The following is a 53,457-nucleotide window of genomic DNA, read 5'->3' as shown; positions in this document are numbered from 1 at the left end:
AGTTGAACACGAAAAACCAGTATAAACTAGTGCTGGGACTATTCGGATTAAAACATCCGGATATCCGCCAAATATCCAAAATCCGGATCAACCTGATATCCGGATATTATCCGACAGGATATCCGGATTTTCTATCCGAACATAGTTTAAAGAGAATTATGTAAATAATTACTTACGAGGGGATTTTTTTATTGCGACCAGAATCGTTGATCTATTGTGAGATATGCCCGGGTGTCTGCTGTATCCCGCACTTCTATTTTTAGCAATACCTCAATTGAAGAGTGGCATGCTTATTATTATTTTTGATCAGTGCTTGTGTGTAATGTACTTACCCTCATTTTACACGCTTACTGTTCTTCTATACCGAGCCTCCTTCCTCCTGCCAAACATCGCCAATTAGAATTCCCTCGAGAAGTTTCGTCGTGCGTCCTTCTGGCCAGTTTTATTGATAAGAGGGACTTATTTTTTGTTAAGAGGAAGCCACGCAAAGGTATTATAGAATTCAGCGTAAAGGAAGGGTAAGTGGTGGGGAGTCTGAGAATAAACTCATACTTAAAGCCCTTTTTGACATCGAATGACCTGATTCTACTAAGATTCGAACCCACGATCATCCGCTTGACAAAGCGGTCTCTGTAACCTTGCGGCTACGCAGCTCCCCTACTTACGAGGGGATGGGGGATTGTGAAAAAAGGCATTTTTCATGTTAAGCATTGTTTAGAGTTCCAAGCGAAGTGAAAATCTCATACAAAATGTTCATTTTTTACGCTCGTGAAAAATGCTACCTGCAAAAATTTCACTTCACTTGGAACTGTAAACAAATTCGATCCAGCGAAATCTAAGATTGTGGATCTCATCTTTTTCACTTGGGGTTACTTTTTTCACGCATGCAAACGCTAGTGAAAAAACAGCAACTAGGGAAAACTTGAATTTTCAGCGCGTTTATATTATGTCAGCTCCGGCCTTTCACTTCGCTCGAAGTGTAAACACGTGAATTTTGCTTCGCTTAAACTGTAAACTGCAAGCTGGTGAAATACCTGCGTGTTCCACAAACGGGATAATAAATATCCGGATACCCGAATATCCGATTATTCGATGATCCGTATCCGGATATCCGAGTGTCTGGAAAGTATTCGTTTACCCATCCGTGATCCGAGCTTCGGATAACCGGATCTCGAGTATATCCAGTTAAAAGTACCAGCACTAGTAAAAACATGCCGCGTAAGAAACGACTGTTCTGAAAAATCCGCGTAAAAGAACGTATAAATTACATAATCCACGGAAAAAAACAGCATAAATTCCGAAATCTGCGTAAAAAAGACGCGTAAAACCTTAGTGTATTTAGTTTTTATCGTTTGCATATGTAATAATTTGACTGCAGCTTGAAGTGGACCTACAAAGTCAATGAATAAAATTAACACATTAGCACATAAATTAAAAAAAATCACAGGAGGGTTGTGTGCAAAGCCACGACCGCAAGGTTGAAGTAGAATACTTTTACACAGCTCTACTTACGATTGTACATTAACCTACGGCCGGGCGAATCGGTTCGCGCCGCTTTTCGCGTTTAGCCTGGCAGAGGCCTGGTGTTTTCACATTGAAAATTAGACACGGCTTTACTGGAGTAAGTGTTGGCAAATGCCTCAAATGCCTGATACCGCCGCTATCGTACGAAAGTCAGCCTGGCAGAGGCCTAAGACGTGGTGACCAACCACAGGGCAAGTGATTTGTTTAATTTGAAGGCAGCCACAGGCGCAACCCGCTGCTATCCTCTGTTACTGCTGAGTGCTGATATCTGCTGTCAACGTTGTGGACGGTCCATCCAGCTCACCATCCGACTGATGAATGTAGCTAGTTTGCCCAGAAAAACTCTTTTATAGTCGAAGGGTGCTACGAAATAGGCCACGCCTTTCTGTTCAGTTGTAATGTTCTTATGACGAATTATTCCACAATTCGCATTTGATTTTTGTATCCGGCGAATAAACACCGATGGTGCTCTCACACACGCAACGATTTATCCCTAACCGTATTGCGGCTTGTAACATCAGCGATTAGGTTTGCTCGCTGTTGCGTGTTGCATCATGTTGCAACTTGGCAGCTGGGAGACGACGAAATTCTGTTCATGCTGATTGATTGAATCGACTTCATATTCGCTCTGCATAGTCGAACTAACTGCTTTTGTGAATGCGTTCTAACAGGGCAGTTTGTTATTCAAAATCGGTTATGCTGATCACAGCCTTTGCGCTGCCCCAACAGTGGGGGGTTAACTCAGGTAAAAATTAGACAACTACAACAGAATTTGATTGCATCCCGCACAGAATGTCTGCTTGTGTTGATGCCAGAAAATTATTAACCTTCAATTATTTTTTTATTTGCCTTGAAAAAAGTATTTTGCGGTTCAAAATCGGTTGCTAGTTACAACCTTTGAGCTGCCCTAACATTGGGGGAATTAAGATACACGGACAACATGCACTGTGGAAGCTATTTCACATTCAGTGAATTAGACGGGTGCGACAAATTTAAATTGCTAGGATGCAACACAGAATGCTTGCTTGCGTTGACAAAAATTATTAACTTCCAATGACTTGTTTATTTGGCTTGAAAAAGGCATTTTGATGTTCAAAATTGGATATCCTGATGGCAATCTTCATGCTGCCCCAACACGGGGGGAATAATGGCTGTCTGGCGACACACGCTGAGAAAAACCGCGCTGCTCCTGAGACGTGGTGACCAACCACAGGGCTAGTGCTGCTGCTAAGGAAGGACGACTGCTGTTGTCGCTGTCTAGAACTATTATGAGCGGCTCCGGCTGAAACAGGCTCTTATATAGGCCAAATAACATGTTTTAAATTGCAAGGTATATGATCCTGTCGACCGTGCTTGGGAAGCAAGCATATAACGACCAATCAGAGGTCGAATTTTTCGTTTTGACGAGGCTTGACTATTTTCAATAGTACAATAGTGTGAATAATACAATTACAATTATTTTATTTTGGGAAGAATCTCAGAAGATTTTCCAATCTATTGCTGCAAGAACGAAGGAAATCCATCGAATACTAACCGATTTATTAGCATTTGAAATTGGACATATTTTTCACTTTTTTCGATTTTAGATTTTCATTTCACATCCCTATGTAGCCGAACTTCCTGAGAGAAGTATTCTACTTCAAAAAAATACTCCGGATAATCGTGCCATTTTCTCCGGATAATCGAGTCCGACCCGTATTTCATTTTATTGGTTACGTAGGAAAAGGCTTCCGGTTGCCATCGAGGTGCCCATTAATTTCCGAATTTGTCCGTGTTGCTAGTTTTCATGAGTTTCGCAGGTTTATAATCAGAATGTTTCATGATTGGCATAGAATGTTGCGGTTTTTTACTACTTTCGCGGCAGGTCGCGGGTTTTTGTAATTTTCGCGGCCGATGCTGGATTTCGCGGAATTCGCGGCTTCCGCGAAATCACGATTTACCACTGTCTAGGCTGACCAGACGTACCGTTTTAAACGGGACAGTTCCGTTTTTTCGACGGTTTTAACCGTCCATTTTGTACCGTTTTCGGATACTCCTTGAGAAAGCTTAAATAGAGCTTTGCATTGAAATTTCCCCAAATGGAAAATAAGTTTTCAAGCAGCCACGATTTTCCAATATAACTGAGTACGTTTTGTGCTTTCCTGACAGTACCACTTGAAGGACATCCCCTATCGTGAATTGATGAAAAAGTCGATTCAAAGTTGATTTGTTAGTAAAAATCTCGATCATCATGTGACGAATTTCAGGAACTCATTGCAAAAAATCACACTCTTTAGTATAGGGCAAGTTCATCAAAGCAATGAATAATTGTTTGTATGCTTTTTTTAGTTTTAAAATAGTTTATTTGTCACGGCACGATACAAATTATGTTTAACTGAGCCAAGTACATATGTTTGTATGCTTTGGTTGGTAAACATTTTCAAAAATCTATTTTATCATGTGTCCCGTTTCTTGAACCCAATTGTCCCGTTTTTATTCCGAGAAAATCTGGTCAGCCTACCACTGTCCCTACTGATGAGGTTACATAATCCAATTCGGTTGTTGAGCTATATATCAGATTTTTATATCATCTGAAAGAGCTGCGTTTCCTAAGTAAAACGTTATCTGTGCCGTGATTTTCAAAAAAAATTTCATCGTTGTCCTTCAATTTTTAAATCACGAATTAAAACTGTTCGAATTCTGCTTGAAATCGCCACAATGACAGTTCATCCATGTACCAATTGTCATGGTAGCGATTTAGAGCGATTTTTATTCTTCATTCAAAAATCGGAGGGCAATGATATAAAATTGCAAAAAAAAACCTTTGGCTTATTCAGCTCGATTCACATGTGCAAATAACACTGCTATTAATTCTTTTCGAAAGTATTTAGCAGGAAATAAAATTTTTATACGCGGATTCCGAAATGTAAGCGGTTTTTTGAGCGGATTTCAAAATTTACGCGGTATTTTTACGTGCTACGTATTCCCCGCATGAAAAAAAAAAACTTTAGTATACTATTAATAGCGCTAATCTTACTTCATATGATGATAAAATTCAATGCTTGATTGCTAGTGAATTCAACCAATCAAAAAGCGATGCTACTTTTACAGCTTATAAGTCAGTAATAAAGTTCTCTAGCTACAATATCGTATCTTAGTTAAAAAAGTACTCGTTTGCTCGAGCAGATCCCGTTACAATTTCACCTCTCAGTATAACATCACAATGAACCGCTATGTAATTAGTTTCCGTACCCTACCTGCCGCTATAACGCGTTACACCGTTTTTCTATGAACATAAGAGAATGACTTCAAGTGAATTGCACCTCATCTCCCTGTTTGAAAACATCACGCTGATCACGATTCAGTAAAACTGTCAAAAGTTGAAATTGCTGCTGCTTGCGTTCGCGATGTAAGGTAAGTGTAATTTATAATTTTGAAAGAAATGTGGTTTAATCGAATATTATGATTATTGATTTCAGTTATTTTACTTTGCCATTGAGAGAGCAAACGGTATTATTTGTTACAGTATTCATTATAATACAACATGCTTCATCAGTACTCATCTGTGTATCTACCTACAAAATTGTCTGAAAATAATTCCAATTTTGTAAAATTATGTTGATCTGTAAGTGTAAATAGTCGGTAAGACTTTGAAAATTGAGGTTTTGTAACCAGGTATACGATTTTTTGAAGTTTCTGATTAAATCATAGATACACTAAATTGGTACACATTCTTGAAAAATTGTCAACTATCGAACAGTTTGTATCATTTTCGGTTTGAAATCTTTGATTGAAATCTTTTCAACCATATTATGTAAAAATAATACTTTGTATAAAAATAATTGATGAATACGTATCCTGCACAAGTTGCCCCGACATGAGTTTTTTTTCCGTACTCTTCGGTCGGCATACAACCAAACCGAACCAAGCACCATTTATTACAAAAAAACTAATTCACTAACAACAGTTGATGTAGAAACAAACAATAAGACAGCTTTCGTTAAAAAAACGAAATCATTTAAACAGTTCAATACTTTTTGATTGGAAATTCTCTGCAGCAGTTTGCAGTAAAACGAACATTTTGTGGGTGGTTAAACTTTGCCAATGATATTTTTGCCGCTTGATTGCACTCCGACCAACAATAATTAAAACAGTTGCGAAAACTGTTGAACATCCAGAAATTGTAAGTAAATCAATGATAGTAACATTGATTACGCTTATAGCACTGCTTTTTGCAGGAAAACTTTGCAGCTGTGTGTGCATTGCTTACGTTTTCTACGTTTACCAGGTAAACTTTTTGAAAAACCTAAAAGAGTAGCCTAATATTGTGCTATTTTGTAATATTCCTTTGAGATTATAAAAAAAAAACTTTTGAAAAAAACGCAAGTTATTTTTATTGTGCTCTTTGGATTTTGTTGTAAAATCTGTGCAATCAAGATGTTTGCCAATCGACTATTAATATTGAGGATCGCTTAACATGTTTAACTTCAAGACTAAATACCTAACATCAATATAATAATCACTAAAAGAAAAATGTTAACATAAGCCTCAATCATCGACCTCTCTATCCGAATTTATTGAAACATGTGAGCAAAAAAATGTGAATGAAATACTGATCCGTTCGCAGTGGTATATACAACTTTTTCCACTCCTAATGCAATATGTCATGGCTGAAAAACATTTTCAAGATTGAGTTTTCAAGGAATCTGCATGGTCTCGACTGAGTGCTGAGATTTTTCTGAAATTATCCTAAAGGTATCAATTCAGTGAAAAAAAAAAGAAACGACAAATGTCGAAGAAATAACTTTCTTTAAAACCGTTCATCGGTTCATCCATACGGCAACATTATACGGTGTAAATAAAAAGTTTATTCACTATGTGTGCTGTCGCTTCGGATACTCGGACCATTCATTGACAGTAAATACCTTGCAGAGTTGAACGGTAGTCACTTTCACCTGTGATATCTTTTACGTCTCAAAAGTCCAACAACCTGGTCAGATTTTTTGAAAAACTCGTATTCTCGTTACAAGCAATAGTTTGTTAAACCTGCGGTTCTCGTGTTTAGTTTTAGTTGATGTTGTCCGCCTGATTTTAGTGCAATCGCCTTGGTAAGCTGACAGTTCATTGTTTTGGTAACAAGTAGAAAGTGAAGTACATCGTCAGCTATTTACAAAACTTTTTTGTAGAAACTATCAGTTAAACGTACTAGTTGAAGTATCTTACCACCCTTAATTTCATTTGCAGAATAAAACATGCAGTATATCAAGGGAATGCCATTAGAAAGATCGAAAATGTGTGTGGTCTTGAAGAGGCTGCGGTGTACGATTTCAAGGAAGATCAAATCCGAACATAAAGTTGCGTAGTTTTAGGTAAGTTCTGACAACTATTTTTCTAACAATAATCATCATAAAATAAGATGGAACTAGATAATTACTTCAATTGAACTTTCATTGTATTTCACTTACTGAGAGGACGTAATATTTAAAGTAATATCGTATTACTATTTTTATTGTCCATGAAACAACAGTTAACTTGCTGTTGATAAAATCGCTCTCTGTACAGCTTTTACCGAAACCCAACAACTCTCTATTCTTCTGATTTTGGTGTTTTGATATTGACCTCATTTTGACGACAACTAGACCAAGGTAGGCTGTCAATTGAGGTTGAAGAGTGTGTTCGGTGTTCATTACGGGATAAGATCATTTAGGTAATATCAAAAAATGCTAAAAAACATAGCAACTGCTAAAAAAATGAATTTTACTTCGTTAATTTACCTTTATGATTTTTTAATCTTGATGTTAAATTATCTGTCATTGTGGGCCAGTTTTTTCTTCGCTGCTGTTTACTTGTGCATTTACGCGTGTGTCGCGGCATTTTGCAAGATTCATGCGTCTGATCAGCTGCTGGTTCATTCATACCATTCATACGATGAATTTACTGCGGCACCAATTCGATTCAGGTTTCCTGAAATTCCACCAATAACTTCAAAAACACAGCTAATGCCAAATCTGGACCGCTTCTAAAATTACTAAAATTTTTGTTGAATGTGCTTCATTAAAAGTCGTTTAATTTAATTATACTTGAAAATTGAAAAATATTGAAAGGAAACGCAGCATTTTATTCGAGATTTTCCGTAAAATACTGCCAACGTTGAAAAGTCTATTTTACATATGAAATACGTTAAAATTATCCTGAATAACAAACCTTGTTTATTAGATACGAGTGCATAGAATAGTGAAGGTTAAACTTTGCTCATTAAGTTGTGTTCATACGATAAACGTGATAAGTCTCTTATTTTTCCCTTAGTTAATTATGTCTTATGAACAAGGAAAACTTAGCACTAATATCCAATTGTGATACATTTTCCTTTTAGGTGATGCTACAAAGATCAACCGCATGCTATAAACAAACAAGAAGAATTTCTTTTTGATAAAATATGTTCATTTTATTCCTACAATAGTTGAAGTAGTTGTCTTTGGCATAGAAAAAATGACGTGTCTTTGAAAAACATGCATTCATTTTTGTTTTCGATTTGAGTATGATTTATTCTCAGGTTCAACGCCGATGACTTTCTAGTGGCAAAATAGTAAGTCACTTATGAATAAAGGCCTAAATACAATGGATCTGGATACGTTGCGGCTGCGTTTGCGGCAATTTGACAGTTAGACCATACATTTTCTGTCAAATTAACGTCAACGCAACGCAAACGTATCCATTGTGTTTGGGCCTTAACGGTTACGGGAACGTTATCAGTCTTCGCCAGTAAACTACTCATCGCAGATATAAATAATGTATGAATTCAGAGAACAGAAAATACCCAAACCCAGAAAATGTTGGATCGTTTTTTGCGGGGATGCTAACACCGACTATTTTACCTAATCACAAACCAATCGCAATAGAAATATGCTTTCGGCTCTGTTTTATTACAATCCTTACAGAGAAGTTTAGTATTCAGAATTTAGTATTCATTCCTGATTTATATATACTTATTCGTAAATATCAAGGCAAAAATATTTTTTATAATGCTGTTCAACCTGTACTGAAAAAGTCAACAGTTATTGAAAAGAACACAAAACCTATAAGGCAATCCACGGGTGACGTGTTTTCGCTTGTACGTTTGTTATTGTCGCTGTTTTTCAAGCTGTAAAATCAAAACACGGCCAAAACCGAAATCTTTTTATGTCGGCAATAATATCAAAAGTGATTTTATATTGTTGTATTTAGGATTGGCACTCGCGATACTAGAACTACCGATTGGATAACATTTGTTTTTCACGCTTCTGAATCCGGATTGCATCCAAGTTGAGACCGATCGAACATACATAAAGCTGTCATAAGTTGAAAACAGACTGAAATCAGCCGATCGCAACTGTCTCGCGGATTGCCTTATTAGGCCGATACGAATTTCATTTTCATTTTATGGCACCAAAAATGTTGAAAATTGGAAGGAGAAGAAAAAAAGTTTCGTTAATATTATTGACTTTTCGACAGCGTATATGCCTAATTTAGCATCAAACAAGTCCAGTGACAGTGAAAGTGTCATCAAAAGGCAAGCCAAATGGTTAATAATGATAATAACAAGACCTGGCTTTATGGACCGATAGGTCTTAGCTATAAACAAGAAAAAAAAAACCTAAATTAATCCACCTAGAGGTCAGACCCAGCCTTTCTCATTCAAACTTTTATTTGTAAAAATAGATTTACATGAACGCTTCAATCCAATAAATGTATATTCACTCTTAAAAAATATTGATGTTGTAATCTATACATATGAAAATGCAATCCGGTCTGTCTGTCTGTCTGATCCATATAGGCTCGAAAATTACCGAACCGATCGGCGTGAAAATTTGTATGTAGGGGTTTTGGTGCCTATAAGGGTTCCTATGATAGTTTGAGACCCCTCCCTTTTCTGGAAGGGAGGGGTCCCATACAAATGAAACATAAATTTCTACACAACTCGAGAACAAACCAAGCAAATGAAACCGAATTTGGCTTGTAGATGTTTTAAGGGATAAAAAATATGTCCATAATGTTTTGACACCCCTCCTTCTTTCGGAAGGGAGGGATGCCATACAAATGAAACACAAATTTCTGCACATCTCGAGAGCTAACCAACTAAATGGGACCAAATTTGGCAGGTGAATGTTTTAGTGGTAACAAATATGTTCCATAATCGACCTCAGGCAACATTTTGGATTGTAAGATGGCAACTTCCGGTTTCTGGAAATCAGCCTGAAATGGACGATTCCCATTAAATATGAGTATCTCCGGAACCAGAAAGATGCACAGAAGCTAAAAATTGATCACAGACACAATCTTGAATTTTAAGATGGTGACTTCCGGTGTCTGGCAAACAGCCGGAAATGACCAAATACCATTCAATATGAATGTTTTCGGAACCAGAATTACGCCCAGATGACAGAAATTGATTTCACAGGCAATTTTAAAGTTCAAAATGACGACATTCGGTTTCTGAAAAACAGCCCAAAGTGACCAAATACCACCCAATATGAGTATCTCCGGAGCCAGAATGTTGCAAGAACACCACTATGAATTGTAGGATGGCAACTTCTGGTTTCTGGGAAACAGCCAGAACTGGCCGATTTTCGTCTGACATGAGCAAGCATGGAAAAGTTCACTCACTAGCAATATTTAATGCAAATGTGTTCTTCGATTTATCAGTTATCGTTCAACTATTTCCACTCGCGTACAAGTTTGCCATAGAAACGCTGCTGATTGTTTTTCGCTTCTAAGAGTTCCGAATACCATAGAATGAGACTGAATGATTCAAACACGATAGTATTTATTGTATCCAAGTTCACTTGCATTCAACATTATCGCGAGAAGCTTTGAGATATTATCGCCAGTGATACAAAATTATGAATCCAAATGAACGTTAGATTGCGTTCAATTGTTTGCTTGCCGGAGCAAAGAGGTATCATTAATGCTTACGGAAATGGTAGCATGGTGCATTAGCATCTGATACTTGAAATCACCAAGAATCATCGTGGTATATCACGGTGAAAGCACGACGTGGAGTAGCCGAATTACGCCTACAAGCAACCAACATGTGAAAGAATCAATGCGATCGCTTGAGTGCAATCGTTTACGATTCTTTCGTGAAACACTCGCTATATGTTGCTCGCTCCGCCTAAGGCAGGCAATACTGACACAAAATCATCAAAGAAAGCTACCATATATTTCTTTGCTCTAAGTTGTCTCTTGCAAGCTTGAGAATGTGTAACTTTTGATAGCGATGGTTTGCTAGGATTGAAAGTTTATAAATAGCACGTTCAGAAATGATACCCGAATGATTGTTATGCGATACGAGTTTTTCCATCCTTGGACATGAGTATCTCCGGATCTAGAATGATACACAGCAGCTGAAATCGACCACACACCCCATTTTGGATTCTATGTTGGTGACTTCCGGTTCCTGGGTAACAGCCGAAAATGATCGAATAACACCCAATATGGGTGTTTCTTCAACCAGAATGAAGCTCAGAGGCTAGAAATTATCTTAAATACCATTTTGAAATCCAAGATGGCGACTTCCGGTTTGCGAAAAACAGCCTAAAATAACCAAATACCATCCAATATGGGTATTTCCGGAATTGTTATGACGTACTGAAGCCACACATCGACCTCAGACAACATTTTTAATTGTAAGATGGCGACTTCCGGTGTCTGGAAAACAGCCGAAAATGACCAAATACCACCCAATATGAGCGTTTCTTTGACCAGATTGACGCACGGCCAGAAATTGTTCCAAAATGCCATTTTAAAATCCAAGATGGCGACTTCCGGTTTGTGAAAAACAGCCTAAAATAACCAAATACCATCCAATATGAGTATCTCTGGAACTAGAATGATGCAATGAGCTAACAATTGGCCTCAGGCACCATTTTGAATTGCTAAATGGCAACTTCTAGGAAACAGTCGAAAATGACCGAATAATACTCAATATGAATATATACCTCCCAATATGGGTATTTCTGGTGTCAGATTGATGCCAGAAAATCTGCTGAAAATGACCGAATACCACCCAATATGAATATATTCAGAATTAAGGCGATGTACAGAAGCCAAAAGTCGAGGATATTGTCATTTCGATAAACTCAATCATTTCAAAGGATTTGTTATTTGACTTTGATCATATCCTATGGCCGATTCGTCGTGCATTTGCAGACTTTTAACACATCGCAAGGAATCAATAAATTTGGAACATTCAAATAGTACGATACCACATTTAAATTATGTTGAGGCCACATATATCGATCAAAGCAGGTATAGTTTTAAATAGTCTTTGAATTTCTTTTCTTTCCATGACTTTTGAGCCACATATCAAATTGTTATGAAATTTGTTATTTGTAAGTTCGAGAGATGGCTCGTTCGTATGACACTAGTTATGTTCAAATAAGTCATGTAGTCTTTGAGATAATAGACTTTAGTTGTTTTATTAACAATTTAATACATAACGGTTGCTTAAGTTCGATTATAATCAAATAAAATGGGAACGTATAGGGCAGCCAAACTTTGAAACCACGTGTTCAATCATAATTCATCAGTTAACCCTTAGCCTGCTCATCTGATAATAGTATTGATAATATTGATCAAATCGGTTGTGTAGTATCTGAGATAATGAAGTTTCGTGATTTTCACATTTCGACGCATTACAGACAATATTACAGTCCGATTATAGTTAAATTCAATAGGGTGTTATGAGGCAGCTAGACCTCTCATTTGACACTAATTTAGTGAAAATCGGTTCAGCCATCTCTGAGAAAAGTGAGTGAGTCCAAGTAGTCTTCGGAATATGTTCCTTTTCATAGCTGGATTTCACATTTTTAAACATAACAGGCAAAGTAATAGTCCGATTGCAAAACAAATCAATAGGGTCTTATGGGGCAACTAGACCTTCCATTTGACACTGATTTTATAAAAATCGGTTCAGCCATCTCTGAGAAACATGAGTGAGATTAAACAGTCTTCAGAACACGTTTCTTTTTATAACTTTTGAACCACAAGTTCAATCTTCATAAAATTCAAAATTTAAGGGTTCTTAAGGTAGCCCGTTCATTTGAACCTTATTTTGTTCAAATCGGTTGTGTAGTTTTTGAGATAATGATGTTTCATGATTTTTACATTTTGATACATAACCTCTAAACTAAAAATCCGATTACAATAAAATTCAATAGGGTCTTATGGGACAACAAGACCTTTCATTTGCAATTAATTTCATGAAAATCGGTCCAGCCATCTCTGAGAAAAGTGAGTGAGAATAAAAATCTGCACATACACACACACACACACACACACACACACACACACACACACACACACACACATACAGAAAATGCTCAGCTCGTCGAGCTGAGTCGAGTGATATATGCCATTCGGCCCTTTGGAGCACTTTTATACTCTCGGTTTTGCAAGTGATTGCTATACCTTTCTAGGAGAAAGGCAAAAATAATGATAATTATGTGATATTTTTCAACACACTTTTGCATGCAAGTTACAAACATCGTAACTTGCACACAATTTTTTATGAAGCTATTCTTTTATTTTCTTCTCAGTAATATTTATTTTTTGCCCTTCCTTTAGCTATTTTTAATAACCGTGGACATAAAAACTATTCAAAATTTGTATCAGCCTTATTAATGGGATCTGAAATTTTCAATTCTGTTAGAAAACATGCTAAAAGCAAAGTCATAACATTTTGTTCGTCTGTCGCAATATCGTACTTTCCACGCAATGATTTCTAAGTTATGTGACATCTTAAATTCGTGTTTGTTATAACGTAGCACAATGATTTCGGTTTCAACCGTACAAGGCATGATTTCTTAGATTTGTTTTTATTTATGAATCTTAAGATTTGAATTAAAACAAGCATATCATTCAATACTATGTTACCATAACATGGGTGTGAGTTCAATATTGATATTCAATCAAATGAACACTCCATGGTTGATTACATGCAAATTTAGTACTGGTTTCTGCCAGGAAAGTCATAGTAAAGGGCATAAAAAATACCAACGTCAATTTATTCGAATACATCAGCATTATCGATAATTTATCATATAGGGAAAATATGCTAATTTTTCATATAGGAAAAATACGACATACGGGAAATGTGATCGCTGCGCTTCAAACTTTTATAAGATTTTGTATGGCGACGAATTCGGCGCGTTTTGTTTTAAAAGAAACAGATAATATCCTAATTATAATATTCAATATTTGGTTTAACAGCAATATAATGTTAATTATATAACTTTTTTTTCAGGATTTTCAACAGTCAAATGAAATATTTACGACCGTCACAGACTCACTGGCCCATCGTCGCATGTGACGTTTGGTCATTCAACACACCGCGAGCGGCCTGCACTGGCGCCATTTTTGCAGCGCTGCTTCCGTTTGCTAGCGTTACGCCAGCATCACACACGTCAGCCATGCAGCGGCGCTTGTCGTGGGTACGCTCTCGCTGCGATGAACCGAACGGACGCGCTGGTGCCATCCCGCTCACGCATCTGACTGGCAAAACTGCCAGAACGAGAGCAAAACAGCGAACGAGACCGGAGAGGATGGCTGATGAAATACTCTGAAACGCTCGACCGAAATCGAAATTTGCAGTGAGCAGGAGCGGAGACGATCATGTTCACTCATGTGAGATCAGCCCATCGGAAAGGAGGTAAAAGCGCAGCGCATTTTTTCGTTCCTTCCGAAATCTGGAAATTTTCCTTGCTGTTGGCTTTCGGTGTACGATTTTAAACGATATTTTGCGTGGTTAGTGCTGGCAAGTGTTAAAAGCTGAACATTTCGAGGTGTGGAATAGTGTAATGAAGCGTTTTCAACGCTCCGTTTAAGTTGAAATTTCCCAAATGTGAAATGCGCTTCCTGCTTGGATCGTTTTTTTTTTCTTGGCACTAGTGGAATAGTGAGGAGACCAGCAGTAGAAAAGTGAGTTCCCGAATTATGATGCGTTTCGTAACGGTGAGAAGTGATAGCACAAGCGTATGTAGTAGTGCTGCGGGGTGGCAATCGCTCTGTACGAAGCAGCAGCGGGCGAGCGGGAAGAATTTGTAATTCATCGCAACATCGGAGCTATCGCTGCACTGTCTGCAGTCGGTTACGAATTGCGCGAGGCCGAGAAATCGGACGACTCCCATTTTTTATCTAAATTTTCAGAAAGGCAATTTTCGAGAGGTGTGAAATTACGTAGCTGTTATTTGGAATGGCGGTGTGCTTTTGAAAGTATAGTGAGTGCTTTGTTCAATAGATTCAATAAGAAGTGAAGCGAGTGAAGGTAAAAATCGAAATTTTCAACAGCGCAAGCGACGGAGAAAAATGAACAAGACGTATAGCAAGCATTAGCAGACACCACGGTAGAGGAAAATAGTACAGAATTAATATCGTGGTGTTGATGAGCTGTGCATCATTGTATGGATTTGCCAGTATCGAGTTATGTAGTGGTAAGCGCTTTTCGATTTACTGTTTTCTGGGTGTTATTTGAACGTGTACGTGTGCCGGAATGATTATTTTTTTCAGAACTAAAGACACTTTAAAGCTTTACGAAAAGTTCCATATTGTAATTTACAAAGTTTCATCACTTATTTGCATGTTTAATCTGTGACTAGCCTTCAAAATTGAAAACTTCAGAAAGAATTTTTTTGTTCAACAAAAGTGCACGAGGGGTGTACAACAGATACATTATTGTAATTTTATATATGGTTAATCATTAATTAAAAGAATTTATTGAATAAAAACATCATGTTTTTAGATGAGTGGTGTTCGTGGGACAAACATTAATGGACGAATCCATAGTAGTCGAATTTTACCGGTCGAATTATATAAACAATCTTGGTAGACCAAAAGTCAATTTAGCGAAATGAAGCTAAAACTGGCGAAATTGTTTTTAAATAAGCAACAAACGGATAAAAATAGAAAATTAACGAAGCTATTTAAACCGAAAAAGTTAAAGTAGTTGTGTATGCAACACTCTCTAGTCGATATCCAGATTATGGACATTGTTCTGATTCCTGTTTCAATAATTTAGGCTTTGTTTTCTACTGTGACTCGTCGAAATTCTAAAATCACAACTTTTCTTGTTTTGTTGAACGCGTAGCTAATTTTCCCATCAATTTCTGCAAGAATGAAGGAAATCAGTTGGAAACTGACTGAGTTATAAGCTTTTGCAATTGGACAACCTCCGTGACGCTCTCGATGTTTTCGATATTTCAATTAGCTCCCTTCTCCCAGAAAGTTGCCGAAAGACGTAATTCTACGTCAATCAAATAAGAACTTTAGTTTGTAAAACTCTCAGAAAATGATTTCTCTAGATAACATTATTAATTCCATGAATTTAATAAGTGTTGAAGTTTTTTTTATTCTGTGTGGCCTCGTCACTGCGACCAGAGACATTTGATCTATTATTGCCAGATGTTTTCCGTACTCCGCACTTCATATTATTGGCAGTATCACTATTGAGATCAGTGATACGCCTATCATTTATATGCGTGCTTGGGTCTGAGTTTTACTCTTCCGTTTTAATCCCAATTACAATTCCTCGTAGAGAACTATCATACGTTACTTAGACCAGTTTTATTATAATAAAGACTTGTTTTTGTTAGGAGGAGAGTCAGCAAGAGTACTGTAGAATTCAGCTTGAAAGAAGGGTATGTGTTGAGGAGCCTGAGAATAAACTTTAAAGTTCTTTGACAACCAAATGGCCTTACTAAGATTCGAACCCACGACCACCGGCTTGTCAAAGTGGACTCTGTAACCGTGCGGCAACGGTTCTCCCCCTGTTGTTGGAGTTTGAACGATGTCACACCGATTAAACAAACCGTTTTGGCTCTGGATATATTTGTAATCATCAATACCTTCCTAATATAGCATTTTTAAATAGCTTCTCAAAAATGAGCAGTGTTCCAAAAAATTAACCAATAGCACAAAATGGCATCTTTTGCCAATAAAAACATTTAGGCAAGGTTTCAGCCAAATAAAAAATGGTCGATTAAAATAGTTATTTTTTTGTGGAATTGCATATTATTTAATTTTGAAAGTTATTCTGTCGTTCAAGCAATAAGTTTGTGTACAGAAATAATACTGTGCTCATAGTTTCAGTATAAATGCAAATTTAAGTGTCGCAGCTTGGACCTTTCCGTGAAAACTTTTTTTTTTTTTTCAAGTAAACCACACAAATCGGATCCACATGGTGGAGACTGTTTTTTTTGCATTTTACGGAGATACACCACACACACACACACACACTTGTGCGGGGCCCCAGCAGCCTTATATTGTCTGTTGGTCTAAATCGGTCTGAAATTTTAACAATTTTGTGCTCTTTTAAAATAAACCACGTATACCTGTGCACAGCACCAAAAGCATTCTTACTGTCTCTTGATCTTAAGCAGTATCAAATATATATAAATAAGCTGCCCTAACGTGCCCTTCTCTACTGACCAAAATCTCCTTTCTGTGATCTTTGTGGAGATGCAAAAGTTTGCCCGGTATCCATACAGTTAGGGTCACACTAACGTCGCTTCACTCTTCACGCCTGATTGCAAGCACGTAGCCGGTAATTAGTTTCACTGCAGTTGATGCTATGCGTTGCATAGCGAAAGACACATGGGGTATGGGTATGGGTCACTTTTGGCATTCAAAATCATTTAAACTATAAAATCTTCAAACTACATAACGCAAGTTATTTTATTTTCTATAAAAGCTTGAAAATAAGTTACTTTATTCAGTCTTGTCGCATAATCATGTAAAAGTAACAAAAATAGCCAAAATATGGACTGACCCACAATTGTGTACTCTAAGATGTAACATTACTACAATTATGGGTCACTTCACTAACTGCACCGAGCAGAATTATAGTTTTTCGTGACATTTTCAACTTAAAATCATTTTGATCGTATGAAGGAGGTTTACGAAACATACTACTGCTAATGAAAATTGTTCAGTTTCGTGAGAATAGACGTATTTGCGTGAAAGTGACCCATAATTGTAGCTGACCCATAACTGTGGTGGCACTGTATAAGGTAACCGAAAATAGTTTACTAAACGTACAAAAAGAAATAAAACATTAAAATCTGCCAAAAAAATTAAATTTTGACGTAGAATTACGCCTTACGGAAGCATGTATGGGGGTACAAATTGAAAAACCTAAAACACCGAGAGAGTCACGGAAATTGTCCACTTCCATATGCTCAAAACTCGTTCAGTTTCCAACGGATTTCCTTCATTATTACAGCAATCGAAAATTAACCATGCGTCCTTCAAAACTTAAAAAATTGTGATGTTGTATACTCGCTACTGTACTATTAAAAGATGCAGAGTCTTGTTGAGCGCATTTTTCGACCAATCAGAGCTGAAACAAGGCCTTCTTCCTTAGCACAGCCGGTGCTAAAGTATACAAACGATTCGACTTTATAACCGATTCGTTGTGGATTTGCTCACTCTCCACAAGACTCGCAGTCCACAAAGACACGCCTACCGGTAGTTTAACTCGCAGTAGTCACGTATAAAAGCCAGTATGCAAAAATGTTGTCAGCCCAGGCTGAGCAAACGACTCATTCAATCGCAGCGCTCCATAACAAACGGACCAACCGGCGGACATCAGCACTGCACAGCATTGCTGAACATGTCCGCATATGTTAGTAATTTTATCATGAACTGCCGCGTCGTGTTTGCTTCCAGCCATTCGTTATTTGTTGTTTGCTTGCTAGCAGTGTGGGCGGAGCGAAGAATGTCAAGAGAATTACAATCGTCCCGTTTTATCGGTAAATGTCAATTCAAAATCAACGATTTTCTTCAAAGGTACCAATCGATTGATAAAAAGGAAAAAAAAGAATTATTACTTAAATTTACCGCTTCCAAAACACATTGACATAAGGTAGGCTGTCGTAATTCTACGTTAACCCTGCGGTTGTGTCTTATCAACAAGCTCTTCAATTATTTTTTACAGTGTATATTTTCTTTAGAAAGACAAAATTATTATCTAACACTTTGCCGAAACCGTCACACCAATCTAACAAACCGGTTTGTCTCTAAACGTATCATCAGTACATTTTCTACCTAGCATTTTTACATTACTTCTCAAAAACCGAGTCGTAATTCGAAAACAATTAACAAAAAGCATACCACACTCTATGCAAAGTTTCAACTAAACCAATGAATGGCCGATTGAAATTGTTGCCATTTTTTGACGTAGAACTACGTCTCAGGAAGTTCGGCTTCATACTCGGCTACGTAGGGATGTAAAATGAAAATGTAACATTAGAAAAAGTGAAAAATAGGGTAGGGAACGGCTTAAGCAGTAGCGCCTATTTTAATCAGTCGAAGAAAACAGGCCTCAAACTCCTGCATTTTGATCAATATCGACAATTTCAATGATGGAAACGAAAACTTTGATTGTCTAGCTGTCGTACGAATATAAGAAATACCGTTAATCACAAAGAAATCTGTGAACAATTGCAATTGAAACAAATCGACCTATATTGCAGCCATCCAGGAGCGACTTCGGGTGCTGAAAAAAAACGCCTGCAAAACAGATGGAAACTGCTTAAAATAGGTTCGGGGTGATTGGAATAGTGTCCCTCGATTGGTAACTTTGATTGATAATTGTTAAAGCTTGCTAACTTAGTTTCACAATCTGAAAACAAGTTCTGACAGAGAAAACGATAGAGAACAGATTGATATACTACTGTTTGAGTTTCACCCAACACATTTCGAGTATTTCATCTGAATACACAGGCGGTTCCTAAAGCTGCTTAAAATATGTTCCCTACCCTATGTCCAGTTTCAAATGCTAATAAATCGGTTAGTTTTTGATAGATTCCCTTCGTTCTTGCAGTAATCGATTGGAAAATCTCCTATGAATTCTCCCAAATGCAGAAAGTTTTAATTTTATTATTCGAACTATTGTACTATTGCCAAGCCTTTTCAAAACGCAATATTCGACCTCTGATTGGTCGTTATATGATAGCTTTCCTAGGCACGGTCGACAAGACTATAAACCTAGTAATTCGGAATGTACTATTTGGCCTAAATAAGAGCCTGTTTCAGCCGAAACTGCTCATATCCAATTGAGAAATCAACTGTACCAAAGAACAATTCAATGGCCTTCAAACCATGCAATTCAACAAAACTTCAAAAGGCAAAAACACTATGTTACACGAATTATCAAACAGAACAGAAAATATTAAAAAGGTGTGGAATAAATTGAACGAAATCGTTTTCCATAGAAACACTGGAGTCCGTCAAAACGCTATTTCCGAAGTTATTATTGATGAAACCACTCTCAAAAATGAAACAGACATATGCAATCCTTTCAATAGTTACTTCATAAATATACCATTTAAGTTGTCCACAGACTTGTTACGAATGTTTAATAATGAACCAAAGAGTCGTACGCTCCATACTGTTGTTCAAAATTCCGTCGTTATTCTACCAGCTACAAGTACTGAAATATGTAATTATGTGCATAGCCTAAAAAACTCGAAAGCTGTTGGAATAGACGGCATTTCATCTAAATTCATCAAAAACAACATAGCTGAACTAAGCTCAAGACTAACTGATCTGTTCAACCAAGCTATAGAAGAAGGTGTTTTTCCTGAATGTTTAAAAGCAGCAAAAGTGGTACCAATTCACAAAAAAGGACAAAAAAGTAACATTAGTAATTATAGACCTATATCAATACTCCCAACACTGTCCAAACCATTTGAAAAGTTAATTGAACAAAGGTTAAGAAGTTTTTTGAATCGTAACAAAATTATTCACAGTAACCAGTACGGATTTCAACCAAACTCAAACACAACTAGTGCTATTGTGAACATCGTTAATAAAATTCAACAGAACATCGACCAGCGCAAAATTTGTTCGACAATTTTCATTGATGTTTCAAAAGCTTTCGATTGCGTACATCACAGTATATTGTTGTCTAAATAAGAAAGCTACGGAATAAAAAATAATGCTTTTGAGCTGTTTAAAACTTACTTAACCGGCAGAAAACAACGTGTCATCATTGGCAACCACACCAGCTCAGATTTGACCGTGAAATTCGGAGTACCTCAAGGTTCGGTATTAGGCCCACTGCTTTTCAATGTTTTTGTCAATAACATCTTTAAGCTTCCATTGAAAGGGAAGCTACAGCTATATGCCGATGATGCTGCACTAGTATACGAATCAAATAATATTGAACAGTTATTTCGAGACATGCAGCACGATTTGAACTTAATTCATAGGTTGTTCTACAACAATCAACTAACAATCAATGCTTCTAAATCAAAATATATTATATTCTCTAGCACTAATCGTTTTCGTGATGCAAGTATTGCTTTATGGTTAGGGAAAGAAAAATTAGAAAGAGTAACCTCAATAACGTACTTGGGGCTTATATTACAAGAAACTTAAAGTAGAACCTGCATGTTAATAAAACTCACCGAAAAATTGTTCAATTTCTAGGAGTTCTTCGACAATCTAGTCATATGCTTCCAATGAAAGAGAAAAAGAGTCTGTTCTATGCCCATGTACACGCGCAAATTCGTTATTTGAACATAATCTGGCAAAACGCACCGAACTATGTAACAAGTAAAATCTCTATCACTTTGAACAAATTTATGAGAACTATTTTCTGGGAACAATATTTGGATCCCAATATAAGAACCATAGATTTATACAAAACAAATAACATTATGACCTTAAGTCAAATAAATTACTTTGAATCAGCCTTGTATATTCATAAAGTCAAAAACAATTTGATAAAAAACAATTTAGATATTCATCTTTTAAGTGAAACACACCAATACTATACGCGAAATATGGACAATATTAGAGTTGCAACTCCAAGAACTAATTATATCCGTTTCGGCTGTATCTATCCTGCCATTGCTAACTTCAATAATTTGCCAACCGATGTAAAAAATATTCCTACAATCTACACATTTAAAAAAATTCTGAAAAGATACGTAACTGAAAATATTGTTTGAACATTAGACTCAATTAGATTTAATCATACTCTCATATGCACAAACGATCATAGATAAAAAACCTCCCAATCAGTCTCACGACTGTCTGAGGTTTATTATAATTTGCACTAATTGCATTACAAAGTATTAGTAAAAGGATAAAATAACGATAAATTGTAAACTAACCTTAAGGAAACTATGTGAACTGTTTTGAAAAGGGGTTTTTATGCCTGATTGAAACCTGCTGAATGTAAAAATGTTTCCATCTTGGCTTTTCCCCTTACCGGAAAATAATAAATAAATAAATAAATAACTAGTGTCATTAGTTCTAGACAGTGACAATAGCAGTCCTCACTTATCAGTAGCAGTGGCAGCGGATAGCAGCAGCAGCTCATGGCAAGTTGCCACTGGCAACGGATAGCAGCAGTTGTAACGGGTATCAGCTACGATAGTGATAGGGCCAGTTTATGCAGCGGCATGGCCTTCAGTAAAATGCTGCCTTTGTGCAGTAGTGGGCAGCGCCAGTAGTAGGTACACAAGCCGGCCACTGCCTGCAATGAAAAGTCGACTCATTTCGACAACACAACAACGTTTTGGAAAGCTGGCGTTCAAAAAACATGAGCAGGCAAGTTTTCTGTCAAAGCTTATTTTCAACAGTACATTGAGAGTATTCAAGCAAAGTGCATCAAATATACGAGATGTTTATATCCTCTCATCGCTTCAAAGGATTCAGAATGATTTTTTTTTAAATGAATTAAACTCCTATTAAAAGACCTGCATGTGTGATTGAATTCGAGATCATTTTCAAAGTATTGTACTATTTCAGCACATTTGAATGTTGCAGGTAAACAGAGCATTGCATTGCTGTTTGTTTGAAAACCCCTAGAACATTGAATATACATCGACTCTCCCCTTGGGCCAACCGAGCCAAATGAATTCTTAATCATGCAATTGGAGTCCACTTGGCTGTTCCTTTCCTTAGTTTGTTCTTTGTTCCATACATGTACATTCCTGCAGTTCTTGCAGCCATCGTTACGGTGCTTCCCTCCCAGTTAGTACACAAATGATGATGGCCTAACACCGTTTGTTTTATTATGTAATTATAAACGGTTTCCAGTTACTATTCACAGGCACTGCTTGCCTGTGAAATATCTCGCAAAAAATGTTCGTTTAATGTCTAAGTAATTAACTTAAACTATAACAAGCACATTCCAGGAGAAATTTTTCGCCAACTTTTTCTTTTCGGTTTTAAAAAAAAAGAATTATCTACACAACCATTCTTAAGCTTATCAAAATTGAACCACTCCTCCGCGGGTGTCGACAACGCGGCAGCACTTTCGTTTCTTGCTCTTTTTACTGTTGTTGGTACATCTCACTTTTCATCCGGCATGTTTGCCGTGCTCGATTCACTCATCAGTCACGGGGAGTGAAAAGCGAAAACCATCTAGCGAGAGCCCCCTTGAATGCGTACTACATTAACGCGACACAAACCTCACCACTACTAACTACTTCGGCAGCATTCAGCGTGGTCGACGGTTGTATCTGCGTGCTAGTGTTTACCCACATGTAAAACTGACCGACACGATAGAATGTAGCTTTCTGCTTGTTTGCCTTTGGTATAAATGTAGTGATGGCAAATGACTCTGTATACTCTCGTCATCTGCTGCCGGTTGATTTTCCAAGCTGAATCCGCGTGCGTCCTACAGTCGTTCATGCTTGCCGGGTTCTCGATAAACTTCTCTTACTGCAATCCAATTGGAATGGATGACGACTGAAATCAGTGTCTTTATTTGACCGGCCTTCGTGTTTCCAGCACGAGATGATGTACAAAAAATCACACGCGCCATGACCAGTTTTATGTATTCTCCATTGGTCGGGTTCTCGATAAACTTCTCTTACTGCAATCCAATTGGAATGGACGACGACTGAAATCAGTGTCTTTATTTGACCGGCCTTCGTGTTTCCAGCACGAGATGATGTACAAAAAATTACACGCGCCATGACCAGTTTTACGTATTCTCCATTGGTCGGAGTGTTTAGAGTATTTAGATGCTAATTTGGACTGGGATGTTTGGATGTTACATTTACCACACTACCGAACCTACTAAAGTGATCTCGTTTGAAAATAAAATCTCACTTCGGCCGCATACGATGAAAACGAAATGAATTTTTTTTCATCAGTGGTCTCCGTGAAATTTTATCAACTGTTAAAATTTGATGACTTACGAACAAAAATAAAATTAAGGAGCTCGTTTACAATAATTTACAAAAAAGTGTAAAAACTTTCAAAAAAAAAATGTTTTTAGGAAAGGAATTCTACAGAGAATATTCAAAAAAATATTTCAGTACGGTGAAAAACCTCACGGAAATAGTATTTTCGTATTTTTAGCTTTTAAAGACTAAAATATTCGAGTTGGAGTCGAGCCCGGACAACCAAACAGAGGTCATGGACTCCTGCAGGAGAATTCTGCAGTCCAGCCAGGACTCTTACCATAATGGTACATCCTCGTTGAAAAAAGGCGTAATCTGAGATGTTTGGCGTCAGGAAATATATATATTGTTAGAGAGAAAATTTTACTCAAAACTTACAATGCATAAGATTACTGCAGAAAACCTGCCAGAGAAAACCACTGCCGAACCGTTCGCTACTCTAACTACGGCTCTGAAAGCCCTGCTTGTTACAAATAAGTTGTCAAATTAAAATCTAAGCAATTCATTCATTTCATCACAATCGTTCATTCTTCTACAAACTATCACTAATTCGTTGATCCACACCGTGATCCATAATTTCGGATACAATGTCACATTTTCATTCATTCAATTTGTGAGTATTTTCCATTAAAAGTACTTTTCATATAGCGAATTTCTTTATTCCACTGTGTGCGGGCAAAACTGCCGAGGAATAATAAAACGTCATCGCCATTTAAGACGCAAGTAAGAAAGAGATGCCAGATAATTGTTTACGAACTTAGCACGTGCGGTGGTGGGTTGAAGCTGACAAATTTTACAGTGCGCCTCGGGCAGCACGGCAGGTCAAAACTGGCTCGAAATCGAGCGAATAAAGAAAGGTTTTGACAGCAGTTAGTGCGCCTCCAGGTCAAAACGAGGTGAGCTGGTGGAATAAAAAAATTCGCTAATAGTGAACACCTACAGCAGATGTTTTGAAATAGACCCTCCGTTAGTTGGCTTCACCAATTTCAAACGTATTTCGAAATTGTTGCCATGAGTATTTCATCCTAGATTTTCTGAATAACCGCTATCAATTGTTCCAAGCTGGAGATCTTGTAATCAGCAAGCTTCGCTACTAGGAACTCTGATAAGTACCGGAAAATTTCAAGAGATGACATTAGTAATCACTAATGTGAACCATTTTTGTCGAGCTTGATCTTTCAAATGACGCCTGTCAAAACTCCAGCCATTTATGTTTACGCATTACGCAGGCAGCTCTGCGTACGTGGGTGCCGCGTTTGCTTACAGTGGACCAAAAACGAATTCGTTTGATGACTTCCTAGCAGAATTTGGTTTTATTTCTGCGTAAGCCAACCGAATTTTTGCGCCGATTCATAACCATGGATAAAACCTGGAACAGGCAAAACAGTGAGTTTTACCGGGCCAAAGTACTCCGAAGCGTCCAAAAACGCAACAATGGTCCGGAAAGGATATGGTCTCCATATTTTGGGATAACATAATATTCTTGGACTATCTTGAAAAAGGTAAAACCATAACCGGTGCATTCTATTCATCATTATTGGACCGATTGAAAATCGAAATCGCCGAAAAATGACCGTACTTAAAAAAGAAAAAAACCGCTTTATCATCACGACAATGTGCCTGTTCATTCATACTTAGTTGCAAAGCAAAGCTGCATTCAATCGGCTTCGATTTGGTTCTTCAGCCAACCGTATTCACCAGACCTGGTCTCCAGTGACTATTACTTGTTCCCAAACCTGAAGAGATGGCTCACCGGTAATTGTTGTTACTCAAATAAGTAGCTAATAGCTGAAACTGAGGCGTATTTTGGAGACCTTTCGATAGAGTACTTTCCGGACGATATCAAAAAGTTCGTTGATCGTTGCACTCGCTGTATCGACTTAAAAGGAGAGCATGTTGAAAAATAAAACCGACTAGCCAAAAAAAACGTCTCCGTGTTTCATCCTTCAGGTACTTATCAGACTGCCTAGTATCATGTAGGACCGGACAAAAAGTGCATTGGGTCAAACCTGGGGTGCTTGGCGGCCATTCATTTTTGTACAAAAAATTCTTCAAATTGTTCCAAGTTCGCAATATGCGCTGGTGCCTCGTCTCGATGGAGTTCATTGTGGTTATTTTCAAAGAGTTTTCGTAGACTCACGGTAACAAGCTTCTCCTCCTGTTCAATAAATGTCTCCTGTTTTCAATAAATAGCATTGACTTTGCAGAAGAAAATGTTTCCTTGTACCTTTGATGGTTTTATAAACGAAATTTCGCTTAAGGGGGGACTCTACTCTGAAAGGTCGGAAAAAAATTCATGTTCGTAATTTTTTTCCGGATGTTTAGAGTAGAGTGAAGTGTTTGGGTACTATTGACTATTGATTATGGTATATTTGAAGATGTATTTTTCATGTCATGGATAGAAATATAGTGAGTGTCACGCTGTTAGCAGCCGGGAGCTTCGAATATTTTTTAGCCAAAACGGTTCAGTAGATCTTGAGAAAAACTTACCACCAGTTGAAAAAAACATGGCTCCGAGAAAAACGCTGCCAACAGCGTGATACTTACTATATTTGCATCCACGAGATGTTAAATACATCTTTAAATATACCTTAATCAATAGCCAAAATACCCGAACACTTGATCTTACCCTAAACACCCGGAAAAAAAATCACGAAAATCTATTATTTTTCGACTTTTCAGAGTTGGGTCCCCCTTTAACTCCACACGATTTCAAACGCTTAATATTTTTCGCGTATCAATAACGAAACACAACAGAGCGACAACCAACACCATGTGCATTTTTGAGTGCATACATAACGGTTTGCAACTAAAACCTTGGATTTTTTTGGCTCTTCCTCAGCAACAAACACGCTCAGAGAACTTCGGCTTTCAGTCGGGCGTAAGTTTCCTCCACCGTCGCAAAGTTACGTATTTTGGAGTCAAAATCATCCGCGAAGCCCAGAAGCTAAGCAGACCAGACCTAAGAATCTGTCGGATTGAGAAGATCTGGTCCATGGGGGCACGGGCTTCTATACAACTGCTGGTACTGGCCCACGAAACCCATGGTTAAGGGTGATAGCCGACGGAATAGGATCTATGAGAGTATCTTGTAGGCGGCATTGATAAGCGAGATACCGCGGTAGTTGTGGCACTCCAGCTTGTCGCTCTTCTCGTAGATAATTGCCCCACTAATCCGGCAATTTTTCCACCTCCCATATCCTGGAAATGACCCATTGCAGCGCTCTAGCTAACGCTTCTCTCCAATGTGTAAAGAGCTCGCTCGGCAGTCCGCCTTTGCCTTTGTGTTCTTCAGCTTCCCGCTCTCACGAAGAACTTCATAAACATCGGGGGCTGGTACTCGGCCATCAGCTGCTGAAGCTCCTAGGTCAGTTCCTGCTCCGCTTCGGTTTACTGCATCGCCATTCAGGTGTCCATCGACGTACTCCTTCCACACCATCTGTTGACCATCTCGCTGGCATCCGTGAAAAGGTCATGCCGCGTCGTTGCACATGCCGTCTTGCGGCACATAGCCTCTGCAAGACTGGTTTACCTTCTCATAGAACTTCCGCGTATCACTCGCACGGTACTGCTGCTCCAGCTCCTCATGTTCACGATCCACTTGCCGGCGCTCCTTTCGTCTGAGAATACTGGTCATGTCGCACCGTGCCCGTTTGTAATTAGCCTTGTTCTCTCTCGTTGACCTACCCAGGTATATCGCCCAGGTCCGGTTCTCCTCATTAACAGTGGTTAGCATCGCTTCGAGCTGTTGCGCGTAATTCTCCGCAGCCTGGGAGTCCCGGAGCTTGATGTTGAGCCGTGGGGTTCGGCGATGTAGTGCGTGGTATACGGTCGGCAGTTTTGAACGCAAACAAACCGAAACTAGCTAGTGGTCCGGGACAATATCCGCACCGCGATTTGTGCGTACGTGTAATATCTGAGAAGAACCGGCCGTCGATGAGAACATGCTCTATTTGGTTTGCTGTACGTTAGTCAGGTGATCTCCAAGTGATTTTGTGGATGTCCTTTCGAGGAAAGAAGGTAATTCGGACTGCCAGTCCTCGGAAAGCTGTGAAGTTGACGCACCGCTGGCCATTGTTGTTCGTCACGGTATGCAGGCTGTGCAGGCCGATCACCAATTTATATATGTCTTCCCTTCCGATCTAAACGTTCATGTCCCCGATGACGATCTTGATGTCTCTACGCGAGCAGCTATCGTAGAGTTTCAAAACCTGTCGCTGATCGGCAAAGTTCCTGGAGCGCAACGATGTCGAGGTGGCAGGGCTCTAGCTAATCCAGTTGAATCCGGTCGCCTCCCGGGGTGTTCAGCGATCTACAGCTCAATGTACCGAGCTTCCAATCGCTGTCCTTATTTCGTCGCCTAGGTCGTTGCCGATTGTTTCAATTCGTATTTAATTCTTGATTGTTCGTAGTTCGTAGGCTGCGGATGCCCAGTCTCGCGACGGGGCTGCCGTCTTCGATGTAGCTGGCGAAACATCGCATTTAATAATTCAGCCGTCGGCTCCGGATCAGACGCTGTTTATGTCGCCCCTAACATTTAGAAGCGACGCTCATGCAAGCTATCCTCCTAGGAGAATAGCTCTCTCTTCCCTGTCAGCATACGACCAAGTTTCCACCGGTTCACCGATCTTCCTTGGTTACTCGTACCCCAGTCAGTACCACGTGGAGGTAGGGATAAGAGTTGCTGGGCATTATGCTTTGGACCCCAGTACCAACTAGTACTGGTGTACTGCTGGTACGCACGAGCCGTTTACCAACGATATCTTTTTTGTTTTGTTTACGCATGCTCACTTCTGTTTGAAATTGCGTCGAAACAAGGAGTCTGCTTTTACCCATGCTGAGCAACCTTAAGCTGAACAGCTAAAGCCCTTGGTCTCTCCGGGACCGCCGTTAGGCATTACTTCAGGGAGAGGGCCCGTCGTGCTTTTCGCACTTACCTCTATGGGTAGCAGAGCAGCCTATACAGGCCAGTTAGTTAACCGTTAACTAACTGGGGCACATCGATGGTTTCCCGTCGATTGGTGCCCTGCAAAATACTAACGATCTGTGATGCGGCCGTGATGACCGCATTCCAGATTTCCCCATTTTTGCACATCCTACGCACGATGTTCTCTGGCGTGGTGTCCATCCCATTCATTGCCAGCATTTCGTACCGTATCCGCTCGAAACGCGGACATGTGAAGAACACATGTTGGCTAGTGACCCATGGGAAAAAAATTATTATTTCCTGGTCTTGTGAATCCCGCACCCGCGGAACCATTCATTTTAAAACCGTCTGTGTAGAAGCAAAGTGAACCGTCCGAATTTTGGGTCCACCTTGTTGCCAACTTTCTCGTTCTATCCAATATTCTGTAAGGAATTTCGAAATTTAGTTTCCTCTCCAGCCAACCCTCCTTACTTTTTACTAGATTATTTATTTGGACATCTTTCAGTATTCTCAGGTGTCCTGTTAGATCTCCTTCTTTTAGGTTGCACTGCCGATTTAGCCTTAGAGCACTTTTCCCGCTTCTAGTTGAACCACCTGATGAAGTGGAAGAAGGTGAAGTATTGCATCTAGGGCTTTTGATGGAGTGCTTCTCATAGCTCCACAAATCGTTGCACAGGTCAATCTTTGGATTTTACCTAGCTTAGCTTGAGTGGATGTTTCAGTGGTTTCGAGCCACCAAACTAACGAGGCGTAGGTTATTCTGGGTACGATTATTGTTTAATATATCCAATATTAAACAATATATCCAATCGAATCTCGACTTGGGAGAGACTGTCAGTTCCAGTGAGATCTCAGCACTAGCCAATTTTTCATCGAATTGTTTCTCAGATCGGATGTTAATCTAATTTAGAGTTGACATAATTGTGGTTTTAATGCTTAAAGAACTATTAGAGTAAATAGGATCATAGCACTATCCCTGCTATAATGCAAAAAAACAGTGAGGTGCAAAACCCATGAGCAAAAATTCAAGTTCAAATTTTAATTTAAAATGTATTATCTGATCTTTGCTTGAACTGCACATTAGTTGGGGACAGCGATAACAGAATTTGTTTAATATTTTTAAAAGCTAAGCTTACAACCTTTATTAAAAAATGGTTATCAATTCGGCAAACGTACACGAGCAACATCAAAGTAATAATTATTCTGTCAAAACCATGATAAAGTATTACCTACCTACTTTAAATAAATATTGAAACGTGTTATTGAACTCTCTTTTATATACGAACTGCTAAGGTCAACGTCATTACAGTTTGATATTTTGCGTTTTAAAAAAAAAATCAACAGTTTTTAATTACAAGTATTGGAAAGAACTAACATTGAGGCCGTCTACATACTGGCGCGTTCTGCGTTGCGGAGACGGTTCGCCTTGCCGTGGGTTAATGTACAGCTCTGCTTAGCGCTATACATTAACTCACGGCAAGGTGAATCGTCTCCGCAACGCAGAACGCGCCAGTGTGTAAACGGCCTAACCCTCTAGTTAATTTCTAGACAGGCTTCGGTAAAATCAATATGAATTTTTATAAACACTTTTTAAGTATTTATTGAAACTTTTTAGAAGTTTGACTGAAGTTCGCCAAATGGCGGCATTGGGCACTAGAGGGTTAAATAAACTCTATTACTCTCAAAATAAAATATTTTTTAAAAATAAACACGGGCATTAAACTAATTTTCACATTCTCTTTTCTTTCAGACTACTTTGGGCCGCCGAAAAAGGGATTCCACTAAACAAGTGCATGGTGTTCGAGTGCGTACGGTGGTGTATGCGCAAAATTGCTTTACCCGGCTTTTCGGTTGCTGGACCGGCCAGCGCAGGTGGGAGTCAAGTGGTGTACCAAAGTTACTTTAACTCATACGTTTTCCGTCGTAGTCTGCTTTGGTATTCGTGAATGTGTAGAGAGCAAGTGAAATTGATGAAAAGGTAGGAAAGAAGTTGATAATGTGTAGCCAGAGAAGACAGAAGAAATAGTTATAGAATGTGGGCCGATAATAGTACACAGTGAAATAGTGAAAAAATATCAACATCACATCACTTGCGAAGTTAGCATTCAATGCATTTGATTGTGCAGAAAACAGGATTGACGTAGTATAGTACGCCAAGATACGTGCGTGTGTTGTATGTTTCAATTTTATTTTCGCGGTAGTCTGCAAATGAGTGAATGGGACTAGCGCGCCTTGCAGCAAACGTGATCAAAGTACCCGATGCAGTTGATGAGATGGCTCCCGCTCTTACCGAGCCGCTGAGCCAAAGCAAACTCTCATCGTCGGCAGTATCTGGGGCATCTCCGCGAACCGGTGTGGAAACAAATAGTCAGCAGGAAGCATCAAGCAGTGCCAGTACAGACTCCGGAAACGGGTCCTCTTCAACTATTCCCAGTGAGACCGACGTCTTTCTTAGGGATACCGAAGCACCACCTACCGAGCTCGAGCAAACGGAGGACGACATTCAAAATAACAACAGCGGTGGGCAACTATTAAAAATTGATCCGGAGAGTGGAAAAGATCTCATTGAGCTTGCTCTGGAGCAGCTCCATCGAGATGAAACTACTGGAGAACCGGTAACTACTGAAGTTGCAGCTAGTGGAAGTACTCATCCTGAAACCGATATTTCACAAGCAGTCATCGATCAAATATCGCAGGTGGCTTCAACAAGCGAAACAGTCGCCCCAACTAGCGAAGTGCATGGTGACCAACAACTTGATTCGCAATCGTCAATCATTTCCAGCTCCAGCACCGCTATGGGATTACAGAAGGATTACCTTAAAGATAATCCCGACATGGAACAAATGCTTGGAGAACTGGCATCCACCTCGGATATGGATTTGCTACAAGTATTCAAAAGTCTAGAAGGTAACCCTAGCGGAGATGGTTTCTGTGCAGAACTGGCCGGTGGACTTTCGCTCTTCAACGATGTCGACGTGGTGAATATTTACGAAGAAGTTGCTCAAGCAACTCCTCCGAACAAAGATCGCGAGCGATTAGAAATGCACGCTGAAATCGTTAAACGACAATCTCAAATGCAACGAAAATATGATTTTCTTATTCGTCGTCTAAACAAACTGCAAGCTCGATATATGGGCCAACACGTGAGCGAAGAAATTGCGGGTTTGTTTGAATACTCTCAGCGGTATTGGAAGAAAAAAGACAAAGAACATGCCAAAGGCCTTGGCACCTCGGCCACCGTTTCACCAACTTCTCTCATTCCGGACATTATTCCTTTTCAACCTCATCCACCATCGACTACCGATAAGCTGAAGCCTATTTCAGCAAATGCGATGAAAACTTTCGCTAAGCGCTTAGAAGGAATAGCAACCACGCAGTGTTCGACGCAAGCTAAGCGAATATACAGTAATCGGTACTTCCAGGGTACCAGCAGCAGCCCAGCAGAAGCAAGTGGAGTTTCCACTCCGCTCAACTATACCTCGCCCACGACAACAATACCGAAGTTTGAGGACCCAACTATCGACCAGTTGGAGCAAACAGCAGGCCTACTACATTCGGAACTGCACCAAATACAAAACACAATCGATTCGGAAGCAACGGTCAGCAGTTCTGGAGGTGAATCAGCCGACGAAATGCTCTTGTACAACAATCAGAACCAGCACTCTTTAACGATGTAAGTTTTTACAAAATTTAAATTAACTCAAAAAAACATGTTGAAAGGGAGAGAATCTTTTTTCTATTTCAAGTATTAATTTTTTTATAAGATGAGATGGAAAGTACTCTTTGTATGACGTAATTCATCAACAATAATTTTCACGTTAAATGATAGATGCATAGTTTGCAGAGGCCGTTACTTTTACTAATTCGAACAAGTGTTGATCTGCTGCATTGTATAATTCGATACTTGTTGCGACTAGACTAAAAATCGCCCACACAAGTTAGTCGATTTCTGGTCTTACCCATTTTTTACACATCCTCTTGCGTCACTCGTTGTTATCGTCATATCAAACCTGAACATTGCAGTCGGATGATGCAATCAAATCGTATGCAACAACCGCACCGGGACCAGCGTCTCTAACGAGACGACCCAGAACCTATACGGTTTCAACTAGCAAGCTTCTACAAACGTTGCGAAATAGTGCCAGCTAAAATGTTACATCTCTTGAGGAAAACGTTTGCGAGACGTTTTCCTCACCATGCTACCAATACACATCAACCAGTACGGAGAACCAGGGGGCATGCCTGTGACGTCTGTATTAGTGTCTGTTTTTCTTTCCACCACTTCGCCAAACAGCACAGACCTTGAACTGAGCTAGGCGCTGAAGCAAACTGCCAAACAGTGAAACAGCCGGCACTTTTGGCAAGTGAAAACAGTGTGCCTGCGTGCGATTTATAAAACAGGCGGCATGGCAGAACATCGGCGGAAGCGTGTTCGTTCGTGAAAAACCATGATAGGCCACAGAAAATGATCGTATGGTACATGTAAGGAGCTGTAATATATGTCAGTATTATTAATGCCATCGCAAAATGAAATTGACTCTAAAAATCTTGAAATTTTATTGTAAATTATTCATTAGTAAACCAGAGGCCGTGACAAAACCAAGAGCCAATGTTGTGAAATCCGATCAATGATTTGTTTAGGCATATGAGGTTAGTCAATTTTACTCTCCACAACATTGAATTGTTTCCTGAATATTGAATAGGGAATTTTTTTCTACGACTGTTAGGCGACATGCATAAATTACGTAACGCAAACAACCCAATTTTGAACCCCCACCCGAACGAAAAATAACGCCAACCACCCCCCCCCCCTCACAAAAATTTCGTAACACTATAGAAGAATCTGCCTACTAAAAATGCTCGTTTTTGGAAAGTCTCTCCAGAGATTTTTTGCTACGTAACACAAATCTTACCTTCTCCCTCCCCTATGTAACAAATCGTAACGCTCAAGGATACCTCCCTCCCTCTCCCTAAGAGCGTTACGTTATTTATGGATGCCGCCTTAACCGTTTCAGATACACTAAGGTCGCTTTTTACGCGGGTTTTTTTTTACGCGAATTCCGGAATTTATGCGGTTTTTTTACGCGGATTCCGGAATTTGCTTTAATGTAATATTCTTGCAGGATTAATGATAAATGTTGTTTTTCAAACGTTACATAAGGACTAAAAATATTATTTCACACGATTTATATGAACTATCTCTCGGTTGTCTCAAGGTATGATGCTGGTCTAGCATAGGTACCAATCGTGTGTTCGACTCTCAGTTCGAGAAAAACTAATCGTGTTATGCTGAGTCTTATAAACACCATTTGACCAATTGTATTATTAGAAGAAGATAAAGACCACTACCAGGGGTATCGTTGATCACCTTTTTGTAAGATTTGGACCACTGCGACCATTGTGTTGATCTTTTGTGGTAGTTGATTACCTTCCATGCATTAGAAGAAGAACTCTAAGCCACGCCATGATATGTAGAAGGAATACTTTTAAATCAACGAACAATCGTTACTTAACCCTTTGCTGTTCTGGATTTTCTGCAATGTTGCAAATGAAAGCAAAATACCTTAAGGGGTTATATACCTTTTTGGTCGAGAAAAATGAGGGAAGTTTGAAATCATTTTTAGGTGCATAGCACCATTTTCATTTCATCAAAGTGGTATTTTTCTGAAAGTACAGTTTATCAACAACAAGAAAATACGTTTGATTTTGAGATATACCAATTATTACTGGAGTAATGGCCGTTTCCCAGAAACGCTATTTTTTTGCAGAGGCTTGCGGTGATTCTAATAGAGACTCAGGCCGTTGACATACTGACGCGTTCTGCGTTGCGGAGACAGTTCGCCTTGCCGTGAGTTAATGTACAGCTTTACTGAGCGCTGTACATTAACCCACGGCAAGGCGAACCGTCTCCGCAACACAGAACGCGCCAGTATGTCACTGGCCTCAGCGGATCAACCGAAATAAAAAAAACTCATATTATTTCATTAGTTCAAAAGTGTGCCGGGTCCTTGAACGATCGCTTTTATGAGTATTTTGTTTTCAGTGCAAACGGGAACGTTTTTTCCCAAAAAATGCACGTTTTGAGCGCGAAAAATTGCATTAAAATTTTTTTTGCGGCAAAATGTAACTGTATGTTTCAAAAAGCGATAGTTCAAGGACCGATGAAAAAGATGAAGGAAATCGGTTCAGTAGTTTTCCCGCAATCAGGATCACGGCAGTCATTTTCCGGAAAAAAACTACTCCGAGATAATCGCGTGTAAAGTTTCAAGTTTAGCTTATGCCGCCGTGGCGAGGCGCGTTGCAAATCGCTCTAACTTTCTTTCTATTGCTCAGATCTTAAAATTTTAAAATTGGTGGAAATATTTTCAAGATGTTGTATTTGAAGATAATGTTATAAAAAATTTTCCGGTTTTTTGAAAACTAAAAGGGGATATAACCCCTTAATACACTGGATATCGAGGATGGCATGAGTTGTGCTTTGTCAATAGCATCTCCAAGGATCAAGATATTGGCCGAAAATGTTCAGACGCAGGTGTCACACTAAGCTAAAATTCACAATGTCATTGTTATATTGCTTATTCTGAAAACAAATTACACATAATGAACGGGTTTCAGATTAGAAGTTAAAAACGTTTGTATTTTTCATTCACTACAGCTTTTGCTTTGGGCTCCTGAGAAAGAAAAACGCTCGTGTGAAATTTCCAAAAGAGGTGGCTGAACCACTTTTCTGAACACATATTTTAAAAAAAGTACAATCCATCTAAGGCTACATAATATTTTACTGTTCTGCTACTATCTGGTCACTTTTTTTTCAAGTCCGCAATCCACTGTGTGTGTGTGGGGGGGGGGGATTTAGTAGTAGGGTTCAAAAGTTTCCATGCAAAATTTTAAGCTCAATAAGACTGGGAACACGTGCCTCAAAGCGGTTACCTAATTTATTAAAATTACCTGCGTATGGAAGCATTTATATGGCATCTAATTGTATCGAAAGGTTTCATAATTTTACTAGGAGAACCAGCAAACTTCATTCTGCCCATATTTTTTCATATTAAATTAATTTTCAATACAGGTCGAACTCGATTATCCAGAGTTTTGAAAAATATTTCACTCCGGTAGAGGCGACTCGTGGCTTCGAAAACTACTCGTTCAATTTCGAATTCAGAAAATCACTTTTCGAGAAAGTCATGATAATAATGTCCGCGAAAAAACGCTCTTTATTCTCCTTGTTGCAATTGTAAAATAAAAGTTGAAACATCCAGCTTTCAATTAATCTTTACAATATTCTATACAATTTTTGCCTGATGCCCCCATAAGCAATGCACAGGTTGCATCTATGGACGAGTCGCCCCTGGACTCCGGATAGTTGAGTCGATTTTTTATTCAATATTTTTTATTTTTACTCATCAAGAACAGTCAGTTTGTTGATAAAAAATAATATTGTAGTCGGTAAATATGGAGCAAAGCAAAGCCTTGGTGCTACATTCCGATTCGGAACTTGACCTTCTGTGTATTTATCACAGACTTCGCAGCCGACTGTTTAGTGTACAGGACAATTGCGGGGCTAGCGCTACGATCCTACTGACACTAACAGTCTCTCCCGAGCCGAGACTCCTACCTACGACAACTGGTTTATTAGGCCAGCATCGTACCTCGAGACCATCTGGAAAATTATCGGTAAATATGCCGACATAAAATATACAAATTATCTAGCGACTGTATGTCAAATGTAGAAAATTTAATCAAAATGAAATGAATCAATCGTGCCACCTGTTTTTATGCGTCGAATTACCTGCGCAGTATAGCGCGGAATACTGCAGTAAATTTGGCATTTCTAAATAGAATCGACAAAAATACGAGCGTCACAAATGTGAACCAAATTCGGAATTAAAGAAAATAGGGCTCCGGATAATCGAGCCATTTACTCCGCATAATCGAGACACGGATAATCGAGCCACCGGATGATCGTGCCTCCAGATAATCGAGTCCGACCTGTATCTTAAATTGATTACACTTACTGGATGAATCGGATATTGGATACGTTCAAACTCAAAAGAAAAAGCGAAATCAAATAGCTTAAATAATCACATATTCCTAACAATTGAATTATTCATTCATTCCCCCTTAGAATTAAAAATTCAATTGTCAGGGATATGTGATTATTTGAGCTATTTGATTTCAGGTCCACCTTCGACCACATTCAAAGACTATCCAAAAGAGTGTTTTCTGGTTGTTTGTCTATTTCGAAAACAAACAATCCTTGTTTTCGAGTATAAATCGTACGATCAGCAAGGGTTGTGTACATAGGCTCCCACTTTGGGGGGAAATTTTTTTTTTTGCTTGAATGACCAGGCAGAAAGGTGATCTTGAATAGTTGAATCTATCAAAATCAAGTAAAGACAGGGCCGCATTCAAGAGATTTTTAAAGCGGAAATTCAGTAACAATTCACAATCAACGTCAATAGAACAAATTAAACTAAAAACCTTTCAACCATTCAAACATTGTTTAACAAATTTTCTTGAATCGTACACCTCGCAACTGTTGAAACTATTTTAACTTGTTAGTTGATTTACTTGAATATTTTCTTTGGACTTGGAAACTAAATTTCTCGACCAACGACAATATTTTTTTCTCGTACCGTTTTTTATACCAAACATTGCAAGTAATGCATATCAGACGCGCTTTACACAGCACTGCTTACGGCATTAGGTACAATGTAAAAAAATGATTGTCGTTTGTCAAGATATTCAGTTTTCAACTTGGGCAACAATGAAATTCATTAAAAATATATTTACATAAAAACCGTTGCACGTATGCGGGTGGTACTGTACGATTATCATGAAAAGGCACCTTCGCTATACCAGTACCGGGGAGAACAAAGGATTCTCTCGGCGAAAAAGCGGCGAGAGCTCATACAGTCCTTTTGTTGAATGAATGGAATATAAGCGTAATAAAATTTCGAGTGTAAAATGCGTTCTCTCCACCGCTAGATGTCGATACTTAAAATAAAGAGATTTTGTCCCATTTTTGGTTCTTCAGTTGAACAGATGTGATCCCAGTCAGGCACCACACTTCGAAAAAAGTATAATATCTGAGAAAGGTTATTGTTCCATACGTCGGAAGGGCTTGGAAATCCTTTACCGGAGATACGCATTCGCAGAGAAGGTATTCCGAGGTTTCGTTTTCAAGTTTGCAGGAGCGGCACCTCTCATCATCGAGCTTGCCCAAATTCTTGAGATGATACTCGCTCGGACAGTGACCAGTTAAAAGTTCTGTTATCGTATTAAGGTCTTTTTTGTTGAGCCTCAGTATCTCCACGGCTTTTCCGCAGTTCAGTTCCAATTCGAATTTTCTCTCATGACCATCCTCTCTTACTCATCAAGTAACGTTCTTGAAGCACTTGATGATACACCACAGGAAGGTTCTGGGCCTACAAATTTTTCAAAAGAACCTTGTCTTACTATTATAAATCGGTTTTTTCCATCGCCTTCTATTACGCAGTGTCCGGGTGGGTACTCAGTATAAAAGAATCTGATTTCTTTGTTAAAACTACCGAAGTGAAAGAATGCATTCTTACACTAGCTTAGACTTGCAGATGGGTAAGGACATCTCATATTGAATGGTACTTGACCTTTTCTATCAATTACTACAACAATACAGCAAATTAATTTAGTTATTTTTAGTTTTTTAGTTATTTTAAAATCAGACAATTTTCGTGATGCTTCAAATTTTCATTGTAAACTCTCCCTCGGAACGTTGTTGGAAGACATAATGCTACGCCGAAATATCGAGTAGCAAACCACAGGTGCTACATTTCTTCGGAATTTGACTCTTTGTTTATTCGACACAAACTTTGCAGTCAACCGTTAGTGTACAGGATAATTTCAGGACGGTCCTATTGACTCTAACGGTCTCTCCCAGCCGAGATTCGAACATATGCCGACTGGCTTGTTAGACCAGCCCTCGAGACCAACTAAAAAATATCAAACCCGAACAACTCTAGTGTAGAGCTGTTCGAGCTACATCTTGTTGTTTCATTTTAAAATTCACGAACTACCCAAAAAAAAAATATCAAAAATATCTAGATAACCTAGAGGTTCAAAAAGTGTTGAAATACTAGAACCATTACTAATAGAATATTATGCTATAAAACCGCTATAATTCTTTGACGACATGCTAAACAACACTCAACATATATTCCTACTCAAAGGCCAATGCATGTGAAGTTCCGCACAATGTACTTATCGAACGGAGCTCAATACAACGATGCGAAAAATTTCCTCCTTCATAGTTGACAGATCTCATTCTACTCGTACGGTATATGCACCATTAGTCGCCCAGTTCCGCCGAGTCAAATCACGTTCAAAGTACTACCGTCGTCCATCGTCTGCCGTGTGCCCATCCAAAATGATTATTCACTTTCCGCTGCTTACACGTTTGTGGTCGGCTGAGGCTGGGAAGAAAAAATCCACAAACAACGAAGAACGCGCTCCACACTCAGCACAGACAAACTCGTACGTACCAAGGTACTGGTTCTGGTCCAACGTGGCAACGTTGCGTGTACTGTGTTTGGAGACAGACGACCAAAAAACGGTGTACCCCCTTATTACGATATTGAATCCGAGGTGACGGGTGGACGGCAGACTCGGTTGTGTGATATTTGCGTGGTTTGGCAGTGTATTTGTAGTACAGCTGCAGTAAACATATGGCTCACATGGTGTTTGACCGGTCACTGGGGATGTCTGTTTAACGCGTAAATTGTACGATAGTAAAAACTGGTTAAATGTTTCTAGAAATTTCTGATACCAAAAAAAAATAGTGTGACAAATTAAAATATTGTAAGTAAGTGTGACGAAACTCAACGACTGCAAATTTTTACTTGTAAATTGAGTTGAGAGAAATTAGTTTTTATCTGCAAAAATGAACTTCAAACTATCACTTATCAACTGTATGCACAATTGACACAAACTGTATTGCAGATTAAAAATCAATCTGTTCTCTAACCATACTGAATACTTTCATAGTATGATTGTGTAATTGTTAAACATAAGGCTAATGACATACTGAGGCGTCAAATGAAGCGAAGCAAAAAGTGTCGCAAAGGCGTCGGAGCTGCTTCTTCGAACGTCTATATGAAACGCTCGAACCGGTCATACTGAAGCGGCAACGACGCGTCACTGGATTTAGACATAGAAAAAGCATTCGACAGTGTTTGGCATAAAGGTTTGATTGCGAAATTGCAAACTTTTAATTTTCCAATTTTCCTAATTAAAATTTTAAAAAATTATCTCACTGATCGAACTGTGCAGGTTGTCTATCAGAATTCAAAATCTGATAGATTTCCTGTCAGAGCAGGTGTACCTCAAGGTTCAGTCTTGGGTCCAGTCCTGTACAACATATTCACTTCAGATCTTCCTGATTTGCCTCCAGGATGCACAAAGTCATTGCTCTGCGATGACACAAGCATTTCCGTAAAAGGAAAAAGCCTTCGTGTCATATGCAGTCGATTGCAGAAAAGTTTAGATATTTTTTCTTCCTACTTGCAAAAGTGGAAAATCTCTCCCAATGCTTCTAAAACTCAAATGATAATTTTTCCTCATAAGCCTAGGGCTTCTTTCCTCAAGCCAAACAATAATCACGTTGTCAAGATGAATGGGGTTATTTTAAGTTGGTCCGACAAGGTTAAGTACTTGGGACTAATTTATGATAAAAAACTTATTTTCAAAGAGCACATTGAGAGTATACAAGCCAAGTGCATCAAATATACGAGATGTTTATATCCTCTTATTAACAGGAATTCTAAACTTTGTTTAAAGAACAAACTTTTGATTTACAAACAAATTTTTAGACCAGCAATGCTTTATGCTGTACCGATCTGGTCAAGTTGCTGTTCAACAAGGAAGAAAACGCTCCAAAGGATTCAGAATAAAATTCTGAAAATGATTTTGAAGCGTCCTCCTTGGTTTGGTACACTCGAATTACATAGACTTACTGGTGTTGAACCATTAGAAGCTATGTCAAATAAAATTATTAACAATTTTCGACAAAAATCGTTGCAATCCTCAATTGCTACGATAAGCTCTCTTTATAGCCAATAAGTTAGCAATTAAGTTAGTTGTAAGTTTACTTCCCCTTTTCTGACAAGTAGGTTTAAATCCCTACGAATGATAAGTCCTAATTGCGAAAGCAAACAAATCCTAACAATTAAAATTACAAATTTCTAACAGTGTTGAGAAGTCACCATTTGTGATTGGACACACATACTCATTATTTACTAATATTTATCATAAATACTTAAGCTACTAACAAATCCCCCCTTAAAAAAAAAAAAAAAAAAAAAAAAAAAACGCGTCACTGGAGGCGGCGAAACAGAACGAGAAGTGTTTTGACGCGCGTGCACGTACGTAGTAATACTTTGTTCAGACTAATTCTGATTCTTGTCACCGCCAGATTTTTTATATTTGCACATTGATCGTTTTTGATTAATTTGATAAACTAGATTAACGTTGCTGGGAATTAAAATTAAAAAAAAAAAACAGACACTGTTACTTTTCGGTTTATTTTTAACTTAGTTTCGATTCGGATATTTTCGAATCTCTTCATAAATTCGGTGATGTTCTCCATCATTCCTTCTGTTTCGGTTTATTGGGTGTACCGAAAAATCTTTCTGTTTGCCAAAAACGAAATTTATCGTGCTTGAAGAAGCAAAAAATTCTTCATCGGACAAATCCATGTTTACTTCAAACGAAACCGCTACTAAATATCTAGGATTATGATAGCACAACAAATTTGCGAACGCGCATAACGACGCTCCAGTATGTCATAGGAAGCTTTACCCAACGCTTCTATTTATTTCGCTTCTTATACGCTCAACGCTTCGCTTAATTTGATGCCTCAGTATGTCATTAGCCTAAGTCAAAGTCTGAATTTCGGGTAATGCCATATGTCATTTTTCAACTATGGATACATTTACATTTAACAGATTGCTTCACCTGTGCGTTTCCGTATAGTAACAATAACAAACGAAATATCAGTGGCATTTCGCTACTAGTTTCAGATTGCCTTGTACTTCGAATATGAAAAAATAGTTTTTGTTATCCAAAAGGTTCACCAGGGCCAATGAAATACTTTTTATAAACTAGGATAAAACCACCAGAAAAGCTGAAGAACTATGTACTTGTTTTCTTTTTCTCGCAGACGGCTACGAGCTGTAAATAAATTCATTATGATGCTTTCAGAAGTCATGAGTTATGGGCCTCTATTAAATTTAGACGTCGCTCATAGGAGTATTTGACCCAAAAAGTTGGCCAAAAGTCCGACATACAAAATACACGATGCTCATTTCAAGATGGCTTGACAAAGTATTTTTTTTTAATTCTTTTAGCACCAATATTTAGTGGTTAATTTGTGGTTTCGAAATCCAATTTTTGGTAATTTGTGGTTGAGTAATTTCTGAGAAATTTTCAGAAAACTGAGTCAAGCCATCTCTGAAAATGATTTTGCTTCAAATGATTCGGACAACGATGATATATACATCAATCGAAAGCTCTTAATTTGTGGTTCACGAAAATGTAGTTTTTGTAGGCATACTTCATAATAAAATAATTAAAAAACTATTATTTAAAATTTTGAACATTGTTTACCTCTTGTTGTCAACACCGACCGTACGCGGCGCAGGTAGACCATCAAGATGATTTTTTCTCAGAAAGCTTTCGTGTAGCGATGAGTATGGTGAAACTAGAGATACTCAGAGGGAGAGATATGCGGTTAGCCAAACGAACCTGCAAAATTGGAGCCAAACGAACAAGAAAGGTAACACCACATTGAGAGGTATTGCAATCAGGTACAAAAAAGAACGTGTTCATTTCTATACGATTTTTTGTTCTATTGCCAATGAATGAGTGATTTTCACCCGGAGTTCAACAAACCTTGTGTATAGGTAACAAAATAAGTGAAGGTGTATAAAATTAAACATAAGCATAAAATATATCACCTTAACAGTTTTTGCGAAGCACTTCACTATTCTTAAGGACTTTCACCGTCACCACCGATTATACAAGTCGAATGTTAGTCAACATTGCGCTTTGAGAAGAGATCTGGCACCTCTGACATATGAAACCCAGTTGCCGAATTGGCGATTTTTTTCACCGCGAATCTCTTTCTCTGAGTATTTCTAGGTGAAACAGTATGTAAACAGCAGGGATACTATATGTGCAGATTTGCTGCGAAGTGCAAATGTTGATCAATTAGCAGATATTTGTAGTTGACAAGCCTCCGTGTGTTTTACGTAAATTTCCTTAAAATAAATGAAGTTTTACGTAGACATGCGAGCGTAATTTTCTCGATCTTCGGTCGAATCATTTCCGGAGATGTAGTTTTGCCGTTTACCGATTGTTTGAAAAAAAAAACCTAAATTAATACACCTAGGGGTGTGATCTGGTCTTTCTCATACAAAATCTATTATATGTTAAAATCTATTAGCACATACGATTTAACTCTTGGAATAAATTACAGCCTGATAATAATAAAGAACAATTTTTTGTTTCGATAGATATAATAATATTTTGGTAACCAACTACGCAACTGTATTCGACTGTTGGGTATTTTAGAAACCGGAATGATGCCTGAAGATCGGGAATGGGCCTTAGAACTGTAGGGAACGGTTGAAACGCATGGTAAATGCCCAAAGGTGTGAGTCCTGACTAGAATTAAAATTCGATATTTTCTCGTCTCAGGAATATGCTACTACAACTACCCCCTGAATAATAAAACAAAAAAGCTTTCAACGGCAGCGACAACTGTATGTCGTAACAGTAAGGTCGCTTTTTACGCGGTTTTTTTTTACGCGGGTTGCTTTCCTCCATTACTCAAAAACGGTACAAGATATCGACCTCATTTCAATCACGTTTTCCGTTTTAGGCCACGAGTGATCATATATCAGTTTAAAAAAAAATCACAATATTTACAAACTGTCGTTTCACTTTGAATAAAAACCTTTTGAAAAAAAGCATTACAATATTGATGAGTGGTCCCCTTGGCTCTCAGGTTAGCGATGTCGGTCGGCTAGCTCCCCCACACGGTTGTGATATCGGGTTCGATTCCCGATCGAGTCGAGCTGGAAATTTTCTCGTCTCAGCACGGGGGCACGGTGTATCGTTGTACTTATCCTACATATGCAAAATGTGCCAAAAAACTATCGATAACGAATTCTCTCAACTAATCAAGTTGATCGAGACCGCTATTAGCCCCAAGGCTAAGCGTGCGATATTGTTCTAATTGATGTGGCAAATTTGTCTCACCCTCTATATGCATATTTTCGAAATCAGGATAACGGTCAAAAACCAAATATCGATGTTCGACGCTATTTTTAATTCCAAAATAGGATAGCAAGATACGCCGCCTGCTGCAGCTCTGCCTGCTGCTGCTCGATTAAGTTCGCAGTCAATCAACATTTTGCAACAGTGATCGGATATGCTGTTGCTGCTACCCGCTGCTAATTAGTTAGGACCGTCCTAGTGGCCATCCAGTAGTAAGCTGATTGGTTTGAATAGAAGCAGGCTCTTATATAGTCCAATGAGTGCATTCCCGGTTGACTAGGTATATGGTTCTGCAACGAAGCTTGATCATTATTAATAGTACAGTGTTTGCACAATTAAGGCTTGACAATTTTCAAGACAGATAACAGAAAATTCCGCACTCAGTTACACAACACTATTACGCTGATGTTGGGTGTTGCATATTGCAGAAGGAAAAGAAAGTTCGTGCTGAGACATGGGGATAAAGTCGAATTTACAATGCGTTCTAACATTTTGAATGAAGTGTAACGAATGAACGAGAAAACATTGACTCTTCAAATGAGTGTTTAATTTGTCCTCAAAAAGACAATTTTTTGTCTTATGCCGTATATGAGCCGTTGCGAACCAGAGTGGTCTATGTGCCATCGAGCAAATTGTTCAGGAGAAGCAATTTTCGAAAAATCTCTGAATAAAATTCTGTTCAACGGATTCTTTCTAACAAAATGTTCTAATATAAAGGTTATGAAGTGGTTTAACATTGGGATACATAAAATTAACAGTTTCTTTGCGAAATCGGTGATTTTATCTCACCAATGTACATAGACCACTCTGACTTCATATATATATTCACTGGAATCCTCGAATCGTTTCGGAACAGAGTGGTCTATGTACACAAACCCGGTAAATGACAAAGAAAATGACGGTAAATCGTATAAAATGGCTAGTGTCACATGTTATATGATACATATAGCATGTCACATGTAAGATGTCACATGTTACATAACATGTAACACAAGATATTACATATTACATAATATTTTACATGCTACATTTTTCGTGTTACATTACGTGTAACATGTTACATATCACGTGTGACATGTACAAAACGAGTGGCATGTTCCTTATCACATGTAATATGCTACATGTTACGTGTTACATGATAGTATTACATCGGTTTATGTACATAGACCACTCTGTTCCGAAACAAAACGGCCATTCTGTTTCGGACGAATTTTCAACACGGAATAAATCAGCTTTAAAATTCGATTTTTCGAAATTTTCTTAATCTCCCAACTTCAGCTTCTTGAGTAGATGCGGTTTATGCAAAAAAAAAACTCATTTTCGAAAAAAATGGTCTTTAGACCACTCTGTTCCGCAACGGCCAATATGTTGCTAATCGCATCTCTGTGCTATTCTCGACCGTCGGAATAAGACACTCTTCTGACAATACAATCGAAATTTTAATACTGAAAATTTGACGACTGACAGATTTTGAATACGTTTGGACAATGCCATAAAAGCTGAACTTGAGGCTTGAACGACTTTGATGGATCTGAGCTACTGATGTTGCACAAAGAACCACCGTAATGCCTTGTTCAGACTACGCCGCATATCACCTGATATCACCGGATGGTATCGGATATCGCTTCGGGTGTTCACACTACGGTGAGATGATATGGTTTGCCTTTGGCTTCGGTAATTAAAAAGAGAAAAAAACAAAAACAGGTCAAAACAAAACCAAGACAACAAAAGCAATGCATTTAAGATAAAGATGTCAGCTAGTTGGCTCGCACCAACGTGAACTCTCATATGCAATTGTCAAAATGTGCAGGATGACAAAGCAAAAATATTTCCTTCCTTCTTTTTCGCATGCAACGTGAATTGCGAATTTTGTAGAGTTGCGTCAAATGTGCTTCGACCGTGTTGCCAACTACTGCAAATTTGGTTTTTATCAATTTTCGAACATAATATCAGCGATATCATGTAGTCGAGGTGATATCCGATGACAGCGCGATTGTATGGGATATCGAGTGATATGGCCTTGATAGCACGAATTGCCTGATATCAGGTGATATGCGATGTAGTGTGAACGGGGTATAAAGATTGCTAATTTGGGATACATTTTTCATTTTCTATGTACAGCTATTCAGTAAATTTCGCTTTGCATAGATCGATAACGGCGCCAGTTATTTTCTTACGGTCGGGTAGGTGAGACAAGAAAAGTTACAATCGTTTTTGTGAGAGACCGAATTTACCTCTGCATCTCTAACGACTGTTGCGAAAAGGAACGGTACTTCTGCCACTGGTAAGTTACGACCCTATACACGTCTATATGACTCTAGACTCTACTGCTCTTCTTTACCGGGCCTCGTTAATTACCCTGTCAAGTATCAGCAACCATAACTGCCTGGTATTCATTCAACTGTTTGATATTCATTCAACTGTTTGTGACTTTTTTCTGGAATTTATCATGAGCAAAAGGTCAAATAAGGGGATATAGGCAGCCTGAGGGTAAACCCATGCGTAGATGTCAGGGGCGAACTGTTCAACTACAAATTCTGAAAATCACAGTTTGAGATAGTAATCACAATCATGTGCGCGAAAAATCGCAAGGCACTCCTTTTGCTACTATTCAACAAATTAATAGAATAAAAATATTAATCTAGATTTGAAATATTTTTTTTTTCTAGCGTCCCCGTGTGCAATGCACAGGTTGCACCGATGGACGAGTCACCCCTGGTAGATGTAGAGTGCAATCTTCTCAATGTTTGAGATTATATTATTCAATTTTACATTTCATAAATTATGTTCGAAGTTTAAGTTTGAAAATTTTAATAATGAATAATGAAAAACTGTGAATTTACACCTATTGTGTTTGATACTTTTTCACCTCAACGAAACTTAACAAGTGTAAGTTTCTGTTCGATAAATTTTCAGTTGTTTTTCACAACTTATCGGTACTGCAATTTGAATTTGACAAGTATTAATTTCACCAAAACAGTTTAAAGTTCAATCAATTACCCTATCGATCCACACAATTCGCAGCCCGTTGTGTTCAATTACTTTTTGTATTACTAACCACTGTGCACTCACCGCCTTTTTCTTCTGGTGTATTGGTTTCTTCCTGATGCTTGTATGGGTGCGCTGGCGTGTCTCATTTTCATTCATTCACATGCAGCCTCCATATAATTTATCCGCCTTAACGCAATGGGCGTATAAATAGATAATGGTTTTAGTGGGTTTGATTCTAGTACTGTAGCCTATAAGCGTAGACAAATTGTTGTGTTGTGTGCGTCCAGTATTGCGCGCTAACACATGATTCCGAAACGTGAGTCGTGGATGGTTGTTGTGGATTCTCACGACTCAGGTTGGTTATGTTTTCGCAAAACAATACAATGAACGAAATCATCATCATCAACATAATCATCGTCATCACCACAATTTGTCATCACGGTCATGGAATAATGTTCACGATGGTGATGATGGAAGTTAGCTTGATTAATGGTGCTTTGCAGTTTGTTTTGGTTTTGTCATGCTGATGATTCCACTATTAAAGACTTTCAATTATCCAATTCTGCCGTTTATGCTTTTCGTGCGCTTCGATAATTCTTAGAAATTGGACGCTTTGTAAATTTGAATTTAGGGAACAGAAAAAAATCAATTACTTATCGACTTATTTATAAATAAAAATTTCGATTGTTAACAGTCGATAATTATAATCCTGCAAGAGACAAAATTGTTATAAAAAAATTCAATATTGCGTTGCAAACTAACACCTCGGTAGCTGCGTGTATTTGATAACAACATCAAAACTAAAATTTGGTTGTTTTTAATCAGTGGTGAGTCATGTTTTTACATTCGAATGGTACTCGTGCATGGAGCACATACATGATACCTGGTCACTGAAGTATCGTAAACTCAACATTTTTATTATAATAAAAAAATTCTTTGCGAGTTTGCAAGATTCTGTTATTACAAAATTCTTATAAGCGATAAAACGTTTTCGTATAGGCAGAACTGGTGTCTTTTTAGATATTTGATCTATATTTCAAAGCTAGTCTCTGAAGTTTCTTTTTTCACCTAAAATGGTCCATTTCTTATTTTAGTTATTGTTTGGAATTTATTCTGGAGCAATTTTGATGGAGAACATTCAAACAATTTCGGAATACAGTAGTACTGCCGTCCCAAGCATAATTGTCCCACTGGGCATAAGGTTTGTGTAGAATGGGACAATTATGCTTGGAACGGCAGAGGAATCATGCTAAAAAAAAATACACGTTTATATTGTCTCTTTTAAAACAATCCTTCCATATGCTGAAATTTACAAGTTTTTTTGACAAAAGAATAAAAAAAAAACTTGGTCTGAATTTTTTCTTAATATACCTATTTTCCTCATGGCCTCTTTTTGGTTTCTTTTGGGTCTCTTCAGGCATCTGGCCTCTAAAGTCCCTATTTTCGAGTCACACAGTCGCTACCAGTTTTGTATAGGCTTACAGACATTGTAAAGATGAACTGAACTAAATTTTGTTTAAGATTACTTTTTCTTGAGAATTATTTGGCGTGATTGAAAAAGATTAGGTTTAAGAATGCTTTTCTTTGATCTTTTCTTTGATTCTCTCCGTTCAAAATCAAAGTGTCTTTGGCTATTGCAACGCTCATATATATCATTTATATTCCTTAGTTCCAAACGCGCAGCCTGGCGATGGGCTAAGGACCGAGCCTCAGTAGCAGCCCGATGGACCTGGCTGCTGGCGCAAATATCGGATCTAGAGTATCGCATCCGGCAGCACAATGAGCTGCATAACAAAATTAAAATCAACAAAGGCGCGGTTACACTGGAAAACGGCCAATCACATCCATCACAACCTCCCTCGCAGCAGTCGGTGAATGGTTACCGGGGAACACTCCCAGGCAATAACAAACCCCTAGACGATAGCTACGATTCGGCCAATCCTGGAAGTAGTTCTGCGCCGAATGGTGCATACGATCAGAATAGTGGCAGTAGCCGAACGCGTCCTTTCCATCGCAACGGATTTCGCAAAAGGAAGTTGCTGCAAACTGCAAATCTGCACACAATTTCCAAGAAAGCCGCTCGGCCCAGGTAATATAGATCAGTTTTCAAACCATTCTATATTTAAAATCAATCATCATTTTTAGTACCGTAAAATGTGGCTGTGCCTGGCCGTTACACCCTTGTGCGCTATGTACCGGCCGGCAGGATCCCACAGCGCCTAGAGACCTCCCTGACACGATGCCGGCATCGGAGCGAGTTGCACTGCTAGATCCATGCTTTCATCCTGTGCTAAGTTTTCCTGAAGGTAACAAACATAACATTTTCCAAGTACTATTTGCTTAATGCCTTTTTTATAATACTTGTAGATGTTTCCCATGGAATTCACTTCGAAGCAATTATGCGAATACCAGACTGGCAAAACAAAATGATCCGCAGTACAGCTAAGGCACTTAGCAGGAGCGTAGCTATTTCTCAGAAGGCGACCGCTGGCGGTGGCTTAAGTTCCACACCCGGTGGCGTATTGCCGTCCAGTGCCCCTCCAGCGTTCCTGTCGTCGGGCGACGAGGCAGTGCCTCATGGTAACAAAAAATATGGACCTGATGGCAAGCGGAAGTACAACAAACACAAGCACAGTTTTACAGAACTGGCAAATCACAGTAAGTAGCAGTAGCGATCTATTAGCATATCTATAGATTTTAGTTTTCAAAAAAATCTTTTGAAGCCTTGAATTGGATTCTCCGCATTATTAACATTTGAAAAATAGGATATCATTTTTTTTTTTTGAGCACTGGTTGGAAAGTAACGAGTAGCTTAAATATAATAATTTCATAAAAAAGTAAATGCACATACATAGCATGACGTTTGAAAAGTACCTTAGGTTGTTTTATCATCAAAGTAGACATGAAAATTATCTTGGCTCTGACCAACTTGTCATTGATTTCAATTTTAGAAATTAAAAAAACGAAATCTCGTCGAAATCTACTGCTGACAGGTACTGGCAGTGGCCGACGCAAGTCATCATCTGCATATCCTGCGGGTGGCAGCAGCAGCAACCAGTACGGGCCAAGCGCAATCGGTGCAACACCTGGTGGTAGTTCGAACAAATACTACAAAAGTTCCAGTAGTAAATACCGAAAAACGTCCAACTCGTCAACGTCGGCCATGGCAAATACTCCTATCGGAGGTAGTGGCGGAACGCTTAGTCGCTACAGTAGCAGCGGCGGTTTCGGCGGCACTACTTCCGGACTTGATTATATGGACAATGTTGGGCTGCATCACGATGGCGCTGGCAGTGGTAGTAGTCGTAGCAAAAACTCATCGCCAACGCCAAATCATCATCGAAATGAAAGGTATTTTGTTCAAAATTCTTTAAGTGACCGCAGAAAACTGACATTGGTATTATGTTCTTCCAGGAAAAATCGAAACTCGTACGACATCGATAACATTGTTATCCCGTACAGCATGGCAGCAGCAAACAGAGTGGAACTCTTGCCCTACAAAGAAATTGTTACACCAAAGTAAGACCGAAATAGTTTGTCTTTCAAACATAATAAAAAAAACCTTTATTTCCTTTCAGATGGCGTATTATCGGCGACAATGACGAGCCCGAAAACTCGGACACTGCTGCGAATCCGGAAACTTCCAGCACTAGTCAACCCTCCTCAGGTGAAGGTGTGGTCAAATCCACAGAACCACAGCATCCGTCGTTAGAAATAAAGACAGAAACGACCTTGCCTTCACTCGCTGTTCAACAAACAGAAACAGAAATCAAAGAGTCCGATTTACCGACCGAAGGTCAACTAATAGTACTGCCTTCCATAGACGAAGAAGACATCTCCGAGGAAACAATTCTGATCAAACATGAGCGAGCACTGCAGGATGAACGTAAAAAGTTTCGCACCTACATGAAGTTTCCTTGGAGCAGACCTAGAGCGAATCGCCGAACCGACAGTCGGGCGGAGTCTAGTGGAGCTAACACGCCGGATCCAACCTCACCAGCACCACCTACTCCGCTAGTGGATCCGGAGGTATGTACAAACGATTCTTAAATAAGCAACTTTCCAACACCAAATATTCTCTTTCTCTACAGTCAAATACTTCCCCTGCATGCCCATCGACGCCACTAATGCAACAGGACTCACATGAGCTGTCTGAATCTAACGTGCTTAACGGTAAGTTTTTATTCGTTTTAGTAATGTTTTTTTTTTTTGAAAAAAGCCAGTTTAGTTGTTCTTTAACCAAAACATTGCTTCGGACAAGTAGGACCTTTTTCCTAATAACCAAAAAACTAACTAGCGTATGTTAACCTATGTTAGACCTCTGCCATTGTGCGAAATTTAATTGAAAATTGCCAAATTCCGCGTTACGTTATATAATAATGTTCCCTAAGTATCAATCACCGAGAATAGGTTAAATTGTTAAAACACATTTAACATTCCTGAAAATATTTCTAGTGAAAGAAACTAACGCTTTCTCGTTCTCAAATTTTATTACAGCGTTGAATCAAAGTTTAATTAAGAAGGAACGTAGACGCACGGTTTCAACTAAAATAATAAAAGAAGAACTTCCGCGTAGCAGCAGCCCCGACATCAGAGAGGTAAGCATACGGAATGGTAATTTTTTTAACGTTCAACACGATAATCACTCCTGCATTCTGATCAGGTCGTTGCGCCGTATGAAGCACTAGAATTTCCTCTGCCGGACGATCTATACGAAGAGATGATCCGGGCGATGCCCAGTGACCATCTGGCCCTGGTGGAGGACGCTATCTGCAAATTATCGCGACCGAATCGACCCAACAACAACGTGTTACTGGCGAACCGTAACAACCTGAACCTGGTTCCATCGAGCAGTGGACTGCATAACAATCCACTTAGCTCAAATATGTCTACAACGTCAACAACACTGTCGGCTACCGAGAATGATTTGGACGAACTGGACAGCCATGATCCCGATGATGATCTAATGCAAGCAAAGAAAGTCGAGAATCAGATCATCATGGAGAAACTCCTAAAGAGCTGCGACGAGAATCGGATGTTCGTCGGCGTGCGTGAAGTACTGGACGATGACGATCCGATGGACGACGAGGAAACCGATACAGGGGAATCGTTGTTCGTCGAAGAGGATGACCCAAATGATCCGGAATGGTACGATCGACCTGGCCGCGGTCGAACGTAGGACGCACGTCCTCAGCGAAACGGCCACATAGTTTGATCTCGATCACCACAGAAGTTGGTTGCGTTGTTTCGCTCTGTATTCTTTTTTATTAGTTGTAAGCTATTACTGCTTTCGTTTTACTACGTTTTTACAGAATAGGACCTATACGATGGCGTTGGAGATCCATCTTTGTACAGCAGGTAGATAAGGGATCACTTGTAAGTATAAATATCATTGAGGAAGAAAAATAAATCAGAGCAGAATTTAAGAGCAACACTATACTTTGTAATTAATATTATCTTTATGACATGCTACTGCAAGCATATTAAACAAAAAAAGAGAGTAAAAAATTACTTCATTTAGCGCAACCTAACGCTATGTAAACCATACATTTTTTAGTAATCTCTTAACACACACTGTCGGGCATTGTTGAGAAAGAACAAGTTATGAATAATAGTCACTTAACAAAATGAAATATAACTAGAGCATACGTTGTAATAATAACGAGAACAAACTTTAGAGATCCCTGTGAATAGTAAACTTGAGTAAGCAGAAATCGAAAACTGAAAAATACAATACAAGAAAAAAATATCTGCTTAACCATTGTAATTGTGTACATATAAATGATCCACCAAATTACTGTGACCCAACTTTTTATTTTTTTTAGATGCTTTACAATCACACTTCCTACATAGACCACAGCTGTAGGTTCTAAAAACAAAATATATAAGAATGAAAGCTTTTTGATTTTCCAGTTTTCTCTACATTTGCCATCTGTATTGTAAGGGCAGAATATTTCTAGATTGTTTTCTGTTTTCCAAATTTTATTATGCTTCACCCGGTGAGCACACGCAACGTAGCAAGTGTAGATTTGACAGTGTTATTCAAATGATTTTTTGCGTTTTCTACGAAAAGAGCAAATAAATTAGGTTTATTAGTAGTCATCGTTAATGGTAACATGTAATTTAAGGCACAGCAGTAGCTCTGAAACAATGCAGCAAGAAGGCAGAGAATATAAAAAATAAAAGAAAAAGATACGATAACTTCTGCAGGAATGTATTTGTAGAGAATAACTTACCCTTCACAATAAATAAAACGCTCGGCAAGGAACATCGTCTAGTGTAGAGTATTCCGGGCCGGGAACGTTTTATAAAATCACCTAAAGCAAAATGCTGGCGTCATTGTTTTGCTTATTGTGAAAGTCCAAGTTTTCCACTATTCGTCTTTTCATATTACATCGTTGTTTAATCTAGTGTTTGATATCAATCACCGTTCGGATAAAAAAAATCTTTATTTGGAAGATCGCAAAATTCTTGTATAACGCAACAAACTTTTTCAAATCGATGGCCAAACCAGTGAAATTGCAATTAGATGCTAACCTA

General features: G+C 38.7%; 1 protein-coding gene across 3 annotated transcripts; it reads left to right on the top strand.

Moving 5' to 3' along the window:
- Positions 1-4,899: 4,899 nt before the first annotated feature.
- Positions 4,900-53,245, top strand: LOC129728910 (uncharacterized). Of its 3 annotated transcripts, none has more exons than XM_055687384.1 (14): positions 6,443-6,611; positions 6,748-6,872; positions 13,787-14,460; positions 14,689-14,972; positions 30,362-32,284; positions 48,587-49,006; positions 49,063-49,223; positions 49,285-49,575; positions 49,869-50,268; positions 50,332-50,436; positions 50,496-50,946; positions 51,009-51,090; positions 51,415-51,515; positions 51,581-53,245. In XM_055687384.1, exons 5-14 carry the CDS (start codon positions 30,828-30,830, stop codon positions 52,094-52,096), a joined length of 3,984 nt encoding a protein of 1,327 aa, XP_055543359.1. In that variant the 5' UTR covers positions 6,443-6,611; positions 6,748-6,872; positions 13,787-14,460; positions 14,689-14,972; positions 30,362-30,827; the 3' UTR covers positions 52,097-53,245. The 3 variants fall into 3 exon arrangements, with proteins under 3 accessions (XP_055543358.1, XP_055543359.1, XP_055543360.1); XM_055687385.1 differs by having other exon boundaries at positions 13,787-14,493; XM_055687383.1 differs by lacking the exon at positions 6,443-6,611 and adding an exon at positions 4,900-4,917 and having other exon boundaries at positions 13,787-14,972.
- Positions 53,246-53,457: the final 212 nt, after the last annotated feature.

This window comes from Wyeomyia smithii, chromosome 3 (assembly GCF_029784165.1).
Source record: "Wyeomyia smithii strain HCP4-BCI-WySm-NY-G18 chromosome 3, ASM2978416v1, whole genome shotgun sequence".
NCBI classification, from domain to species: Eukaryota; Metazoa; Arthropoda; class Insecta; order Diptera; family Culicidae; genus Wyeomyia; species Wyeomyia smithii.
The sequence above is the reverse complement of the archived record's forward strand: the minus strand, read 5'-3'. Positions and strand labels throughout refer to the sequence as shown.

Coding starts and splice junctions, on each gene's coding strand:
- LOC129728910 (XM_055687383.1), top strand. CDS start 30,828: ATGGGACTAGCGCGCCTTGCAGCAAACGTGATCAAAGTACCCGATGCA. Junction 49,007..49,062: donor AAGAAAGCCGCTCGGCCCAG/GTAATATAGATC, acceptor CATCATTTTTAG/TACCGTAAAATGTGGCTGTG. Junction 50,947..51,008: donor CTCCGCTAGTGGATCCGGAG/GTATGTACAAAC, acceptor CTTTCTCTACAG/TCAAATACTTCCCCTGCATG.